A 61,811-nucleotide genomic window follows, 5' to 3' on the forward strand; every position below is an offset into this window, starting at 1 on the left:
TTTCACTTTAACTAAGAAGTATATAAGTCGTTTGATTTTGGTGTGGTGCACACAAAGTGAAAACAAATTATTTCCCCCATCGAAATTCAATACATCATTTATTTATACCCTATGATACAGTATTTGATATCAATTTTTTTATACTAATCATGTACTATACATAGTAGCGCAATCGGTAGATTTACACCAAAAAAATGCATTAAAAGGGAGGGGAAGTACTTAAAAAAATTGAAATCAATATTCATTTCAGTTATTAGACTTTTGCCTTTAAAATGATCGATAGCAAATAACTTTTCTCTGTACTAATCTGCACTGAGGCAACAGTTATTAAGGTTAACACTTAGCTGTGGAATATTTTAAAGGAAAAAGACTTTTTTTTTAAATTCAAGGACTATCTGCTCTGATTTGTTTTATTCTACCCGATCCTCGCCCCCCTTCCCGACCTCAAAGTCACAACAAACCCATAAGAAATGTTGTTTGAAAAAAGCTAAATCCACGAAGTGCCAAAATCGGCCCAGTCATCAAAATAAATGAAACTTTCTCACATAATACTCTAAGATTTGTATGTTGTAAAACAATTTATATTTTTTAACAATATCTTTTCTGGTTTTAACGAATTTTAGTAAGATGGAATACATTCGTGTAAAGTACATTGATTGTCTCCATCTCGCAATTAAACTAAATCTATTTAAAGCTGGGTACGAATCATATCTTTGCGAATAATTCCGAGAACGGTTTATTCATAACCGAACACACCCAAATTTCATCATAAACTGAGTGAAAAACGTGAAACTCATAAAAGCAAAAACTTTAAACGATTCTTATCCCTTTGTCTTTAAATACGCTCTATAAACATCCACTGAGTAACCTCTTTGATGTCAATTTAATGACAGGCTTGTAAATAAGGTAATTTTTTTACATTGCACATTTGAATGAGGGAAACATATGTGTGTTATCATTGCATATAAGATTTTCTACCGAAATCGCATCAAATTACCTGAATAGTAAAGTTAGTATAGAACAAAACATTTATTTTCTAATTCAGAGCCCATAACAGACAAGTATGAAATTATTACAATAATAAAGAAAAGATATGCCAATGGATAGTATAACAATTTGTAAATGACATTGCTCATTTCAACAATAATATTGTACTATTTCAGTTAAAGGGAATACTATATATAAAACTGTATGGCTACTACAACATGTTATCATTTATGAATTTGCCCACAGAATTAAGAGTTTCTTTGTCTTCAGTATTGAGTAACCAAAAAAGTTTTTGTTCATCATCTAATGCCGAGAAATTTGGAAATTTACTTTTAAGGATTGAAAAATTTCTTTTCTTTGATGATCATATTTTTTAAATGTTATGAGAAAGTGAGTTTCATCATCTACACTGTTAGAATTATATGATATATTAGCCAGCACAGAAATAAATACCCGGCTATACTACATGTATATGTTTTAAATGGGGGGGATTATTTTCAATCTTTAATTATTACAAGTAACTTATAAGGAAAACTGGAATATTGGAGAGGAGGGTCCAGTTAGAATAATCTATTAGTTTCTTGGGACAGACCTCACAAATCTGGTTTGTAAGACAAAATCGTTTGAAAGATGAAACATTCTAGGTCTATATACCCTTCCTGTGGATCTGCCCTTGAATAATACCACAAATGTAATTAATAACTTTTATAATAGATTTAATATACAGTTTAAGTAGTCAGAAAGATTCAAGTTCCCCAAGAGCAAGCCTATTTCCTGAGGTGAAGCTGAGGGAAATAGGCTTGCCCGAGGGGTCAATCCGACATTTATGTAGAGGACAGATTTTGAAATTGGTCCTCATAGGAATTTTTTTTCCACTGGAGTAAAGTTTTTTGCAACCATTTCATGTATTGTATCAAGCATGTCATGTATTGTATTATATTTAAAAATTGTATTCTATTTTGGTTTACAGGTTTTTTGATGTTTTCAAAAAAACTACTATTGTAAGTTGGTGAGTATATATTCAATGCATACAATATAAATCAAAGTGGGTGCTGTAATTCACAGAATAGTGTAATTTGTAGCTTTTAAAAGGCTTTCTGAATCTTAATATATCATCAATGCATGCATTTCTCTCCATCTATAGAATTAAATGGATGAATGGTTTATTTTACCTTAGTTTTAGTGATGGAGTTTCAGCCGATTATCATGGCTGCTGGTCCTGGCAGTAGAATGTCAGACCTCACGTCTAAATGTCCAAAAGCTGCCTTGCTGGTTGGGAATCGACCGATGGTCTGGTACCCAATTAACATACTGGAGAAAGCTGGATTTGAAGGTTGGTAACTTAGATAAGATTATGCTTTGATACAAAGAAGTACTGCTTAGCCATATTAGCTGTGCCCCCGGTCATTTGAAAAATTTGCAGAATTTAATATTTTGACCTCATGCAATAAATGTTTACAGTTTAATTACAAAATTATTTCCTTGTATGTGTCTTGAATCAAATGCATGTTGTTTCAAACAAGATATTTTCTGTAATACTGTCTTTTGATTGTTTCCTTAAAAGGATTATTGCAATCTGTATTTCTTTCCTATAAATTTAAATTTGTGCCTTTTGATGTCTATTCTATATTGTCTTTTTTAATTTTGTAATTCTGATACAGAAGCAATAATTGTTGTGGACAGTGATGACCAAGCGGAGATACAGAGGGTGCTTACCGAGTCCTGCTCAGTTAAGCTTCGCCTGGACTATGTTCCTGTGTCAAATCACGATGTCGGAACTGCAGATGTTCTCAGAGAGATCAGACACAAAATTACGGTACAAACTGTTTGCTTGTCAAGATGATACATCAACAGTAACACAATTTTAAATACTCTGTGACTGTGTGTACAAGTGGTGTATCAAATATAATTACATTGTTTAGCTAACTACTTTATTGTTATATGTACTGTCATTAATTTGTGTTAATGAAATTACAATGTTATTGAATGGGTGGATAGACAAACTGATTTTTTGTTGTTGGTTTTATACAGTATGTGTACTTGTGTGTACTGGTATATTACTTGGGACTACTAAGGATAATGGTCTATTTTGTAATTTCTTCCTGAATTTTTAAATGTAAATGTACCAATAGTAAATTCAAAGATCTATTGAAAGTTTTTGGTTATTTTTTTTTTTTACTTTGACTGTGATCAATTGCTGCTATTTTTAGACAGACCTCCTGATCATCAGCTGTGACCTAATTACTGACATCTCTCTACACAACATTGCCAATCTTCACCGTACCCATGATGCATCACTGACCATGCTTTTATCCCCTCTCCCATCGCAGTTCTATGAGGCAGTAGCCCCAGGAGCCAAGTCCAAGAAACAATTGGGTAAGAGGAGAATTATAGGAATGCTGGTATTTAGAACCAAGATCCCAGGAAAAAAAAATGCCTGAAGATAAAATCTCCTCATTAATGGGAGAATTCCAAGAAACAAAAATCAATATAGTTGAAATTATGAATTTTTATCAACTGCAGAAATTTAGGTGCTTTTTTTTTTCCAGAAAAGGACTTTTTTGGATTTGATGAAAAGGGGGAGAGGATATTATTTACACAATCTGAGGCTGATGTCGATGAAACCATAAGTGTCAAAAAGTCTGTTTTGAAAAAGTAAGCAAGGTCATCTTTAGGAAAACTAAATAAAATATATAGGTACTGATATTTGTGCAGGATACTTATATTTAGAATGACTTTTTTCAGACATCCTTATATGTGTATAAAGTCAGGACTAACAGACTGTCACCTTTATTTAATGAAGAAATGGGTAGTTGATTACCTAGCAGAAAATGAGTAAGCTGTTACAGACATTTCTCTGTTGTTATTAGAAGTTCAGAACTACAGTGTAAAAGGAAACTGATATAAATGTAGTAAAGAATATATATATATTCTTTTTCCCTTAGGTCAATAGCCTACATAAGAACAGAATTAGTTCCCCACCTAGTCAGAAAACAGTTCACTAAGGCAAAGGTCAAGGACAAGTTACCACAGGCCAACCAGTCTGTCCTCTCTGAGACTCAGAAAATGAGTAAGCAATATTTTTCCCAATAATAATTTTTTTGAATTCTCAAGAATAAAAATTTAGAGTTTGTAATATAAAAATTTTAAACTTTGATTTTGGCAGACATATTGAAGTTTTCCTCTGAGGAGGAGTATGCTGCTGATATTCGAGATATGTCATCTTGGAACGATCACCGTGGAGACATGGCAGACTGTTACCATGGAGACAAAATTCGTTGTTATGGTTACATTCAAGATGGAGGGTTATGTATGCGAGTGAATACCATATCATCATACAGTGAAGCTAATCGTCAGGTATGTCCTCACTTTATCCACTGGACTGACATTGTCGTTTTACTGATCATAGTGTATTAAGTTGTCATGTTTTCTACAGATACAGAAGATCTTCACACACACTGGGATTGACAAAGATACCCCCCATCTACACCCCTCTGTGGTCATGGCAGAAAAATCTCAAGTAGGTCAAATTTGATTATCAGTACATGTACCCTATAAGGAGAGGAGGAAAAGGAAGGCAAATGTCCCTAGATGTTTTAAGCCAAATTTTCTTTTTTATTTAAGCTGCCTTCAAGGCGAGTAGCTTGAGATCTAATTCATAATCAGGACTCCACATTAAAATGCTTCTGTGTCCTTGTGTCTATCCTTCTTCAACCAGTGTTTTCCCTAAGAACTGGCTATCAGCCAAATTGTCCACTTCAGTTGTAGGGCTGTGTCAATATATCGATTAATCAATACGTATCGAATATTCAGGAATGTATCGTGTCGAAAAATATTTTCTAATACGTATCAGGCAGGCAGTTTTTCTTATAATTCTGTGAAAAAGTTGGGAATTTCAGTCCCCAAAGGTTATTTTTAACTGTTTTGAATTCAAAATGATCAATAGTGAAATAAACATTAAGGAGATAGCACATCTTAAATAACTATTACAAAATACATAGACAGCTATATTTTAACATGTTAGTTTTACAATCATTAAAAGTTTGAATTTGAAGTGTACTTTGTAAAGACAGTGAGACATGAACTTCCAATTTGGTAATAAAACACCCAGTTTTTATCAAATCTATGGATTAATTGATATACAAGACTTTTTTGATAGACTTGTTAAAGAATCCAATGTATTGCATATCGCTTCATAAAATATTGTATCGTATCGTATCGAAATATTTTGCTCAATACGCAGCCCTATTCAGTTGATAAATATGCCACTTTGAAATAAAAAAAAAATGAAAATTTAATTATTGTAAGATCCACAGAGATTTGTCATAAACTTCAACCCAAGCCTGTTACAATTGATCTCTATCCCTTTACTTTGAAATAAAGGGAAAACACTGGTCAACAGTTTTATGTGATGTGATAACTTGAATGTCTTTCAATCTACTGACATATATTTACTATGTAAGTGGACTGTGGAAGATGGTTCAAGCAAGACACCAACAGATTTAATAGTTATTTGGTCATTGGTCAGAGTCAAAATTTATTTTTATGACCATTTTAATGCAATAACTTGGATACTTTTTTAACCAACAGTCATTATATTTACTAACAAATAGATTTAAGTAAACATACGTGTATATCTTTGTTTAAGTGTCACTTCAATAAAGATTAAAACCAAAATGATGAAGGTTTTTATATGTACCATTAGTCCATTACACATTTTAGTAATGCAATAACTCAGATATTTTTTAACTTAAAATCTCTAATTTGATTTCAAAGATTGTGTCAAAAGTAGGGTAAAAATTCAATACAATGAGGACCATTGTAATAAATATTTTGAAATTGTGAAATGTTAAGCCCAGGCACAAAATTATATTACACCAGTATGCTTCAACTTGAAACTTTGAAGAATCAAACTTTTATCATTATATTCAGTCACAGTGTTATGTATCTAGTCTCTTTATGTTGAATTGTTTTGTAGGTTGGATCTGACTGCTTGGTTGCTGAGGGTACACAAATTGGAGAGAAGGTTTCAGTAAAACGTTCTGTGATTGGTCGACATTGTAAGATCGGGGATCGTGTCAGAATCACTAATTCCACATTACTAGATAATGTTATTGTTGAGGAGGGGTGAGTTTAATGAAGAATATCAACAAAAGCACACCAACTATACCAATGCTTATGGAATTCTTTTTGTAATTAGCATTTACTCATCAGGGGAATTAAGTGGGATGGGTCATGGAAAAGGGGTTTGCCATGATTGTCTGTATTGATAATGAGAAAGTATTGATAAACAGTCTTTGACCTTGAATGAAATGAGAACATTTTCTACTAGAGGATAGGTGAACATTTTTTTTTCAGGTATTGCAAAATAATAAGAGTGATTATGAAATGTTTTAGCCTATGAACAAATTAATTTTGAAGGGTGTTTGCTCATAAATTCATTATGGAATATTTGAAAAATGTACAGTATTGCTTGAAGCATTTAACCATTATAACATGAAAATAAGTAAAAGAATTCTGTCATGACAATAAGACAAGTTTTCAGAAAATAAGGTCAGCATGGTAATATTATTTCAATCAGTCAGAATGGAGAAACATATCTAAATATTAAAAACTCTTACTTGGCACAAAGATTGCCTATAAACCAGTGGGACTCTGAACAAAGAATGTGTGGAGAAGGTCAGGGCTTCACAGGTACAAAATTTTTGTGTGATCCCTAGCTCAATTATGAAGGGATTTATATTGAACCTTATACTACATCTACATAGCTCAACTGATTTTTGAGAATGTCAAGGTCATAGATTTTAGCATTATACATTTTAAATATGATTTTCATCTCACCTCAACAAAGATGGGAGAGCCTATGTAACATCCTTGGTATCCCAGGTTAAAGTTTTTGAAGCAGATTTTTTTTTTCAAAGTACATCTGTCCCCTATATTGATCAGTGATACATGGATGATGCATTTAGTCAGGTTTTAGATGCTGGTTTTTCAGCCAATATTTCCCATAAAAATGACCAGGGTAATGTTTTTGGAGCAAGTTAAATTTTTTGGGGCAGGTCTTATTTCCATGTAACTATAAGATCTATGTTGACCAAACTTGCATAGATGATACATCTAGGGATGCACACTACCAGACCTGCCTCAAATACTGGATTTGACCTACATTTTCCAGATGAGTGACCAGCTCAAATATTTTTGAAGCAGGTTCATTCTAGTGTGACCTCAAGCCCTACAGAGATGAAACTTGCATGGATGATACATATATGAATTTACACTCCCAGGGCATTTCTGATGCTGGACCTGACCTACATTTTCCAGATATTAATTTAACAGATTTTAGTTTTTGGAGCAGATTCATTGGCATGTAACATAAGCCCTACCATGACAAACTTGCATGAATGATGTATCTAGGAATGCACACTACCAGACTTGGTGTGGATGCTGGATTTGACCCTGCATTTTCTAGATAAGTAATCAGGGTAAAGTTTTTGGAGCAAGTTCATTCCCAGGTTACTGTAATCTCTACCATGACAAACTTGTGTGAATGATGTATCTAGGAATGCACGCTACCAGACTTGGTGTGGATGCTGGATTTGACCCTACATTTTCTAGATAAGTAATCAGGGTAAAGTTTTTGGAGCAAGTTCATTCCCAGGTTACTGTAATCTCTACCATAACAAACTTGCAGGGATGATGCATCTAGGGATGCACACTACCAGACTTGATTCAGATACTGAATCTGACATTTTCCAGGTGTTTGGCAAAAAAAGTATGGGGAGCAAGTCCATACCCAACTACATGTAAATAAAAATCTGGCTTAGATGAAACTTGCATAAATGTAGCACACTACCAGAACATTTGTTCAGTGTAGGACTTTGCTTTATTTAAAGATAACATTTGTTGAGATGAGCTATGTCATCTTTGATTACTTATGTTTTATGGTGCAAGAATTGTAGAAGCTCATGTTAAACGACAGTTTGCTACTGGCTTAAGTGCGTGTCATTCCTCCGATTAAAGGTCACTGACAGTAGAAAATTCTTTTGAAAATTATACCTAACATATGGTGTTTTGTGACCAGAGGAAGTGTAGTGATTCCATACCCAGATGTACATGTAGGTTATTTAGAAAAGGTTGAGTTGTTTTTAGACATACAACTTTAGTTCATGCTTTAATCTTGTAATGCAGGGATTGTAATTTGTTGGATAAATTCAATAGAAGATAAGTTTTGTAAATATGAAGAAATTATAGCTTTGTCAAGGAGTAGGAGAAAAATTAATGATGCATTCTAATTTTATTGTCATAAGCCCCATGTAGATTGCATCAATTTTAATACCTCTAGTTGTTTGACTTTTATACATGCACATACATTCATACATGGACCTAAAAAGTTGAAATCGTTATATAGTTGAACTTCCGTATCTCGAACACTGATATCTCGAGTACCATGGATATGTCGAAGTGATTTGGAAGTCCCAGCCACTTATTCTTTAAGTATTTTACCCCTGATATCTTGAACCCTCGGATATCTTGAAGTTTTTCTTGGTCCCATTGGGTTCCATCCTAACAACATCAGGGGCCCTGAGTCAACATGTTGCTGTTGGACCCATAAAAATTTCATTTGATATCTTTGGGCTTGCTTCTCTGATTGAGAAGCACCAATCAAATTGAAGTAGACAGATAATATAAACAGAAAGGAATCAGTTGACACCTAAAATACACGTGTTATGCATTGTTTATCACTGAAAGGCTTAATGTGATTAGTTGAGAGATAAGAAAAACAATCAAGATTTGTAATTTTCCCGAAAGACATCACTGCAGTCAGCCCGCATATATTGATTGATTTGCTGGGGTCCAATGGCAATGTGTTGACTCAGGACCCTGATGTTGTGAGGATGATCAAGTTTGAGATTAGATAATGAGGTTTGACTGTATTTGATTAATGACATTACTTGGCACGTACTTGCATAGCAAAAATAGAGAATCACAGAGAAATGTTTAATTTTTTAGCTGCAATATACAGGGGAGCATCATAAGTCGGAGGAGCGTGATCCGAGATAAATGTGAAATCACCAACTGTCTGGTTGGGCCTGGTCAACAACTCAACACCATGGGTAGGTCTCACAGAGTCCAACGAAACACAGCTGGTTTTAAGTTTCATACTGTTGTTGATACATTACAATGTTGCTGACAAACAAGAAATTCATTATTTAAGGAATCACTGTCTAGTTAGTAGAGTATGCCAGGGCATCAACGATAGTTGGAAACGTGGGATAATTTGCATAACGGGCGAAGCCATTTCATTGTGAAATAAAATTGTAAATTTAGATTTAAAAAATGTAGACTAATAGATTTAAATTACACGAGGCCTCACGTGTCAATTTCAATAGTCCCGCCCACTGACGTCAAACACAAAGACAGCCGCACAAGAATTACATGCATATTAGGCCTTCTTAGCTCCTGACCTTTCGCTTGGCAAACTTTGCATTCCGTTAGAATGATCAAGAAATCAACTCTCCTAACTTTCAAAGAATTATCACAGAGAAAACAAATAGAAATGGAAATATTTACAAATAAAATACAAGCAGAAATGAAAATAATATTTTTATTGGTATGAAATTCAATGTTAACAATTAAATACCATAAGAAAAAAACTTTTTATTGGAATGATTTGTTTCAGGTAAATACACCAATGAAGTGATTGTAGACACAGTGGACATTTAAGAAGAAGGCACTACATTTGATGCTGATGTTGTGTATAATAGTAAAATAATTCACTTGTATACTGTTGTTTTTCTCGTTATATAATCCAACTGAAGCACACATTTACATGTACATGTACTATGTACCAGGAGTCTGATTTATAAAATAAAAAAAATGTCCCGATATATTGGCAATAAAGAAAGCTTAGCTTACATCACCAACTAAAAAGATCAGCAGATATACCGGTACTCTTGTTACCATAGTTAATAGAACATACTACACATCATAAATGTGGAAGATCCACCACAAAATAGTGATTTTTTTTTGTTTATGCTGTAATGGTTTTTTGCATATTCAAGTGCAAAGACATGCAGTTTCAAATGTGTAGAAATTTTTTGACACACGTTAAGAATGCTGTTTAATAAGCACAGTAATACATATATATAATATAATATATATAATACATATATATATATATATATATATATATATATATATATATATATATATATCAGCAGTGGATATATTTGATCACCTCTGTAGATAGATCTGAGTACACCTCAGGTATAATTTGTTTCAGTTGTGTAACCACCACATGACAAGTTATGAACGAGGGAGAATTAAGCAATGGTTGGCCAGTGGTGGCTGCCATTTTGAGTCTTTTAAGTTCAGTAAAAATGATTTGTAAGTTAGTCCATCAAGGTTTTTTCCATTATGACTTTTTCTCTCAAGATACATTCCTGAAATTGTAAAATTAAAAAAAAAATTACTTTTTCAAAGAATACTAAACATTTTATACTGCTTTATAAATAAGTTACTAATGAACATGGGGAAAATTAACTATATAGGATGCCTATTTGCCTTTGGTTGTATGAACATCAAATTTAGAACTTTAACTTTAGTGGTCATGTTTTATCATTGAAAGAGAATTAAATTGTGCATGTTTAAATTGTGCACTGTCCTTGTACAGAAGTCTTTGGTCTTAAATACCGAGATCTTCACGTGGGGGGAGGGATATGCTTCTTTTCCAGTCTGGTTCTTCTATGAATAGTAGCTCTCGGACAGCTTTAGTAATGGTCTGCAAAATAAGCATCAGTGCCAGTAATGATACTATAAGTAGCTATTCAAATACAAGTACTTCATTGTTTAATTGCCAGAAGTCTTAAGGATTTATATTGGTCTGGGACCTGGTCTCTAAAAAAATTTGAAATAGTAATGTAACAGTTGATGGATATTTATTTACTTCTTTAGCTCACCTGAGCCAAAATCTCAGGTGAGCTTTTCTGATTAAAGAATGCCCATCATCTGTCTGTCTGTCCATCTGTAAACATTTTGCATTTCTTACTTCTTTTCCAGAACCACTAGGCCAATTTCCAACAAACTTGTCACAAATCATTCCTTAGGAAGTTTTTATATGAAGGTCTGCACCCTCTCTTTCAAGGGGAGAATAAGAATTAAATAATAAAAAAATTGATGACATTATTTAATAATCTCTAATAACCAATAGGCCAGATAAGACACTTATCTCAATGCTTCTTTTTACAATATATATTTAAATTTTTTCATCCCCCCCCCCCCCCCCAACAAACCTCCTGCCTAGGATGGGGCCATAGTAAGGGATCTCAGATTTACAGTTTTGTCTGGCATCGTAGTTGTAAAATTATGACATTTTCATCTTCTTCTCCAGAACCACTCTGCCAATTTCAACCAGACTTGTCACAAAGCATCTCTGGGTGAAGCGGATTTAACTTTGTTCAAATGAATAGCAATGGCCTCTTTCAAGGGGAGATAATTTAGGAATAGTAAAAAATTCATGGCATCTTTTGAAAATCGCAAGAAAATATGGGTCAGAAAAGACAAAACTTATGTGAAAGCTTTATTACATAGTGTAGATTCAATTTTGTTCAAATCATGACCTCGGGGGGTAGGGCGGGGCCACAATGGGCAATCAAAGTTCAACATAGGAATGTATAGGAACAATCTTTAAAAAATCTCAAGAACAAGAAAGCCATTATTAGTCATTTTTATACGGAAACACCCTCAGGTAGTGTACATTCAAGTTGTTCAAATCATGACTGTCTAGGGTAGGGTGGGGCCACAATAGATGATCAAAGTGTTACATTGTAATATAAGGAAATAAACTTGAAATTTCAAGATCAGCAAAGCCAAGGTTCATCATATTTATAAGGAAGCATCTTCAGGTAGTGTAGATTCAAGTTTCTTCAAATCATGACCACTGGGAGTAGGGTGAGGCCACAATGGGCTATCAAAGTTTTACATAGGAATATATATGAAAAATCTGCTGCTGAAGAACAGCAAGGCAATAGTGGGATTCAGGTGAGTGTGATGGCCCATGGGCCTCTTGTTTCAAATTACGTCCCCTGGGACAAGTGTTGGGCCACAATAAAGAATCAAGGTTTTACATAGAAATACATACTAGGGAAAAATATTTTAAAAATTTACTCCTCAAGAGCAACAGATCCATAATTATTGATATTTATATGCAAGCATTCTTAGGAAGTACAGATTCAAGTTTGTTCAAATCATGGCTTCCAGGGGTACCCAAAGGGGTATAGTGGGGCTACAGTATGGGTCAAATATTTTTATAAGAATATAGAGGGAGAGAAAATCTTTTACAAATATTATCCTCAAGAATATCTGGGCCAATATGACTCATGAAAATAAACAGGATTGCACCTGGCATGTAAAAAAATATTTACTTGAAAATTACACATACAACTATATAGGCTTGAATAATTTAATTAATTCACTGGGAGCAAACCTTCCCCCTCAGCTCTTGTGAACTAAACTGAAATGTCATCTATTAAGTTGAAAATGACTAGTGTGTAGTGAATTACCACAGTTGAACTTTGTTATCTCGAACACCAATATTAATATAAGTTGCATACCAGGGATATGTCAAAGTGTGTTAATTATTAATCACAACCACTTTTTCTTCATGTTTTTTTTACCTCTTTATCTTGAATACTTGGATATTTTCAAAGTTTGATCTTAGTCCTATTGAGTTCTAGATAACGAGGTTTGATTGTATTTCCCTTTCCACTGTAAATTGTATCCTAGATTGCATACAGGATGCCATAGAAGGATGTGGAGTTTACCTTAATGTGTTGAAAGTCTGTGATTCCAATGTTCGGTAGCTGAGAGGCCTCTAAGGTAATTAGTTTTCTCCCATCAATAAGATTACTGGTGATGCAGGACTAGAAAGGAATCGCCAGATTAATTTGTGTCTGATAGATTACTGATAGGTACTTTTACAGAGAACATTTTTTAAAAATCGTTCGTACAAATTAGATATCACCTATAATATCAATTCATAGACAAGTCCTGGCAATATATAGCATAACCCAAACAGTGCAGGTCATACTGTTTAATTTGATAATCCTACTTTCCTAACGCGACATCTACAAGTAACTTGTCAGTATATAGCTTTAATTACTGAATCATTTTTGGTCATACTGTGTAATTTGGAAATCCTATTTTCTCTATCCATTCTGCCACTTTCTCCACAGACCAGTATAAACAGGGTGGAACATTGTCGTCCTTTAAATCCTCAATCGCACTCTCCATCGTCGACATTACTGTTTACGAATTACGTTTCCAAGGATAACACTAGTTATCGTTCTTAGAGCACTTGCTTCCGTTTTTAGATCCCGATCCCGATGTCTGAGTTATCCGTCGAGGAGATTTGAGGGGATTTTATAAACATTTTTATGCTTATTTACGTTTGTCGTCACTTTTCAAAACAGATAAGCAATAGACTATTGCACGGTAATTCCTTGCCAAAAATGTTCTTACAATGTTTTGTGCTACAGAAGTTTGTTCTAATTCACGACTTTTCTAAAATATAAACCTTCATGTGTAATTCGCAAAGTCACTAATGAGAACATGCACAATCATTCCTCTCTATTTAACCCTTGCACGAAAATATGATTAAAAAAAGACTGAAGCTACAATAACAAATCACCGATCAAGCAAGGTACTTTTTCTTTATTTAAATTATCGGATATCTTTTTTTTTTCAAACTATGTGCACAATTTATTTATTTTTTATAGCAGAAATTTCTAATGGAAGCTACTTTCATCTCGTAGAAAAGGTGCCTTTTGAAATAAAACAAGATATCCTGATATAAGTGTTGTTAAAAATATCTTTTTACAAAACTAAACGGACATCCGTGTAGAATAGTACAGTTTTTAGACGAAATTCCAGGGAAAACCCCTCAACATTCCGTAGATTGAGTCAAGGAATTTTTTTCTTGTACAATGATGAACTGAACATTTATTAAGTATATAATGAAGTGAGAGAAATATGGATTATTTGGTACCATTACATGCATAGGATTTTTTAGCGTACCCAAATGCAACGCTAGTGACCCCCCCCCCCCCCGGGCTAATATCATGTTATAGAAGTTCCAACCGGAGGTTTCTAATGAAAATAAATGTTGACATGATACATGGTGTTAAAGGGGGGGGGGGAGGGGGAGAGGGGCACAACAAAACATAAATTTCTTGGCATACTCATTGGAGGTACAACCCAGCACCCTCACTCCCGGTTTCTATAAGGGTATGTATTGTATGCAGTCAATGTTTTCCCATTGGGGACAGAAGCGATGGACACATTGTATTTTCAATCGAAAGTCAATTAAATTGGGTCAAATGCTGGTTATATGAGGTAAATGGGCTTTTGTTTATATTAATATTTTTTGCATAATAACAAACATAATATACACACTACCAACGTATCATTCAGAAGTTACTTTGTGTTTTGATTTCCCGATCAGATTTCATCACTTAAATCTTGGGTGTATTTGTTGTAGACAGTAAATTTAACTCAGATTTTTTGTTTAAATGTGTTGATCATCAGCCATCGACATTATAGCATAATGACTGCTGAGAATGTCCATTAGTACTGCAAGTTTATCCTTTAATTGTTTTATTCTTTAAAAGGTTTCAACTAAAAAGAAGTATTGGTGCCTATCCTTTGGAAAGGTGTTTTTAATTAGCAACTGCATCTTCAGCCAGATGCATCTCAGTAAAGCTGAAATTTGTTTACATGTATATAGAGTGTTGTAAACTACCATTCGATATCTTACAGGTGACAGTTTCATAAAATACCACTACACACAGATCCGCAAAAATGCCAGGAACCCCCAAACATGACGCCCTAGATAGCCTCATCCACTCCCAAACACCGCTGATGGCACAGGACAACTCCTTAGAATTAGGTTAGTCTGAAAAATGTCACAAGTTTAAAACAACTTAATTATTAGAATTAAGAGAGTCTCAGAAATCATAAGTCAATCCTTTAATTGGGCGTCGGAAATTTTTTAATTCAACTAGTACTACAATACTCCTCAGAAGTCTCAGATATGTCTCAAGACAACTCCTGAGGATAAGATAAGTCTCAGAAATGTCTCAAGACAACTCCTGAGGATAAGTCCCAGAAATGTCTCAAGACATCTCCTGAGGATAAGATAAGTCTCAGAAATGTCTCAAGACAACTCCTGAGGATAAGTCTCAGAAATGTCTCAAGACATCTCCTTAGGATAAAATAAGTCTCAGAAATGTCTCAAGACAACTCCTGAGGATAAGATAAGTCTCAGAAATGTCTCTAGACATCTCCTGAAGATAAGATAAGTCTCAGAAATGTCTCAAGACAACTCCTGAGGATAAGATAAGTCTCAGAAATGTCTCAAGACAACTCCTCATGATAAGTCTCAGAAATGTCTCAAGACAACTCCTGAGGATAAAATAAGTCTCAGAAATGTCTCAAGACAACTCCTGAGGATAAGATAAGTCTCAGAAATGTCTCTAGACATCTCCTTAAGATAAGATAAGTCTCACAAATGTCTCAAGACAACTCCTTAGGATAAGATAAGTCTCAGAAATGTCTCAAGACAACTCCTGAGGATAAGATAAGTCTCACAAATGTCTCAAGACAACTCCTGAGGATAAAATAAGTCTCAGAAATGTCTCAAGACAACTCTTGAAGATAAGATAAGTCTCAGAAATGTCTCAAGACAACTCTTGAGGATAAGATAAGTCTCAGAAATGTCTCAAGACAACTCCTTAGGATAAAATAAGTCTCAGAAATGTCTCAAGACAACTCCTGAGGATAAGATAAGTCTCAGAAATGTCTCAAGACAACTCCTGAGGATAAGTCCCAGAAATATCACAAGACATCTCCTGAGGATAAGATAAGTCTCAGAAATGTCTCAAGACAACTCCTGAGGATAAGTCTCAGAAATGTCTCAAGACATCTCCTTAGGATAAAATAAGTCTCAGAAATGTCTCAAGACAACTCCTGAGGATAAGATAAGTCTCAGAAATGTCTCAAGACAACTCCTGAGGATAAGATAAGTCTCAGAAATGTCTCAAGACAACTCCTCATGATAAGTCTCAGAAATGTCTCAAGACAACTCCTGAGGATAAAATAAGTCCCAGAAATGTCTCAAGACAACTCCTGGGGATAAGATAAGTCTCAGAAATGTCTCTAGACATCTCCTTAGGATAAAATAAGTCTCAGAAATGTCTCAAGACAACTCCTGAGGATAAGATAAGTCTCAGAAATGTCTCAAGACAACTCCTGAGGATAAGATAAGTCTCAGAAATGTCTCAAGACAACTCCTCATGATAAGTCTCAGAAATGTCTCAAGACAACTCCTGAGGATAAAATAAGTCCCAGAAATGTCTCAAGACAACACCTGAGGATAAGATAAGTCTCAGAAATGTCTCTAGACATCTCCTTAGGATAAAATAAGTCTCAGAAATGTCTCAAGACAACTCCTTAGGATAAGATAAGTCTCAGAAATGTCTCAAGACATCTCCTGAGGATAAGATAAGTCTCAGAAATGTCTCAAGACAACTCCTGAGGATAAGTCTCAGAAATGTCTCAAGACATCTCCTTAGGATAAAATAAGTCTCAGAAATGTCTCAAGACAACTCCTGAGGATAAGATAAGTCTCAGAAATGTCTCAAGACAACTCCTGAGGATAAGATAAGTCTCAGAAATGTCTCAAGACAACTCCTCATGATAAGTCTCAGAAATGTCTCAAGACAACTCCTGAGGATAAAATAAGTCCCAGAAATGTCTCAAGACAACTCCTGAGGATAAGATAAGTCTCAGAAATGTCTCTAGACATCTCCTTAGGATAAGATAAGTCTCAGAAATGTCTCAAGACAACTCCTTAGGATAAGATAAGTCTCAGAAATGTCTCAAGACAACTCCTCATGATAAGTCTCAGAAATGTCTCAAGACAACTCCTGAGGATAAAATAAGTCCCAGAAATGTCTCAAGACAACTCTTGAAGATAAGATAAGTCTCAGAAATGTCTCAAGACAACTCCTTAAGATAAGATAAGTCTCAGAAATGTCTCAAGACAACTCCTTAGGATAAGATAAGTCTCAGAAATGTCTCAAGACAACTCCTGAAGATAAGTCTCAGAAATGTCTCAAGACAACTCCTCACGACAAGTCTCAGAAATGTCTGAAGACAACTCCTTGGGATAAGATAAGTCTCAGAAATGTCTGAAGACAACTCCTTGTGATAAGAAAAGTCTCAGAAATGTCTCAAGACAACTCATTAGGATAAAATAATTCTCAGAAATGTCTCAAGACAACTCCTTAAGATTGGATAATTCTCAAAAATGTTTCATGACAACTCTTCAGGATAAGATAAGTCTCAGAAATGGCTCAAAACAAATCCTCATGATGTCTCAGAAATGTCTCATGACATCTCCTTGGTTCTTAAGATTGGATAAGTCTCAGAAATGTCTCAAGAGAAACTCCTTAGGATAAAATAAGTTTAAGAAATGTCTCAAGACAACTCCTTAGGATTAGATAAGTCTCAGAAATGACTCAGGAGAAACTCCTTAGGTTAAGATAAGTCTCAGAAATGACTCAAGAGAAACTCCTTAGGTTAAGATAAGTCTCAGAAATGACTCAAGACAACTCCTTAGTCCTTAAGATTGGATAAGTCTCAGAAATGTCTCAAGACAACTTTTTAGGTTAAGATAAGTCTCAGAAATGTCTCAAGACAACGTTTTAGGTAATAGGATAAGTCTCAGAAATGTCTCAAGACAACTTTTTAGGATAAGATAAGTCTCAGAAATGTCTCAAGACAACTTTTAAGGATAAGATAAGTCTCAGAAATGTCTCAAGACAACTTTTTAGGATAAGACAAGTCTTCATACAATCTGTCATTAGGTCGAATGTTGACTGACTGTTAAAGCAGAATCGATCTCAGAGAGGTTCACTTCTATATAAATAGGGATCTGACTTATAGGTCCGGGATTTGTTTTTTTCGTTCACCAAAACCTGCGTCGATTTCCGTTCCGGTTAACGACCTTAGGCTAAATGCTTGCAGTAATTTGTTTTTCATAAATCTTTATTTCAGTAAGTAGAGGTAGGAGGAACCCTTTCATAGACAGTGACTATGTAGCATGATATTATCAACGTATTCTGAGTTTGTTATCTCGAAATGTTATTATTGATAATTTTCTTTGTTTCTCATGGTACATAACGGTAATGTCTACAGTCTCAATTCTATTCTTAATGTGTATATATCTAACAACACATTTCGTGGATATTTTAAAAACATGTCATTAATGTATGCAAATTATATAAATGTTATATATTATATAAATGAAATCCAAGGGAGTGCAGTTACTGATATGTAGCTATACTGTTTCAAAACTTAAGATCTGAGTTTAGAACGTTGACTCAGTACAAAAGTTCATGTATATATGTTATTCTAATTATATTATGCTTAAATAATACAAGCAATACGTTACATATTAACCCTGACAAGCACTAGCAGTACAGACTGAATAAAGCAATGTGATTAAATTCTAAGGTATGTATACAATTGAAATCCATCACAGCTCACTGTAGCCGAGAATACCTGTATCTAGTAACACAGAGTTATTCTTGTCCTCGAAGAAAGTGTGCTATACTGAGGTATAGTTCCGCTTGACTGTGTTTTAGGTACATTGGAATGTTACGATTTGCTATCTCTCTGGTGTTTCTTATATCAAGAATGGATCCGGACTTGCATAAAGAATAGATAATTGACGAAAAATACACTTGCCTATTAAAAATTTTAAATAGTCTTTAAAAAGGCGAGAATATAAAACTTTAAAAATGTGGCACCAGGTGGATTCGAACCCTCGATTTTAAAAAAGTACCCACGGTGTGACAAGTCAGCGCTTATATCATATTCTGACTTCTATAGTTAAAACGTTTAAATGTGAAGCAAATTGTCAAAATCAGGTTTCTTTATTTTTTGTAGGTTTTTTGTGAATTTCGACCCTAGGACAGGGGTGCCCCTAAAAAAAAAAATCCTATCTTAAATTATTCACTACATTCCAACCTACCAAAATGTTACAATTTTATTTAGGGGCAGGCCTGCCCTAAAGGACTTCTAGGCCAAAAAAAATCCAAAATTCATGCAAAAATCGACGCTTTATCGGACAAAATGCTGTTTGGAGTTTTTTCTAAAGTTGTAAATAATAAATTTTAGGTGCAAAATACAAATGTGAAAAATTTAGACATATGTACATATATACGGTAGAAAACAACTAATAAACAAGGATTTTTAAATGTCATTCTTCCGGGAATTTGTTCTCTCCTAAACGTCAATTCTTCTGAAATTATGAATATATCCTTAGCGGCGGATGTGAACAGTTGACACTATATGACCCTTGACTAAATGGACTTAAGTATTTCTCTGAAATGTGCGAATGTTGTATCATAAAAGTGTATTTTTAACGTATAGTGGGTCTTCGCTCCATGTTTTTGTTAACCAATAAATGTATATTTTTACGCAAACTTTGAGGATAAACTTTCAAAAAAAATGAAGCTAAGACCCACTCATATCGAAAAATTGTGTTATAGTATGAGAAAATGATCCTTTTTGCCCTCTTTAGTGTGTGTATGCTATTTCATAGGCAAATGATTTCTATCTTAATTTATGAAATTTTTGCAAATTGTGGAGATTTTGCTTAAAGTATACTTTAATGTTAGATGAAATATCAAAGAAAATTTAGTTATAATTGAGATTAAGTTTTCATCTTCGTGTTTGTCGCACCATAGGCACTTCGCTAGCCTTGTTCGCCCATCTTCTTTTCACCTATAATGTTTTTGTAGCATAGTTGCATCAATACATCATCAGATTGCTTTACTTTTGAATTATTAACATTAAATATTCCCTATACTTCTGAGCCATAAAGTATTAAGGCTTAATAGTGTGACCAAAGACATTTAGACTGCATGGTGGATATCCCGGGATATAAGCTATGGAAATCTTTTTGTAGCTTGAAGAAAGCTTTTAGTCCCTTTTTGTATAACTCAAGTTTAGCCATAGAGAAAGTCCCCGAGGCTGTGAAATGGATGCCTAGAAGTATTTATAAGTTGATACACATTCAATATTGAAATTTTTGTAATGAAATGTATGTTTAATTGTTCTCCCAGTTTTATTAAAAATAATAATTTTTGTTTAATTAGAATTTACTTTCATACCCCCGTCATCACAATACTCTTCTAAAGAGTAGTCCTTGTGGTGTTGATGAAAAAATTACTATATTATCTGCATATACAATAAACAGTCTATATTTTTTTTGTGTAACTTGACAGAGTCTATACAACTTTGTAAATATAATGGCAAATAATTTATAAACATTTTAAATAAAGTAGGGCTCAAGTTAAGGGCTCAATATATGATTCAGGGTAAAGCTTTCAACTGTTTTGGAGAAAACCATGGTTTAGCCATGAAGCAAGCTAGATCATATTAATTTTATCCCCCTATTTTTTCCCGGTGTGGTTATGTACGACCTAGGGATATCTAACCTCAACCCATTTGTGCTGTTTATGAAAAAAAAATTGCTGTAAATATTTTCAAATAAGTAGTTCCCCAGTCTGTTTCCTCAATGCTCCTATATCATGATATGTGATTATTTTTCATTTTCACCATTTTATTTTGTAAGACTTGTGAGGTCGAGTTTACAATTGGTAAGAAAATGAAATAAGACCACATAACTTGATACAATGTATAATTGAGGAAATCGACTGAAAATAACGTATTTTCACCCAAATCAGGTGCTTGTTGATCAAACTTTATAAAAACGTATAATAGCTATATGGATCAGGCAATACAGCAATATTTGTGTAAAAAACGAAACATTTGCTGAACAGAGTGGCAGATAAACCATGTCAGAATATACTATTCCATATTTTATTTGTTCACGAAATATTATAATATTAAGCAAGCTCAGAATAAAAGCTTTGAAGGCTTCGAATAAAAATATTTTCTCCTTGAACTACACGTGCTCAATTTAATTACACTAGAACATTGATGTATATACAATCGAAATTTGTTGAAATAATAAGTATAATCCATCATTTTTTTTTTGGTCTGTTCTGTTCAAATACATACATGTATATCTTTCTTTTATTTCGTGTATATTCCTCCTTTTTCCAAGCTGGTATATGTTTTAAAATGTATTATTCAAAATTGTATCTCACCAAAAACCAGCAACCAAACAAAATGAAAACAAAAATCAAACAAACAAACAAAACAAACAAGCAACCAGAAAAAGAAAGAAAGAAAGAAAATCCATAAAAAATATGTATAAATTGCAAACTCATTATAAAAAAGGGACACAAAACTATCTATCAGAGTGCTCTTTTGTTATATTATGCTTGTTCTCGTTTTTTGTTTGTTTGTTTTTTGTATTTATTAGTCTACACTTTTGCTAAAGCGCAGGGACATTAAACCTCATTTGTTCTGTCCGTCTGTCTGTCGCAAAAAATTTAACCTTGGTCATAACTTTTGAATGAGAGAAAATAGGCTTTCATATTTAACGTGCATATTACTTGTGATTTTAACAGACGTACCTGTGACAAGACTTTTTCGAATGTTCTATGATTTTTCATCTCATGACACTGACTTTGAAGTTTGGTGTACTTTTGAAAAAAAAAACCCTTGGCCGTAGCTTTTGATCTGAGGAAACCGGGGAACAGAAAGACAGCTGGGCCTGACGGAATTCTCCCAGAAGCCCTCAAGGCAGGTATAAAGATTTCAGCAGATGCGATACTGCGTCTCCTGTGGAACGTCTAGACAGAGGAGAAGGAACCAGCCGCCTGGAAGAAAGGGAATCTAAGGAAGCTCGACCTGAGAATGCAAGAACTTGGCCTGGAATCATGCTTCTCTCTGTCCCAAGCAAGATTCTGACAAGAATAAAAGTAAACAGAGAAAACAAGATAAAAGGAAGACAAGGCAGGGCTTTCCTAGTTTACATGTGCAGTATCTGTGACAAGACCTTTTCGGATGTACCATGGTTTATGACTTTGACTATGAAGTTTGACCTTCTTTTCAAAAATTGTAACTTGCCAAATCGTTTGCACCTGAAGAAACAAGGTTTTCATAATGTACAAGTTCATTACCTGTGAAAAGACCTTTCCGAATGAATTTTTTACCTCTAGACCTTAAACCTTGAAGATTGACCTACTTTTCATAACTTTAACTTGTTCGTAACTTTTGTACCGATGACAAGACCTTTCCGAAGGTATTGCCTTTTTCTATGTTGTTGTTGTTCTTTTTTTTCACTTCATGATCTCTACCTCGAAGTTTGACGTGCAAAAACTGACCTCACTTGACCTTGAAATCTGACCTGCTTATCAACAATATAACCCCGCTCGATTTTACAGAGCATTAAAATTTTACAACCAAGAGTATAAAAGTATGAGGTCAAAAAGTATGTAGTAGTGTGCATTGGTGATATGAAAATTGCGCAAAATTCCCATAACTTTCAACTTTATCGGAAAAGTAATTAGCGAATCCAAGAACATCTACGCCATCAAAGCCATTTTTTGTGAAGTTCAGAAGTCGCCAGTCATCATCAGTAGCTGATGAAATCATTTTCTTAGCAAATAACAGTACTTGTGAAGAAGTGAAATTAGTGTGATTGTCGGTTTAATTCTGATTGCAATAAATAGCGAAAACAATTAATTAAACGTCCATGTTATTGACAGACGATACAAACAATTTTGGCTACCTCAAGCACCGAAGATTTTTTACGAAATATTGAAAAATTTTCACTCTTCAGAATTTTCTTTTACAAATAGCTTTGTAATTGTATAACTTGAATAAATCATAATAAATTATAAACAAGTTTTATCTGTTCAATTAACCGGTTAATTTTTACGACTAACCCAGGCACGCACAATGTAGTATCGGGGGAGGGGGGAGGCTGTCCCCCCTTTTTTCCTTTTTTTTCAAAACATATCATTTCTCATTGAATATGTTCATATCATATTTGAAAGACTGCTTGCCCCCCACCATCCTCTTACCGATCAAACAGGGTTTTGGAATCTGTACAATATACCTTTTTTATTTGCTTGTCAAAATTTTTTTCAGGTAATTTGTCATTTTTTGGCTGCCCCCCCCCCCCCTTAATTCAAAAATGATACTATGTTCCTGTGTAACCGGTTGCAAAAATTGTTCCGATTACCATCCCTAGAAAATACAACTATAATAATACAGTCCTTGTACAGGAGCTTCAGTTTTTATCTGGTGTAGAGAAAATGTGACATGTAAACAGCTGTTGCAGCACATATGTGTTAAACTTCTGTCTTGGGGGAAAAGTGCTCAATTGTCTTATATGTGAATAATAAGGTCTGCATGCAAATTAATTTTTAAACACCGTGCATTTTCTCCTTACACCGGATCCCAATCCCCCTGTTTGTAAGTTAGAGGAGCGTCATTTGTATCAAAATTTGGGAAATACCGCAGTGTTTATTACTCATTATTGTGACGAAAGTTTAGTAAACAATATAAAACTAGTGTACTTGTAGACTGTATAAATATATTAAACACTTGTATTCAGGAGCACGTTTTATGACTGTCCGTAAACATTAGACTGTAATTATTCAGCCGTGATATTTTCACTGAACCAGAACAGGTAAAAATCAGTCGCCAGCACTGTTGACATCCAAGGTAGGGGTATGTTGTGCCAATATGATTGAAATACTTTATTATTTTTGATAATTTATGTATATATTATACGATCAAATTTTGATGATCAATTCTTTAACTTAGCAATGTCTTTTTCTTTCAATTCGTAAATATTAGCTTATTAATGCATGGTCTCAATATTTTGACAAATTGTTTGTGTTTAGTGTAAATGTTTCTTTTCCCGTCTCGTGTTTTGTGTGTGTGTGTGTGTGTGTGGGGGGGGGGGGGGGTCCCAATATTCCATGGTTGCCTTTCTTGAATTAATTCGAGTTATGTGATAATTTTCTCACGTCATACAAAAACAATTTATGCGCCATTGTTTTAGCACAAAATACAACTCTATCACATCAATTATAACTGTTCATTGATTTGGACAGAGTTAATTTTTTTTTTCTTTTTTTTTTTTTAATAGTTGTGTGTTCCATCATAAATATTTCTGTTGACTTCCTCCTTTCAGGATAGCACTCCTACTTAATACCGTAATTCTATTTCTTCATTTCTCTGTTTAGGAAATATTTTCTCTATAAAAAGTAGAACAGATTGGGGGATAGTGATGGTGTTGGGGGTTGTATTCTCCTAACATTTTTTTTTGTGTGAAAATAAAGCAATTTGCCGATATATGAAACAGATTCTATTAACAATAGCTGATCCACCCCCCGATCCCCTCCCTTCAACAGTCATAGAAGTTGGTTGTGAACGTTTGATGTCCACGTATTGGCATCAAAATTGAACATTTCCTCTCTCGAAATAGATTTCTGGCTTGGAACAAAACTGTTTTGGTAATGCATGATAAGTAAATTTTCTTAATTTTTTTGTTTGTTATTATTACTTTCTTTGTTCTGTGTTGTTCTTTTTTCTTTTATTAATTTATTTACTTATTATTTATTTATTTTCTTGACTTATCAAGAATTTTGGTACCGCCCCAAACCCAGACTGCTCTTCCTTCAAATTCTAAATACTTTCTAGTACGTGACTGGAATTTGTTTGTACATTTTAGATAAAATATTAATGAATTTACTGGTAATTAATTATGCAGTCAACAAAAAATGGGAACATCAAACTTTACATATCTTAGTATTCGGTTCTTAGTACATACAACTGGTTTTATCTGTAAGGGAAAATTTAAGAGTATGAGCAACTGAGCACTTGTTTTGTAATATTTGCTCAAAGTCTATAAATCCCACAGCCATGTATTGACATTCTACGTAGAATACATTCGAACATCTTATAAAGATTGACATAAGTAAACACAAGTTTTTTTTATGGGTTTTGGGTCACCGGGTCTCTATTGATATAATTTGATCTAACACCATGACGGGCACCTATTGGGGCAACGAGTCATCAGATAAGGTCCGGCTATTCAAATGGTGAACTCCAAAAAGTTCAATTAGAAGACTTTGCGGAAGTATGTCAGGGAATTAAACAGTTCTTTTGACAGATTATGTTCAACTGTTTTATTTCCCGCGATGCTACACAAATAACTGCTGTGTTCTCCAGCAATCCATTGTGATCGATCTCATAAAAATATCACATGATTAAATTTGCGTAATTTCTTATTATCCATCCTTATAAGTATTTCTGAGGTACTGAAATCAATCAAAGTACTGAAAGTACTGAGAAACGCTAAACAATGATTTTTTTCAATAAAATTTCGTCAATTTGAAATCCATCAGAATTAGTTTAGCTTCATTTTAAATTCCTTATTGTATTGGAATAAGTACTAAACATTTTATTTTTCTTTCGTAATATCATTGTATGCCAGTAAGTAGCTTGAACATTAAAAATGTTAAGTACTGCGAAGGATAGCGTTGTTCTGCCGCCTACCGCCAAGTCAATTTTCAAAAGTGATTAAATGATTTTTTCATTTTTATTTAGATATTTATATGAATTTTCACAAAACATAACTTATTAGGGGGAGGGGGAGAGCTATATCTATAATTTTGGTAAAACTTGTGTTTTTCACCATAGAAATCAATGGAAAACGGAAAATATATTCAACCCCCCCCCCTTCCCGGCCCTGTGCAACAAAAAAGAATCCTTTTTACGGATTTTAGCAGATTCATGGCAAAGCGTTTTTTCACACCGGGGGGGGGGGGGGGGGGTATGTTTACAAACCAAAATGAACCAAAAATTGTCATTTTATGACCAATTTCAAATTATATACAACTTAAAAGATTTTACTAAATGAATCAGATATAATTAGTTTTACATAAGTTTATCGAAAGGAAAGATTAAGAAATCATTTATCCACATCTGAGTATTTCTAAATATCATAACGTTTTAAAGACTGATATCAATGGAAAAAATATACCCCCTTATCAGAAAAAAGTTGTATTTAACAGCAATTAGTTAACATTGGTATCACTGCTATTAATCAATTACTAATGAAGTCAGCTTTACATTTGAAAAGATTTAATAGCAATTATTTCAATTAAAGTATGAGCGTGTAAAATGTAGCCGGGAATCGGGATTTAGCGTTCGCAGTTAATTTTAAGTCGCTCAATTTAATGTTAAAAAGGGACAATGCTAATTGCATTGTCGTTTTACTTACAATCTTAAATTTCCATATTTATTTAAAAAAAAACTCTTCGTCCAATGATTCGAACTAACCTGAAAATTCTCAATAATTAACAATAACAGTTTTTTTAAAAATAGTTTTACATCAAATACCTATATAAATGTTTGTAAACTTGGACTCGAGCTCTGTTATTGTTTATGCTTACGTTTTACTGGGTGTATTCGCTAACTCTCCTTCCTACATGTACACGGTGGCTCGTCGAAATGTACATGTCGCGTCTGTTTCATGACATATCCCCCTCCCTCCCCCTCCCCCAGGCACACACACACGCACAAAAACACACACGTTTTCATACAAAATGTTTATTATCAAATATGTAGTAGCCTTGAAAATATTTTAATTACTTAGCAAAACAGACAAAGACGAGCATACAAAATGCAATGCAACTGCCCGAAGAGGTCGTCTTTAACTAAGTATTTTCGACGTTGATATCTCCTGTTCAAGGCAATTGGCTTTTATGAAAATATATTTAACAGAAGATGCCCTCCTTTCACCATTTTTTTTCCAATAAGGTTTTTTGATACACGTCTACTGTCTGCTTTTTGTAAAGATTAAAAAAAAATCACCAAGAAGTTTGTATTTTAGATCCTGAAATAAGAGCAGTTCTTACAAAAGAGAGGCGAGTCTATTGTGGTGGGTCTCTATTCTGGAATCTACGTTTACACACATGTTTGTATTAATCTGATTTCTGGTGAATGATATCAGGAAGCAACGACCTCACACTCTTAAAATTTAATAAAGGTGTTTCACCCCGTGTTATTTTTTCCCTCTTTTTAAAACAATATAACAGAAAGCGATCGCTAAGGCATTCAACACAATTTTAAAACGCGTGATTGCACGGCCTGCATATACATATACATATTTTTTTGTAATGTGAGAGGACATTACTTTTAACTTTTTTTTTCAAGACACCCTTTCAGTTTTGAAGACTTCTTTGAATCAAGGGCACTATAGATTTCAGACAGACAAGTCTGTTTTGTATATGATGAATATTGTCAAGATCTCTAAAGTTATTTTACTTTGTTTCCAGGACTAGAAATAAAAATGACGAAAAAACGTGAAGAATCTTCCAAAATGCGCGATAGGATTTTGAAGGTTCTTAGAACGAATCTTCTAATCATCCTCATGATCATCGCAGTCATCATCGGGCTCGGTCTTGGGTTTGGTCTCCGAAGCGTTTGGACTCCGTATGAAACAAGAAAAATCTTTTACCTCCGTTTCCCAGGAGATCTCCTCATGAATATGCTAAAAATGCTGATTCTTCCTCTTATTGTTTCGAGCCTCATCACCGCTATGGGAAGTCTCGACACCAATGCTTCCGGTCGTATGGGCCTGCGCACAGTGGTGTACTACATGACGACGACATTCGCCGCCGTGATTCTAGGAATTATTCTAGTGATGACGATAGAGCCAGGAAAGAAGGGTAGCAAGGATATCACTAAATCAGGCAAACCCAAAGAAGCAGAGCCTCTAGACGCCCTCTTTGACCTGATACGGTGTGTTCGATTCGACAGTCTAATTTTAACTAAAATCAAAATTGATTATTATACAAATATAGCCCTTTTATGAGGTCAATCCATATATATATCGACTTCACAGAAAAGCATATCGTGCTCAGTCGATATGCTTTTCTGTGAAGTCGATATACCGATGGATTGACCTCATAAAAGGGCTATATTTGTTATATTATTTTCTTTGGGAGAGAAAGAGACAAACAAATTCATTGTGTAGGAATTTGTAAGTTTTAAAGACTTTTCACCATTATAAATATATCTTTGGATTTTCCTTAAGTAATTTTTAGTAACTCAAGTCAATATCGTAAAATATAATTTTGCACGTGATAACAAGCAAACCAATCGGTTTTATTGAATTATATACAATGTAGTAAAAATAATATACCAAAAGATTTTCCTTGTTGGATGGAATATTTTCTTCCTTTTCCCCTACAAATATGATTATTTCAGATTATTAAATAAAGGGGAAAATTCGTGAAATGAAACATTATATTGACATTATTTTTATAATTTTAGAAACTGCTTTCCAGATAACCTTATAGAGAGCGCTTTCCAGAAGGTAATGACTTCCGTGTATTTTATGCCAACTTTAGGGGAGGCTTTTTTTTTAAACTGAAAACTTTTTTAAAAAACTGGATTGTTAAACTCAATTACACGTGCTCTTTCACCCGTGATTTTTATATTTAATTTAGCAAGTGACAACGGTTGGAAGCAGGACAGTGACCAAAACAACCTTTAACCCCCTGACGAACTCCTCCAGCAATCTAACGGAGACTTGTAAGATAGTCCTCTATAGCAGTATATTCCATTTAGAAACGACTTAAAATGCTGCACAAATTCAACTCCAGAAATTCTTATCAAATAACAAGTGTCAATTTTAAAGTACTTTAATAAATTAAAAAAAAAAATATACCATAACCTATATATGTAATAATTTTTTTTTTTTATTGAAAAATAAAATTGATATATATGCGGAATCCTGTAATCAAAATTCATTCGTGTGTGTTATTTCTGTATATTATGCATATAACGTTTTTTTTTTCATTTGTACACACAGTATTGGACTTGGTAACGAATCTGACCGGAAACGGAAATATGACAGGGTCGAACACCACGGACGGTAAGACTGACAATGTTAATTTCAGAATGCTCCACTGTAATTCGGAAGGTAACAGACTACCACTAAATGACATAGAATAACGTCAGATATTTTACCCCAACCCCGCAATTACGAGGAATGCTTTACGATATATAAGTATATATGTTTCACCATATATATATATATATATATATATATATATATATATATATATATATATATATATATATATATATATATATATATATATATATATATATATATTCACACTACTCATTTAAACTTTCCTGTTCATACGAATGCGCCAATTTTTTTTTTACTTTGCTTCACTTCCAAACTCGAAAATCCTATTTGGAGGGTAAGGGGGTAGGTTAAACTTTTTCGACAAGAGTTTTTTTTTCATCAGCCCTGATACTACGTACCTATAGGGTAAGTGTGGACTAAATTGAGAGTATATACATATGGTTTCTTCAATGTATACCATTGGATTTGGTGTTGGCGTCCCGGAGGTTAAATACTTTGGAGTAGTTTTCAGAGAAAATCTATTTCCAATTAGCCTTCAAGCCATATGGTGTCTAAACTTGCATGGATGATGTATCTAAGGATGCACATTATAAACATGCTTTGGATGCTGGATCTGACCTACATTTTCCTTATGAGAGACCGGTTTTAATTGTCTGAAACATATATATGTCAAGTATACTAAATGCCTACCTTAAAGAAACTTGCGTGAAGAAGGATGCACACTACCAGATAATTTAATGATATTTTAAATCTTAACAACTATTTTTTGTGTATACCAGTTTGAGGAAAAGGTACATAAAACTAAACTGAAAACAAATTTTGTATTTAGTGGTTTTATAAAAGCCCAATAACGACATTTTTTTAAATAGTAATTTAAAAAAAATGTTTAAAAGAGAGCAACACGGTGTGTTTTCCGCCTATGGTGACGGAGTTTGGATAGTAGGAGATATATATAATAAAAAAAATTATTGAAAAAATATCGTTGAAATTGATATATATGCGGAGTCCTGTAATAAAAATTCATTCATGTCTTTACTTTCTGTATATTATGTGGATAACGGGTTTCTTTTTTTCTCTTTATATACAGTAGTGGACTTGGCAACGAATCTGACCGGAAACGGAAATATGACAGGGTCGAACACCACGGACAACGGTAAGACTGACAATGTTAATTTCAGAATGTCCACTGTAATTCGGAAGATAACAGACTACCACTAAATGACATAGAATAACGTCAGATATTTTACCCCAACCCCACAATTACGAGGAATGCTTTACAATATATAAGTATATATGTACTATCATTTCTGAATTCACACATCTCATTTAAAAAGTTCCCAAACTCGAAAACCTATTAGGGGATAAGGGGGTATTTTAAACTTTTTCAACACAAGAGTTTTTTTTTCATCAGCCCTGATACTACCTGCCTGTAGATTTAGTGTGGATTTGATTGTGAGTATATATGTGTTAAGCCAAATGGTGTCTAAACTTGCATGGATGATGCATCTAAGGATGCGCATTACTAAACATGCTTTGGATGCTGGGTCTGACCTACATTTTCCTTATGAGTGACCAGTTTTAATTGTCTTTATGTTCTCTTTCGCTTCGCTTAGCCGAGCATAAATTATTTCCTATTCTTTTTACATAAATAAAAACTCAAACACAAATATAGAAGGAGGCGACAATGTTAGCCAGATTTGTACAAAAATAAACGCGTCCATTGGTGCATCTTTACAGGCCGGTTTGGATGATATAGCACATAGGCAAGCACAGGATTAGTCCTTAAAATGCAATGGAACTCCAGGCTAGGAATCGGATCAAACTTAAATGAAACTAAACAGCAATCTACAAAAGATTTCTGCTTGATTGTTATATCAAAGTAAAAAAATTCGGAAAACTAATAGGTCGTGTCTAACTTGTCGAATGACAATAGAACTAAAGGCACGAGTTTAAATACCCTTAGACCGAATTACTACCTGCCGCAAAATAGACCCCAAAGTGATTTAAATTAAAATAGAATATAATAGATATGAAAAGAAAGCATCGATACGATACCTACTTACCGGATAGCCGAATCGATACACCCGCCGCCCCTCGCACTAAAGCAACCAGGTTCGACCCCCCAGAACACCAATCAATTTTTTATTATTATTTTTTTTTAAAATGTAACCGAAAAGAAATTTATGAAACATATATCAAGTTTATACTAAATGCCTACCTTAAAGAAACTTGCATAAAGAAGGATGCACACTGCCAGACCTGCTTTAGGTGCTGGATTTAACCTTTATTGATGACTGAGTAATTTTTGTAATAGATGCATAACCATGTTACTATAAGTCCTACTTATGTGGAATTGTATCGAGGATGCAAATTACAGTTAATTAAGCATTGAATTCGTATTGTTGTATAAGCACCTGGTCGTACCGAGAAATTGAATTTGTCGGCAAGGACGTGTTGTTATACGACCGACGACATCCAAAAATAAGAATACAATGCTTATATTTACATTCTCTAAGTTTCTGTCTTCAAAATGATTAATTTCATTCATCTTTACTATAGTATTATAAATTTAGCGATTTTCAGAACCGATGTGGTTAATAGACGTAAGAGCCATTTTGATATACATGTAGCAAATGAATATTGCGAGGGGAAAAATGACATATTAATTTTAAACGTACAATTTTTATATTTTTACAACAATTTAATGGGTTTTTGCTTTTAATCAAATTGAGCGAAAACAATATACGGTGTTCCTAGTGTAACAAAAGCGTATATTGTTCATATTGTGAATTCATTCAAGGTTTGAATGTTGTAGATTTTCAATGAATTTTATAGAGAAAATGACACTGACTGTAAATATTTTTGGTTTAAGACTGACTTTATGATAGATAACATTCGTCGTGCTTGGTAGTCTTTGAATAAGAACGTTTTCGCTTTGATTGTACGAGAATAGTTATTTCTGATCAGCACCATGTTGCTTTTGACTTAATGTTGGTTTTATACGTTTCTAAATTTAATTCGAAAGAACTTTGTTTATCTAATGCGAAGTAATTTGGCGTGGGTTAAAATTAGTACAAATAAACTCATCCTTGTAAATGTGACTCTTTAATGCGCAGTAACTCTCATTCAGTTCTATTTTCCGTGTAATCAGAGCATTTCACAATGAAAAATTGAATTCTGATTGCGTTGCCCTACTTTAAAAAAATACTGCGTATTTATTTGCGATATACCGGGTACCCAGTGTATTGAAAGCTAATTCTTTTAATTAAACGTTATAAAGGAAATAATACCTATGTGTTTTTATTCCTTATGATTTATTCATTTCTTTTATATATGCATACACGCAAAATCCTATTTAGAGAGAGAAAAATTAGATTAAAAAAAAGAGATAAAGGGTATAATTTTGTATTTTAAAAGTAAGGACGAGTTTGCGTAGTTGGTTATTTAACAACTGAATGATTTTCATCCCTACCATACTACGAGCCAAGCCCGATTTAACGGCAATCTTTGCACGTTTAACCAAAAAAAAAAAAAAAAGACGAAAATTTCGGTTTATTAAACTCTGTTTCTGTTCATAAGCATGCAGCATTATTCGAAAAAAAGAGTTCTCATTTCTTTTCCTTAAGTGATGCCAAGGCATTGCATGGAAATGACTGTAAGTGCGCGTACCAATTGCATTCAAAGAGTGTTGCAGCTAAAAAGATGCAATATGTATCACGCCTGTACATGCGCGTACGTCTCACTAGGTTGACTGACAGTCTGTGGACCAGAAGACAAAGTGCGCCAGGATCAAGGGATTCGACTTCAGCATCTGAGTAGCAGGCAATTCAAAAAGACTCGAAGAATATTTCTTTCTCTAGAATCAATAGACTTATGAACTCAATGCATTGTAGAATCCGATAAACGGATACCTGTTACCTTCTAAAATTTAAAAATAACAATCCACGATTCTATGAAGTCTCTGATGGTTTTAAGTTTTAAATCAAGTTTTTTTCTTAATTTTAAAATCTATGTTAAATTATGAATATCATTAGATAAAATATTCAGATGTTTGTATACATATAGATAACTGTTTGTTGCGTTTCCTGTGCGTGTCAATATACTCGTACACATGTATATAATCCCGAATATAGTTCATAAGATTGCTATCAATTAGCAACTGGAACCTATAGAAATGAGAAAGATCCAAAATTAAGAACACATGTTAGATTCCAAATCATGTTGGGAGAGAAAATCATGAAGACAATTGTAAAGAATTTGGAACAAAAGAAAGGCATTACAAAAATTACGATCTCGTTCAAGTGGAGATACAAAGGAATACTCGATTCTACAGGGTATACTCAAAACGTAACCTAGAGAAGCTGAAGACAAAAATCACTCCTTCACTAAGTAGAGTTCTCCAGTTTTGGTGGGACAAACTTAGTCTTCCTTTCACCCTTATTCCTTTAAAAAAAAGGGGGGTTAAAGTGTGTTTTTGAAACACTGATGCCCCCGTATGGCAGCTCATGGTAAAGAAAAAAGTTTCTCAAATGCGTCAAACTTCAAGATCAAGGTCAATAGATCAAAAGTGTTGGTACCCAAAGAAAGGGCTTGTCTCAAGGAATGTACCTGTGAAATATGAATGCTCTAGCAACAACCGTTGAAAAGTTATGACAAAGGTTAATGTTTTTCAAAAATAGATCAAACGTCAAGTTCAATTGGTCAAAATTAATGGTGCCCAAGGGAAGGTTTTGTCACAAGAAATACACATGTGAAATATGAAAACCCTAGCACCAACCATTCAAAAGTTACGGACAAGGTTAAAGTTTTTCAAAAGTAGGTCAAACTCTAAGGTCAGGGACAAAAGATCAAAACTGTTGGTACCCAAGGAAAGGTCACTCTATCACCGATTGCCATTATAATGCGTCCTTTTACAAGTCGCCAATGACTAAGCGGCGAAGTTTACAGTTACATTGGCGACTTATAAAAGGACGCATTATAATAGCAATCGGTGATAGAGTGACGCGTAAAAAAGGTATAACTATATAATGCGCTGAATTTGTAAGAAACTATGAGACATTATGTTGTGCAATAACGTACATTGGTGACAAGTGTGAACAAGTGATTTACATAAAATCAAATCTACCTTAATTCTTATGGCCCCCGTAATCGAAGATTTGGGGACATATAGTTTTTGCCCTGTTTTTCTCTCTGTTTGTCCGCAAAAACTTTAACCTTGCCCATAGCTTTTGATTTAATTGGTTGGAGCTATGGCTATCATATTTCACATGTGTATTCCTTGTGACAAGACCTATTTTGGAGTACGCACATATTTGACCTCTTGACCTTGACCTTTGACCAACTTTTGCAAAATTTTACCAAACTTTAATCTTTGCCAATTTTGACCCTTTGACCTTGACCTGGGAGTTTGACCTACTTTTGAAAAACTTTAATTTTGGCCATAACTTTTGAATGGTTAGTGCAAGAGCTTTCAAATTTTACGTTGGTTATATATGTGTGAAAGAGAATGCGAAATAATAACCCGTTAAAAGAAGACAATTTAATAACATTCATTACATGCAAAACGTACATTTCAATAATAGCACATATCACCAATGTTATTCATAATATATGTTGCCCTTTCTCCTTTTTCACTTAAATCAAAAATTTAAAAAAGGTTCTCATTCTAACACACTACTTACAGGTACAACTAGTTTTGAGGTAGAAACACTGAGTGTGACAAAAGCGTCGGGAATGAATATTCTAGGAATTGTCGTGTTCTCGTTGTTTTTGGGAGGGGTCCTTTCCAAAATGGGAGAAGATGGTGCCCCTTTGGTCAAGTTCTTTGAATGCCTTCACGTAGCAACAATGAAGTTGGTTACACTCGTTATATGGTGAGTATGACTGCTACATTAACTGGTCAAAACTTTTTTGTTTAGTACCAGTTTAGAGTAATGACTTTATATTCATATTCAAAGTAAACAGATCACTTTTGGCTAATTTTAATTTCCCTCCAAAAATAAGACTGAGAACAATGGGTTTGTATTTACAGGAATTCTCCAGTGAGGATATTTTTCCTGTTTGTATTTACAAGTTAAAGTTCAGTTTATTCACCCAAACCAAATTTTGGTACATGGGGTACATTTATAAAATATATACATTTCAAACAAACTGGTCAGGGGTACAAAAACTATACATATAGAATGCAAAATATGGTATAAAACGAAGAAAAAAAGTAATAATAAAGAAAGTGGGAAATATATCAAAGAGGACAGACAGCATGATAAACTTTAAAGATAAACATAAATATTTTTTTTTCAAGATATTTTCGTTTTGAGTTGACATTAGTTCCGTAACTTTAATAACATTCGGTCTATGAGAATAATATTTACCCAGATATTTTTTTCCTTCAATAGCTAAAGCTTTACATTCTAGAATATAATGAAATTCATCAGCAATTTGGCCATTATTACAAAGTGTACATTTTTTTTTCAGAAATTGGTATACCATACCATCTTCCAGTTTCTATTGATCAATGATAATTTGTAGTTCGAAATTTTAAAAGTTTTTTTTCTAAATTTAGGAGATGATTTACAAATATATTTTTCAAATCCAAAGTTTTGTTTAAAGATTCTGTAATTTTGTCCTTTTGAGGATTTATTTAGTCACTGAACATTGAAAATAAAAAAGGTAAAAGATTTTCTCCCTGCCTTACTCCGACATTACAGCTAAAAATTTCTGTCGACATGCCATTCATTTTTACCATAGACTTCACACCTTTGTACATATTTTGAATATATTGAAAACATTTGCCATGTATTCCATTAATATGCAACTTAGTCCAAAGCCCATTCAAAACTCTCTGGTGGGGATGATTTTACAGGAATTCTCCTTGGAGTGGAGATGATTTTCTTGATAGTATTTACAGGTACTCTCCTGTGGGGATTTTCCGGTGGAGATAATTTTCTTGTTTGTATTTACAGGTACTCTCCTATGGGGATAATTTAATAGATACTCTCTGGTGGAGATAATTTTCTTGTTTGTATTTACAGGAACTCTTCGGGGGGGGGGGGGGTAATTTTACAGAAACTTTCCAGTGGAGATAATGTTCCTGTTTGTTTTTTACAGGAACTCTCCGGTGGGAGTAATATTCCTGATTTTTTTTTTTACAGGAACTCTCTGTTGGGATTAATTTTCCTGTTTATATTTACAAAAACTCTCCGGTGGGAATAATTTCACGGGTATTCTCATGTGGAGATAATTTTCCTGATACATGTAGTATTTACAGGAAATTTCCGATGGGGATAATTTTCTTGATTGTATTTACAGGTACTCTCCGGTGGGAATAATTTTCCTGATCGCTGCTAAGTTGGTGGAGATGGAAGACCTGGCTACAATGTTTGAACAGCTAGCTTACTACATGGTAACCGTCCTGGCCGGTCTGTTTATCCATGCCTTTATCTTACTACCCATTATATACGCCGTGTTCACAAGGAAAAACCCGTTCTCGTTCATGTTAGGCATGACCAAAGCTATTCTTACAGCATGGGGAACGGCCTCAAGGTAAATCTGACGGATATGTAGGGTAAACCAGGGGGTGGATCAATCGATTCTTGATCACATCTTACAACTGGATCTTGAGATTTATATCTTAATGAAAAAAAATAAAAGCGGAAAGTTTTTACGTTTGTGCATTGAAAAAATACACCTAAGGTAGTCCGATCCTCAGGTTCTGAAAATCAGCTTTTCAATAATTGAAAATGCTCACAAAATTGTCTTGGATTTCACAGAATAACGTATATTTACCTATGGTATTTCTTCAAAGTTCATCAGTAAAGTTAATCATATTATATAGGGGAAATTATCAAATCAGTCAAATATATTTTCAGTAAATGCGAATAAAAGCACCAGCTATGGATTTTCTAATTGAAAACTGATCAAAAAATATATTTTTGGATTCAAAATTAAAGGTATCCAGGCATTTGGAGAAAATTGCATGTTTTGCACACTTATACAGTATTTTAGTTCTACTTAATTCAAGTGTTATAAAATACATAGTGAAAAAGTTTGTGTTATCATTGCAAGACATCCCAGATCATTTCTAATTTCATATCATGCTAATAAGCATTGGGATCTAATGCTAGATTAGAGGAAATTTGATTTCTTTAAAAATGAATTTATTTTTGTATTTTTCTTGGGTACAATGTCAACTTTTTATAATGTCATCTAGAAGACTTCAAGGAACCTTAAATCATATTGAGATGCATAAAATGAAAATTGTTGCAAGGAAATATTTCAATATCAAGCTTCATTTTGAGACTTTTTAAATTAAATAATAGATTTAGGAGTTATCGTTCCTATCTGAGGATCGGATATCCTTAAGCACTTTAAAACGAAAAATTGGTCTATGGATCCAGATTTCACAATTATCTTTTGAACTACGAAAAATTGGTCTATGGATCCAGATTTCACAATTATCTTTTGAACTTTTTCCTTGTGTAAAAGTTTTGTTTTCCATTGATAACATGTGATATGTTGTTACAGTTCTGCTACCCTACCACTGACCATGCGGTGTCTGGAGGAGAACAATGAGGTGGACCCCCGTGTGACCATGTTTGTGACCCCCATAGGCGCCACCATCAACATGGACGGCACGGCGCTATATGAGGCTGTGGCATCCATCTTCATTGCTCAATATATAGGCGTGTCACTCGGTATAGGGGAAGTCATAGTGGTCAGGTATACATCACATTATACATGTATGATGACTGTCATCTTATTAACTATGTAACTTACATTTTGAAATTCACAGGTATATATATTTTTAAAATATTTAAGAAAAAAATAACAAGTTTAAAAACTTTAATGGGAATTGAAGTGGGTCGGTCACGTGATCAAATCCTGTGAAGGCCGAAGGCCTTCTCAGAAGATTTGATCACGTACCGACCCACTTCAATTCCCATTGAAGTTTTTAAACTTGTTATTTATTACTTATATATACATTTGAGACGGACAATAGAATGTAATCGAATATAAATATTGCACTAACTGTACGTCGCAGATTTTGACAAATTACGCTAGCCTAGGTGTAAATCGGCTTGAAAAGCGGTCACGCTTCAAATTCATCAGGCAAAAGATTCTGTTTTGAAGGGAATATTCTGTGAAAGGCTACTTATGATCAATTATAGTGAGCATATTGGTGTCTGGGAATTTTTGTATTCATGAGAACCCATATTCGATGTTAAAAAACACAAGAAACACGTCCGATGTTTGATAATAAAAAGTTGGAGGAATTTCGGTCGGAAAGGGATGGATGGAGACACTTGTCCGGACCAGATAACTTGAAATCAAGTACAAAATTTGATCAAAAACATAAAATCTACGATTTTAGTAAGGCATATTTATTAATTTATGATGTTGACGTGGAGACACTGGCGACAGCTAGCAGCTTACATTGTTAAGACAACGTCACAACGATCTCGATGATGGAGGTGTGCCTACCGAACTTCCAAAGTGCAGTGTTTGTCAGCTGTTTGTGGCGTGATTGCATTACATTGATATTTTTCAACAGATTTTCAAATTTATTGTGAGTAAAGTTTAATGAAAAAAAATTATAGCATTCAGAGGCAACAGTGACTGTCAGCTATCATCCGCAACTGTACTCGGCAATGCTGGTACCGGACATCCATGACTGTACCTGCTCACTAATATCAAAAACGGAATGTCAGAGCAAGATTTTCCGGATTGTTCAACGTATTAAACTGTATGTTGTTAATTAAGTATGGATTGTTTTTTTTAATGAAACATACGAAATGTGTTAATAATTAATCTACTTTATGGAAGGCTGTAATCGCCAAAACGGTAACGATAACTAGCTTAGTGAATATATCGCGGAAAATATATGTGTAAGCTTGACTATGCCTAAATCCATTGCATAGATCGCTAAATTATCTCTAAAAAGTAACATTTACTACAGCATACATTTTGTATATCTATGACTGTATACCTGTGCCTGATATACAACATCTGCGACTGTACCTGTGCCGTACATACACACTACCACTGACTCAACCCACGCTTGATTAACTTAACCCGCGCTTGATTAATAACATCCACAACAAAAAATTCTGTGGATTTTCTCCGATTTAGATTTAGACTGAATTCAATCAAAGCGCAATTAACGCTAATCTTTATATTACCCATGACAGTGATACCGAGACAAACGAAGTCAGCAGTGATTAGGGAAGGATCCAAAACTTTTACAGATTTAAATTTAAAGCTTTATGTTCAGAGTACAATATGAGCCAGGTCTTTAATTTTTTTTTTTTTTGGGGGGGGGGGGCATGATTTCAATATCCTACGTGCTCAATAACAATGATGAATTTAAAATGAAACATGCTAGTATAATTATAGAAAATATACGAGTAAACAATAAACAAAGTAAAATAAAAAAGGAAATTAAAATAAATATTGGAATTAATTTGTAATCCTCAATTTTATGTTAGAAAGTATAAGTACGTCATAATATTATTAATTTCACAATTTTCATTAAACACGCAAGAGGTGTCAATGAAAAGCACAGGTTTTTTTCCCATAAATATATGTCTTACGATATATACGGGTGGAATGGGCTAATCCACCCGTTTTCAATGTGTTATATATATAAACATCTCAAGTGCACCCCAGGAAGTAGCCTCCTATATGCCCTGAAAAAGAATAGTTCCTGACAAAAAACCTTTATTTATTTACAAAGTACATAAAATTTACTAGGCACAGGTATCAAAGTTGTAAAAATAGGCTGGAATAAACCCCCCCCCCCCAAAAAAAAAATCTCAAAAGAAATAAAAATTAATTTTATATGCATGAAACAATTAACATTTTGACTGGTCGATAACCGTGGTGTGATACCTGGAATACGTAGGGTATGGTATTAAAATAATTGCTCATATAAAAGGAAATTAATGCTATAATTATCGATAACATCCGAAGAAAATATTTGTATAAGTAAATATTTTTATTAGATCCACCTCTCTAAGATTCTGCTGTACTGTCCAGACAACTCTAGAAATTTTACACCATGACTGTACCGGTGCCTGATTGACAACATCCACGACTGTACCTGTCCAGTACACACACTTTATTCTACATCCATGACTGTACCAGTGCTTATAAACAACATCCCTGACTGTACCTGTGCCTTATAAACAATATCCCTGACTGTACCTGTGCCTTATAAACAACATCCATGACTGTACCTTTGCCTTATAAACAACATCCATGACTGTACTGTGCCTTATAAACAACATCCATGACTGTACCTGTCCAGTACACACACTTTATTCTCCATCCCTGACTGTACCTGTGCCTTATAAACAACATCCCTGACTGTACCTGTGCCTTATAAACAACATCCATGACTGTACCTGTGCCTTATAAACAACATCCATGACTGTACCTGTGCCTTATAAACAACATCCATGACTGTACCTTGACTGTACCTTTGCCTTATAAACACCATCCATGACTGTACATGTGCCTTATAAACAACATCCATGACTGTACCTGTCCAGTACACACACTTTATTCTACATCCATGACTGTACCTGTGCCTTATAAACAACATCCATGACTGTATCTATCCAGTACACACACTTTATTCTACATCCATGACTGTACCTGTGTCTTATAAACAACATCCACGACTGTACCTGTCCAGTACACACACTTTATTCTACATCCATGACTGTACCTGTGCTTATAAACAACATCCATGACTGTACCTGTCCAGTACTCACACTTTATTCTACATCCATGACTGTACCTGTGCCTTATAAACAACATCCATGACTGTACCTGTCCAGTACACACACTTTATTCTACATCCATGACTGTACCTGTGTCTTATAAACAACATCCACGACTGTACCTGTCCAGTACACACACTTTATTCTACATCCATGACTGTACCTGTGCTTATAAACAACAGCCATGACTGTACCTGGCCAGTACTCACACTTTAATTTACATCCATGACTGTACCTGTGCCTTATAAACAACATCCATGACTGTACCTGTGCCTTATAAACAACATCCATGACTGTACCTGTCCAGTACCACACTTTATTCTACATCCATGACTGTACCTGTGCCTTATAAACAACATCCAAGACTGTACCTGTGCAGTATACACATCTTACTCTACATCCATGACTGTACCTGTGCCTTATAAACAACATCCATGACTGTACCTGTCCAGTATACACACTTTATTCTACATCCATGACTGTACCTGTGTCTTATAAACAACATGCACGACTGTACCTGTCCAGTACACACACTTTATTATACATCCCTGACTGTACCTGTGCTTATAAACAACATCCATGACTGTACCTGTGCCTTATAAACAACATCCATGACTGTACTTGTCCAGTACACACACTTTATTCTACATTCATGACTGTACCTGTGCCTTATAAACAACATCCATGACTGTACCTGTCCAGTACATACACTTTATTCTACATCCATGACTGTACCTGTGTCTTATAAACAACATCCACGACTGTACCTGTCAAGTACACACACTTTATTCTACATCCATGACTGTACCTGTGCCTTATAAACAACATCCATGACTGTACCTGTCCAGTACACACACTTTATTCTACATCCATGACTGTACCTGTGTCTTATAAACAACATCCACGACTGTACCTGTCCAGTACACACACTTTATTCTACATCCATGACTGTACCTGTGCTTATAAACAACATCCATGACTGTACCTGTCCAGTACTCACACTTTATTCTACATCCATGACTGTACCTGTGCCTTATAAACAACATCCATGACTGTACCTGTCCAGTACACACACTTTATTCTACATCCATGACTGTACCTGTGTCTTATAAACAACATCCACGACTGTACCTGTCCAGTACACACACTTTATTCTACATCCATGACTGTATCTGTGCTTATAAACAACATCCATGACTGTACCTGGCCAGTACTCACACTTTATTCTACATCCATGACTGTACCTGTGCCTTATAAACAACATTCATGACTGTACCTGTCCAGTACACACACTTTATTCTACATCCATGACTGTACCTGTGCTTATAAACAACATCCATGACTGTAGCTGTGCCTTATAAACAACATCCATGACTGTACCTGTCCAGTACACACACTTTATTCTACATCCATGATTGTACCTGTGCCTTATAAACAACATCCACGACTGTACCTGTGGATATATACATACTTTATTCTACATCCCTGACTGTACCTGTGCCTTAAAAACAACATTCACGACTGTACCTGTTCAATGCACACACTTTATTCTACTTCCATGACTGCATCTTTGCGTTATTAACAACATCCAAGAAAAGTTACTCAAGGCTCTACTAAAAGTTTGTTCTTTTGTCGTTTGTGACCCGAACCCCCACCCCCAATGCAACCCCCACCCCGTCAAAAAAATTGAATCATATGCCTGCAAGAAAGCTTGGGATTTATTCTTTTTTTAAGAGGAAATACTCCTTCTTTCGATATACTCCATCCTCGCCTTCACAACTTCTGCCAAGTTTTATTATTAATGTAGAAGAGTTTATAAGTAATAGATTAATTATTTTAAAACCAGTGTCAAAAAGTTAACTGCTCATTTAAAACTCTTCTCATAAAGAGGGGGAAGGGTTAGACAATTTTATAAATTGAAATCGGGCTTTAAACATAACAAGTGATCCAGATTTTCAAATACTCATGGTAATGGATAAATAACCATCAAATCTCTCCGTATGTTTAACTTATGTAAAAGTCAACTGACATATTAGATTCATTGGCAATAAAATGACTATTTTTGCTGCTTTTAGTCTGTTAACATATGTTCTACACCCTCATCCCCCCCCTCCCCAACAACCCACTCCCCTGAAACAAGAAACAATTGGTATAAATTTGAATTTGTGAAATAACAATTCATAATACTTTAAAAGGAATTGTTGTTGTTTCAGAGAGGGGGAGGGGGGATAAAAATATTTTCCGTTGATTTCTATAGAGATGAAGTTGTACCAAAATTATAGACTTATCTTTCCCAAATAAGTTATGTTTTTTGATAAAATTCACATAAATATTCGGTATATAAATATAAAAAAATCATTGCAATATGTCAACTTTCTAAATTAACTCTGCGATAGGTGGCAGAATTTTACTATCATTCTCGCTATCATATGGTTTATTCAAGCATGCGTATTAAAGCTATTGAGACAAGCTTTCTGCATTAACAATACTAGTCCACTACCGGCAAGTGTAATCTGGTTCCCATTAAAAATTGAAAATGCTGTAATTCTGTCAAAAAATCATTGAGGCGAAACATAATGCAAACTTGATCTGTGACTCATCAAGATACACTCACGTACCAAAAATCAACTCAATATCTGCAAACGTTTGGAAAAAAAGTGTGGAAAACCCTTAAAAATTAAAAAGATTGCAATTCCCTCAAAAATCAATGAAGCAGAACGAAATTAAAAACTTGATCTGTAACTCGTCAATACACACTAACATACAAAATCAGCTTAATATTTGCAAACGTTTAATTAGAAAAAAGTGCGGAAAACCAAGTGGGACAGAGTGACAGAGGGACAGCTAGGCGGACAGTTTGACAGACAGACGGACGGACAGACTCAGAGGAAACCTATCGTCCTCTCCGGTTTCAATTTATTTTATTAGTCCCCTACCGGTGAAACCGGAGGGGACTATAGGTTTCCTCTGAGTCTGTCCGTCCGTCTGTCTGTCTGTCCCACTTGGTTTTCCGCACTTTATTTCTAAACGCTTGCTGATATTGATGAGCTGATTTTTGGCATGTGAGTGTATCTTGATGAGTTACAGATCAAGTTTGCATTTCGTTCCGCTTCAGTGCTTTTTGACGGAATTACGACCTTTTCATTTTTTCAGGATTTTCCGCATTTTTTTCTAAACGTTTACAGATATTGAGCTGATTTTTGGTATGTGACTTTTCCTTGAGGAGTTATAGAAGAAGTTTGCATTTCGTTCCGCTTCATTGATTTTTGACGGAATTATGGCATTTTCAATTTTTAACGGGAACCAGATTACACTTGCCGGTAGGGGACTAGTATTGGTAATGCAATACTCTCAGAATGCTTGTTCTTTTTGAAAGGGCAGATTACTCTATTTGCATAAATGTACCACAAAATTAGAACTCTTTAGTGTGCAGTGTATAGAGGGCTCTTAAGCACTTGAAAAAAAATCCAACTTTTTCCTCATTTTCCCCTCCTGTTTAAGTCATGTTTCATCATTGGGTTATTATACCCCCGCTCCGAAGGAGAGAGGGGGTATACTGTTTTACCCTTGTGTGTCTGTCTGGCTGTCCGTCTGTCTGTCTGTCCGTCTGTCTGTGTGTCTGTCTGTCTGTCCGTAACAAAATTTTCGTCACAGTTTTCTCAGCAACTACTCATCGCTGATGCTTGAAATTTTAGCACACTCTTTGTTTAGGCATGCCATATTGTGGGATTCATTTTTGTACGAATCTGATGTCAACTTCATGTTCATTCTTGTGTCTGTCCATAACTGAACTTGTGTACATTCACGTCAAAGCGGGGGTATTACTAGTGAGCATTGGCTCACAGAATTCTTGTTTTCTTTAATTCTTTTGGATGCCATTTAAACATTGAATTGTGAAGTGTACGAGATACATGTAGTATTACATGTACTGCAATAATTATTTTCGATAGGTCTTTCTTTGTTAACACGATAAAATGCACTATTCCATCCTAAAATGTTTTCAACTATGAAAACATTTTTACACATTCTTCTGTGCCAACCCCAAAGTTGCGGGGTATCATTATCATAGTTTACAACTGATTATACGTCAAACGTATACGACAAACGTTTATTAAAATCAATTAAAATTAATAATAGTAATTGGCTATATGTTGACTTATAGCTTTGAGTCTTCAACCTGTACACTGATGATTAATTGTGTCTCGAACTTGATTCTAATTGATTTTCATGGTCAAATTTTAAGAGTCAAGTACACACTTAAGGACATACGCAACATACCATACCTACTGATAATTTTTCAAGATATTCTTAATATAAGATTATAGTGCCATCAGATGTTCGTAGACAAAAAATCAGCATGCATTACCAGGGGTTTTGAAAAGATATCAATTGATGAAAATTCTTGTGTAATTCAAAGAAAAATATACAAAAATTACTGTACATATATTCTGGATGTTTTGTTTATCCAAACTTGTTTTAGAAGAAGTGTACAATAGCATATATAGACATTGAATTATAGCACCCAGTTCCTTTAAGTATTGGAACTCTTCAACTCCAGGGAAAAAGACAATAAAGTTCAAGCTACATTGCCTATGTCCTTAAAGATCAAAATTTGTGAGTGAAATAAAATTGTTTAAATATTGTTGTTTTTATGGTAGGATGGTCCAAATACAGTATACAATACGTACCTTTTAAACCCGGTGAAGTTTATTGTGTGTAAATCTTGATTATAAGGCATAGGTTCAGTCATAGATGTAGTGTGTGTCATACGCAGGTACAGTTGTGGATGTTGTTTATAAGGCACAGGTAAAGTCATGGATGTAGAATAAAGTGTGTGTACTGGACAGGTACAGTCGTGGAGGTTGTTTATAAGGCACAGGTACAGTCATGGATGTAGAATAAAGTGTGTGTACTGGACAGGTACAGTCGTGGATGTTGTTTATAAGGCACAGGTACAGTCAGGGATGTAGAATAAAGTATGTATATATGCACAGATACAGTTGTGGATGTTGTTTATAAGGCACAGGTACAGTCAGGGATGTAGAATAAAGTGTGTGTACTGGACAGGTACAGTCAAGGATGTTGTTTATAAGGCACAGGTACAGTCAGGGATGTAGAATAAAGTATGTATATATGCACAAGTACAGTCGTGGATGTTGTTTATAAGGCACAGGTACAGTCATGGATGTAGAGTAAGATGTGTATACTGCACAGGTACAGTCGTGGATGTTGTTTATAAGGCACAGGTACAGTCATGGATGTAGAGTAAAATGTGTATACTGCACAGGTACAGTCAAGGATGTTGTTTATATGGCACAAGTACAGTCATGGATATAGAATAAAGTGTATGTACTGGACAGGTACAGTCGTGGATGTTGTTTATAAGGCACAGGTACAGTCATGGATTTAGAATAAAGTATGTATATATGCACAGGTACAGTCGTGGATGTTGTTTATAAGGCACAGGTACAGTCTTGGATATAGAGTAAGATGTGTATACTGCACAGGTACAGTCAGGGATGTTGTTATAAGGCACAAGTACAGACATGGATGTAGAATAAAGTGTGTGTACTGGACAGGTACAGTCAGGGATGTTGTTTATGAGGCACAGGTACAGTCATGGATGTAGAATAAAATATGTATATATGCACAGGTACAGTCAGGGATGTTGTTTATAAGGCACAGGTACAGTCATGGATGTAGAATAAAGTGTGTGTACTGGACAGGTACAGTCGTGGATGTTGTCAATCAGGCACCGGTACAGTCATGGTGTAAAATTCTAGAGTTGTCAGGACAGGTACAGTTGTGGATGTTGTTTATAAGGCACAGGTACAGTCATGGATGTAGAGTAAGATGTGTATACTGCACAGGTACAGTCAAGGATGTTGTTTATAAGGCACAGGTACAGTCATGGATGTAGAATAAAGTGTGTGTACTGGACAGGTACAGTCGTGGATGTTGTTTATAAGGCACAGGTACAGTCATGGATGTAGAGTTAGATGTGTGTACTGGACAGATACAGTCGTGAATGTTGTTTATAAGGCACAGGTACAGTCATGGATGTAGAATAAAGTATGTATATGTGCACAGGTACAGTCGTGGATGTTGTTTATAAGGCACAGGTACAGTCACGGATGTAGAATAAAGTGTGTGTACTGGACAGGTACAGTCGTGGATGTTGTCAATCAGGCACCGGTACAATCATGGTGTAAAATTTCTAGAGTTGTCAGGACAGGTACAGTTGTGGATGTTGCATCCCAAGAAATGCCTTACGATTTTCTTTGAGCTGAACTCAATATAGGTGCTATTAACGCTATTCACCGATATTCCCTATAGATTGACTCCAGACAAATTATTGCAGAATCTTAAAGAGGTGGATCTAATAAAAATATTTACTTATAAAATATTTTCTTCGGATGTTATAGATAATTATATCATTAATTCCCTTTAATATGATCAATTATTTTAATGCCCTGCATATTTCAGGTATCACACCACAGTTATCGACCAGTCAAGATGTTTTAAATTGTTCCATGCATATATAATTAATTTTTATTTTCTTTTGAGAATTTGTTTTTTTTTTTTTTTTTTTTTTTGGGGGGGGGGGGGGGGGGTTCTTCCAGCCTATTTTTACAACTTTGACACCTGTGCCTAGTAAATTTTATGTACTTTGTAAATAAATAAAGGGGTTTTTTTTTTGTCAGGAACTACTCTTTTTCAGGGCATAGGAGGCTACGTCCTGGGGTGCTCTTGATATGTTTATATATAACACATTGAAAACGCGTGGAGCAGCCCATTCCACCCGTATACATGTATATCGTAAGACATATATTTATGGGAAAAACCTGTGTTTTTCATTGACACCACTTGCGTGATCAATGAAATGGGTGAAATTAATAATATTGTGAAGTACTTATACTTTCTAACATAAAATTAAGGATTACAAATTAATTCCAATATTTATTTTAATTTCTTTTTTATTTTACTTTGTTTATTGTTTACTCGTATATTTTCAATAATTATACTAGCATGTTTCATTAAATTCACCATTGTTATTGAGCACGTAGGAAATTGAAATCATGCCCCCAGTCCCCCCCCCCCCCTAAAAAAATAAAGATCTGGCTCATATTGTTCTCCGAACATAAAGTTTTAAAGCTTTAATTTTAAATCTGTAAAAGTTTTGGACCCTTCCCTAAGCACTGCTGACATCGTTTGTCTCGGTATCACTGTCATGGGTAATACATGTATAAAGATAAGCGTTAATTGCGCTTTGATTGAATTCAGTCTAAATCTAAATCGGAGAAAATCCACAGAATTTCGTGTCGTGGATGCTATTAATCAAGCGCGGGTTGAGTCAGTGGTAGTGTGTATGTACGGCACAGGTACAGTCGCAGATGTTGTATATTAGGCACAGGTATACAAAATGTACGCTGTAGTAAATGTTACTTTTTAGAGATTATAGCGATCCATACAATGGATTTAGGCATAGTCAAGTTTACATAATTATATTTTCCTCGATATATGCACTAAGCCAGTTATCGTTACCTTTTGGCGATTATAGCCTTCCATAAAGTAGATTTATTTGAAATCAGAAATTTTCTTTCCTCCATAATAACACATTTCGTATTTTTCATTAAAAAAAACAATCCATACTTAATTAACAACATATAGTTTAATACGTTGAACAATCCGGAAAATCTTGCTCTGACATTCCGTTTTTTGATATTAGTGAGCAGGTACAGTCATGGATGTCCGGTACCAGCATTGCCGAGTACAGTTGCGGATGTTAGCTGACAGACCCCACTCTTCAGAGGTCTGCGAGAAAAATAAGGGTAAACGTTGAGACTATGCAGCTCAGACGTGGAACTTATAACATGTAGTTTTCTATTCTCTATGTAAAACCGATCAAAAACTGTATTAAATACTCGTTTACATTGTAAATAAAATGATTATTATTTTACTTGCGTATTTTGTACATTTTTATGCATGAAAAACATGCTATATTGCTTAGTGGAGTAAGTCTTTTTATGTAGATATTACTGCGCTGTGTGATTAGGTCACGTAATGACCTATGACCTTCGAAAAACTTCATACAGGTATGAAGATATTTGCTCTCTGCATGTTTATATAATAGAGAGATACCACAAATGTATATAAGTATGTCACTGTGTGAACTTTCCATTAGTATAAATGCATGAATATGAAATGTACAATACACTTTAACATCAGATGCACGAAACCTTTAATTTGGTGTATCTGTAGACTCTTATTGTATTTAGTTTTTATATTTTTCATAAATAAAAAATACGTATATAACCATTATTATGTAAAATAGAGAGATAAAAATTTGTGTTGCAGTCTGACAGCAACAGCTGCTGCCATTGGTGCTGCGGGCGTCCCACAAGCTGGTCTGGTTACCATGACGATTGTCTTGACGGCGGTCGGTCTTCCAATTAATGAGATCACACTCATTTTGTCCATTGACTGGTTTTTGTAAGTTTTTTTTGGTTGCGTTTACATTTGAAAGATTGGATCCCATGTAATGGATTTCCATAACTTTCATAACATTTTCCTCATTCTCAGGGACCGGTTCAGGACGGCAGTAAATGTGTTGGGGGATTCTTACGGGGCAGGGATCGTGGAGCACCTGTCTCGGAATGACATCTTAAAGCCCCTGGAGTACCAAGTGGAACTTTCCAATAAACAGGAGAAAAATGGGATCCACCCCCCTCAGCTCACTGATGATAATTGTGATACTAAAATGTGATTGATCAGAATCTGTGAAATCCAGAGTTGTAGAACCAGAGTAAATTGTTTGTGGGATTTTTCCCCAAACTAGGAACTTTGCTCTTAGATCAAATTCCCAGTGTCTGCTCAGTTCCTTTGCTCTCCATTATTCATAGCTCCGGAAAAGCAGGACTCATACGAGAACTTTCCATATCAGATATTGTTTTCAATATTTTGATGAAGTTTATCAACATCTTATCGACACTTTTAATGAGCAGAATATTTTAGATTTGTTACTTTTCATTGTTTTTATTTAGCTACTAATTATCAGTTGTGATCTTGTTTTGCTTATTCTTTTTTTATTTATATACATTTTTTTAAATCAATAAATAATATTAAACAAAGTGATACTTCCTGGCAGTTTTTATTTCGAGTGTTCATTTGGTAAGTTATTCATAGAATGAACCTATCCTTTCTTATTACTTCTAGCAGTATTACCAAATTGCTTACTTCTATTCGACTTAGGTCAGTAAGAATCGATGGGAAAAGGGGGGAGGGGCATCCCCCTCCGCCATGATAATGTCTATATATATTATGTTATGGACAACAGAAGTTATAGTCAATTGAAGTCATAAATTTCTTGACTAGCTGATGTCTTGAATCATTCTCAATGATCAATGTATCACATTTTGCTTAGCACTTAGAAAAAGAAAATTGAACAAATTTGCATAATGAAATGAAAAATATATTGAAATTGAACCTAAATTGATCTCACAACGAGTTTGAATTGATTTTTCAATGAAATGATGCAAGTAAAAGTGCGAGCGAGGCGAGAAAATGTTTATTAAATACCTGTTGTTATATTTCAGGACACTTTTCTCTAATATATTTGTTTTAAATTCCATTAAAGTAGAATATACCGGTACTTCGAACCCAGGAGCCGTGTTGTTATTATTTCAACCATTTACTACTTACATGCAAGGCTGTGACACATAGGTTATTCGCACCTTTAAAAATGAGAAAAATGGGTTTTCGAAATTCATAATCCTTCTGATTTTAAATGTTTTACAAAATTGAGAATAAGCCCTCATTCTTTAACTATTGAAACTGTCGTTATAAAGAATAGGAAATATATCTGTAAGTCTGACAGTATAGAAGAGGAACTCCACTTTTTTTATGCCTTATAACTTATAAGGCATAAAAAAAGTGGAGTTCATCTGCTTATAAGTTATAAGCATAAGTTAATCTCAGCGAGATTCGTAGAGACTAAAAATTTTGGTCTGGTTTCGCGTAGAGACACCAGTTCAAAGTTTTAGTCTCTACGAATCTCGCTGAGATTAAGACTAAAAATTTTGGTCTGGCCTGGTGTCGCGAAGAGACACCAGACCAAAATTTTTAGTCTCTACGAATCTCGCAGAGATTAAAGCGTAAGTATGTCATGATTGAACAGTTTAAGCGGGAATGGAGTACATGTACATTTGAATGTAAAAACCTTAACTCTATCTAATAATAGGGACAAGTTATTATTCTCGTAAAAAATGAATGCAGTATTATTGAAAGATTTGCTCATTTATAGTTGCTCACAGTTTTTCAGTTAAATTTAGTTTATTCACTCAAAACCATATAAATGGTACACGAAGTAAAACAACAACAACAACAACAACAACAAACAAAGAAAAAGCAACTAAAACAACAACAACAAAAACGGATGTACATAAAATACAATGTGTCAAGTAAGAGGTGATTCAGTCTAGTCTGAGGGAGAACAGACTAAACAAGTAATTTTAGTAATAAATGGACTTTTTTTTAATCTCAACATCTTCTGAGCACATAATTTCACAAAACTTCGTAGTGTTTGGCGTACCACAGAATTTCTGGGTCAAGAATGCTTTCCGCAAATATCCTAAAACAGTACATTCTAATACCCCATTCATACGACGAAAATTTGCTTATATTATGTGTGCAGATTTACACATGAGTTAATTTACACACATAAGTAAAAGTTAATTTGCTATGCGTTCAGACGAGATTTATGTACTATAAGTAAACCCTTATATTTTTATTTAAGAAAAGGAGATAGACAGATTCAGAATTGTGAATTTTGCACAGAGAAGGGGTATTTCTTTACTATTTGGGTATGGGACTAACTTTTGGATGTTCCAGAAGGAAACTAGTAGAAAAGTCAGATCCACTGATTTGAAGACCGAACCGTTCTTAACAACTTAAAGGACGAAGATTGGTATGAGAATTTTCGAAAAAAGAAGGAGAATTTAATTCTTTAAAATTGTGAAAAGTTGGAAAAAGCTTTGGTCTCGGCCCAAAGATCGTAGAAGAGTCGTTGGATGTAAAGAAAAAGGTGGCTGTTACCATCTACTGGTTAGCGTCTTCAGTGGAATATTATAGGACGATTGGAAATATTTTTGATGTTGCGAAATCTACCGTTTGATTGCGAACATCAAGTTTGCGAGGCCATTATGGATCATCTGCTTGAAGAATATGTGTATTTTCCAGAAAGAGAATGAAAATGGTGAAGATAACAAACTATGATATAAAGATCTTTAAACAATACAGAGGTAACAAACACGGACCACTGGTAATTCAAGAGGTGGGATCAGGTGCTTAGGAGGAGTAAGTATCCCCTGTGAGACCAATGTTATGATCAGGTAGACGGAACATTCCATAGTTAAATTTGTATAAAACAAAGTCCTAATAATTGGTGAACAAGTCAGCCAAAATACCATCCAGAGATAGGTTATATTTGCTAACAATATCATAATAGTCACCATATAGAGTTATTTTCCGTCGGGCTCCATATTGGACGTCAACAAGCCCAGATTCCTTCATTATTCAACATTTTAAACTTGTCATGCTGGACAATGAGGCAAAGAAAACAGTTTTTCTTATGAGTATATATTAACAAAAAGTTCCCTTAATTCATAAGTTAAGTAATTCAAATTTTTTTGCCCTTATATTTCTGCCATACAAGTTTAAAATTGGTTGGTCAAAGAGGAAAATTTACTAGTTTGACCCCAAAGATGGTGGCCAAGGGAACTAACTCAAAGGGAAAATACTTAATACGAAAACTATCTATTTACGAAATGCTGACTTTAATCGAGGTTGTTGACATCCCTGTAACGTCAACTTATCTGTCATTAGCTTGCCTCTGTATAAAAACTGAAAAAGGACGAAGAAAGTCATCAAGGGCTAAACTGTGGTGGGGTGATTGATACACGCATATCCATATCATTACTCCTAAGCATTCACATGGAGACTACTTGAACAGGAAGGGGTTCTACCCATTGAATCTGCAGGGTGTTTGCGACCACAGCTATACCTTTAGAGACATACAAATGGATTGGCCAGGAAAGGTTCATGATGCCCGCTTTTTTTGCAAATTCAAACTTTTATTTCAGAGGTGATAATGGCTCCTTGTTTCCAGAGTGGAGAAAGCAATTTGGAGAAAGTACTGTGCTAGACAGTAGTACTTCTTGGCGACCCAGCGTATTCTTCGAGTACTTGGCTTTTGAAGCCATACACCAATTAACAGATCTACCCTTACAAAAACTAAATTCACTTTCAACTATAGTTTAAGTAGAGCAAGAATGACCTTTGAAAATCCGCTTTTTTAGAGCTTGGCTTTCTAGCCGCCATATTTTACACGCCAATGCATACACAACAGTAACAATGCTTAAAATGGAGATTGATGTAATACACAAAACAGAAAACTAACATAAGTAAATTTGCTGCATGTTCATACGACAAAATTTACACACTGGAGCAAATAATTTGCGACAATATGTATGCAAAAGTTAATTTGCACCTTGACCTGACCAGGTGCAAATTTACTCAACTGTGCAGAATTTGCATATGAGCAAGTCAGTTCATAAGACAAAAATTGCACATGTAAGTAAATTTACATATGTGTAAAATATACTGAAGTATGCAAATCGTGTCGTATGAATGAGGTATAAGATACAGTTGTGCTCTTCTCCTGTCTGTTTGCTTACACATACATATGTAAATTACAAAGTCGTTATTTTCTTTGAACAATTCCATATTCCTGTTTCGATTGGGATATGGTGATTTATTGTTCTAAATTTTACGAAACTTTTCTTTAATTTACATGGTTACAATGATAAATATTTTTCACATTCAAAATTAGTTTTAAAATGTTTTATATGTCTCTGATTATTTTTAAAATTATTCAATGAAATGTGTTGTATTAATTTATGGCAATTATTAAACATTATTTCATTTCAACTATATCATTTGGAGATCTCTCTAATTTATATAGTAATTTATGTTTTTTTGTACCTTGTATCTTTATACGCCCACTGGATCCCAGAATTGGAAATAAATTACTATTAACTTCAAACTAATCTCAGATACGAAACATGCAAGATTAAACTATCATGGAAATTGCACTCTCTAACATGGAGAGATAATAAAAGACCAATTTCCGTTTTATTATCAGAGTCATTCGAGATCGGAGATGGTAAGATTTAAATTATTGCGTTTTACAAATAGACTTACGGTTATTTGGTAACCATTGCTTCATGTAAATTTTTATATAGACAGAAAAATATATTCTACTTCATACTTGCGTAAAGTCAATTATATTGCTAACTGCATAGAGCAAATTCGAACTTGATATCATGTTAGTCTTGACAGCTGCAGTTGCGACAAAAACATTTTGATTTTTATATATCGATATATATATATATATATATATATATATATATATATATATATATATATATATATATAAGCTACATGTATACTCTTCTATATAAAACTAAAGCCAGAGATAAGTGTGGTTGTTATAAAATATTTGGTGTAAGTAAAGCTAACTTTATTGTTATCCGTGCTACTGACTTTCAGCATGGTAGGTTAAAAGTTAAAACAACAGCCCAACAGGAGGAGGCAAAGCGGAAGGAACGAGAGCAGAAACTTAAACTTTACAATGCAGCTACGTCAGCAGCGTTTAAAAAAGTAAGTAGGTCACAATAATATAATATGTTGATGGTGCGAGCGTTATGGTGAGCAGAGATATCTATATATTCAGTTTTATTTCAGTTAGATCTGCCTCTTTAAACCACATTTGACATTTGGAAGGTCTAGACTCTGATGACACATATGTCATATTTTAGTTGCATTACCATAATATGGAGTCTGAAAAGGGAAAATTTTAACAAAGAATTTTTAATCTACTAGGAATTTATATGCAATATCCATTAAATCAGGTCATCTTTGAAATATAAATGTTAACTTTGTTTGCCTTCTCCCAACTCTTGGTTAAAAAAGAAACTTGGGTCGGTAGGTAGGTTGTTGAAGGGATGAGAAAATTCAGGAATAAAAAGAAAAAAATATTGTTTCCTGGACGTTAGAAAAAGTTTTGAATAGGGTCATTTTTAGCCAGTCAGTCGGGAGAGGGCTAACAAATAATTTTTTAAAGATGGCCTCAAGGTGAGTTTATCAGTTGGTGAACTTAATTTGTTGTTACCACGAGAACATAGTTTGCAGCAAGGTGCAATTCACAAAGGATTGTGTGTCCAGAGGTTACTGTGGAAAAAAATTGATTTAGATCAATATGCAAAGTGTATTATATTTTCTCTTCACCTAGGCATTGTCATAAGAGCCTGCAGCACTCGCTAGTACAGGAACAGCAAAAAAATGTTTGAAATTTTTCCACAGAAAATTTAGTTTAACTAGAGCCTTGAAACGTTTTTTAAGAATGATATCTGCCTTTAGCAAAGGGTTATGATATGAAATTATAAGATGATCAGATGATGCACAGTTAACTAATTCAAGTATTTTCTTCACAGAGATTAAATGGAGAATTTGATGAAGAAGGATTGAAGATTACAGGCGAGATACTATCTGTTAATCCAGATTTCTATTCTCTTTGGAACTACCGCAAGGAAATATTTCTGTTCATGAAGGAAAACAAGTAGGTAGACCTCTTCTCTAAATTGCATTTTTAATTTTGATATGAATTGAAAAAAAAAATAATAAATGCACATTAATTTAAACTATTATATTTTCTTTGAATCATGACATTAAATTCAGTTGAATCTGTATGAATTTTGGTGTCATATTCTGTATATTGCATGCAAATGATACTACGAGTTTGTTATATTTCAGAGAGACAGACTTTGTACAGAAGCTGATGCAGGATGAGCTGGGATTTCTTGAATCCTGTCTGAAGGTTAATCCTAAGTCATATGGAGCCTGGCATCATCGCTGCTTCATCATGGAAAACATGCCAAACCCAGACTGGGAGCGTGAACTCCAGCTCTGTAACACATTCTTGGAGTATGATGAGCGAAACTGTGAGCCCAATAGTCAATCAGTCATATATAGCAAAGATTCTTAAAATAAGAAGAAAGAAAAATTGCTGATATCAAAATATTGGTCTTAATATGAATATTTGGAAAGCAGTTATGAAAAATTGCATAACAATGAATATATAGCATTAAATACTACCTGTTCTGCTATGTGTTTGAATAGGAAACCTAAATCTGATAACTTTCTCTTATAGTTCATTGTTGGGATTATCGTCGCACAGTTGTTCTGGCCTCAGATGTTGATTTAGAACAGGAGCTTGCGTACACCACAGAGAAAATTCAGACTAACTTCTCCAACTACTCATCTTGGCATTACCGCAGTAAACTTCTCCCTGTCATCTTCCCAGATCCCACCCACCCTGTCAGGGTACAGGAGGATATTTTACTGCAAGGTCAGGCCCACAAAATCAACTCATATCAAAAGTTTTAATAAGCATTTGAATGTCTGTAAAACATAATAGTGTCTAATCATGTCTGAGTGATTGAAGATATATGTAGGATCTCCTCATGGTATCATCTTCGCTAGCCAAGTGTCCAATTCGTTTACCCTCATTTCCGGAGATGAGGGTAAAACGAATCTGACACTTGGCTAGCAAAGATGCCATGGTATGTAATTGGATATAATTTTTATCCAGCAAGTTGTGTTTTTTTCTATCCCCAAGCCTTTATGTCACCAATATTATGCAGCATAAAATTCTGCAGTGTGTAATGAAATGAAGAAAAAAGAAAGTTTCTATGTTTTTTTTCCTGTACAGAACATGAGACAGTTCAGAATGCCATATTTACTGATCCAGATGATCAAAGTGCTTGGTTTTATCACCGCTGGCTTCTGGGTCGAGGTATGCTTCTAGTCTGTCGTTGAGAATGGATTGTTCAGATTTACCGGTAATATGTGAATTAATCAAAGAGAAATTTTGGAAAAAAATTATAATAAAGCAAAAAAATATATAATTATGTATATATTTATATTAGGAATAAAGAAACTTTGCTGCAGTTTTATATTATGAAAACTCTTGTTCATGTATGTAAGGAATGTTTGACATTATCTATTCCTTGATCATGTTAATATTTTTAGGCAGGAAAAAATTGCAGATCAGCTGTGTCCATGCCTCTTGTCACACAAACCAGATAATAGTGCTTTTGACCAATCACATTAAGGTATAAATCTCAAGGCCTTGTTCTTGCAGAAGAGATATGAAAGATACATGTTCTTGTAGATTAAAAAAAATATTCTTGCCATACTTTTTATCAAATAGTGGTATCACTCAAAGAAGCCAATTAGCAAAAAAGATTTTTTTTATATCAGATTTCACATTTTATCCAGTGTATGCTGTTTATGTTTGATTAGTTTGTGAAATTAAGGACTACAAATATATTGACAGGTAAATCATGGACACAAATTGTCTGTAAATATCAATAGCACCTCCATAGCAGGGGAATGGAAAAACGTGAAAGGGTCAACTAATTACAGTAATATATGGGTAAGTTTGGAGAAAGGTTTAAAAAAGTGGGTTACCTTTAAATGTTAATTATAGTAATGTCTGCAGAATTATTGACATAACTTTTGAAATTTCATTCACCTAAAATAATATATTGTGAGATTCATATTTCAAGAAGTTTAAACAGAAAAAAAAATAGGTTAACCATTTGGAGTTTGTTCCCTTCATTGGTTGATCTTATTGATAATGGTAGATAATGGCAGTGAAGGATGGCTTACAAAGTGAAGAGGACTTGTCTATTGGGGTGACATTACTTACAGAGTCCGACTGCACACAGTTTTCACAAGGCCTTCAGCTTAATCAGGGTCAAGAGGAAGCTTGGACAATGGCTGGCTACAAGGCAGGGACAAGATTTAGTATTGAGCTCAGTGCTGCAGCCACCTCTACTCTGGAGACAGAACTGGAGGGGATCAAAGAGCTACACTCAGTGGAGCCAGAAAACAAATGTATGGACATCACTCTTAACACCATCTTTTATTTCATCTGGTTTTTAAAAAGTATGCATGTGTATTCTCAATTTTGTGAATGTTTCCCAAAATCAGTGGACTAGTACAACTGCCTAGCATGAGTAATGAAGGAATAAAATAACTAGTACAAATGATGGAGAAATAAAGCAGAACTCTTAGATTTTATTTTATTTATTTTGTTGTTTTGTTTTGTTTTGTTTTTTTTTGACACAGGGGTGCTTTTGACCTTGGTGTACTTGATGAAGGCCATTGATCCTGTGCATGAGAGGTATGAAGAAGGCATCAACGAGGCTATAAATAAACTCAGTGCTGTGGATACCAAGAGGAGGGCATTTTATTGGGATTTAAGTAAGCTTTTTACATTCAGTTAAAAGTGTCTTCTTTAATAAAAAGCTCTATTAATCAACTTATTTTTAAATTTAACATCTGTATCTTTAATATAGGAATCCATTTTTAATTGATGTGGATTTTTAGAGGTTGTGTCACCAATGGTTATTTACTTCTGCTGGTGTAACCTTATTTTACAGAGAGCAAGTTTATGATTGAGAAGATCCTGGATATTCAGGATGTAAACACACGTGAGATGACCTTGACTGGCCTTGACCTGACTGTCCTGTGTCACACAGAGTGGATGGTGCTGATCCAAGAACTTGATGTTTCACAGAACCACCTAACTATCCTCAAACCCCTGAGTAATCTCCCCTGTCTAAAGATACTCATTGCCAATAATAATAAAATAGAAACTGTAGAGGGTCTGCAGCATTGTAAACAACTTAAAAAACTCCATCTACAGCAAAATGGTAAGTAAAAACAATGTGTTTGATAGACATGATTTGAATCTGGATTAAATATTAGTTACATGTAATTCATTGGTCTCTATCAACATTTTTCTACCTTTATTTCAGCCTTACAAACAGTACAGGTTTTTACCCCCTTGGCTAGCCTCCTGTTGGAGGAAGTCAATGTTGCTGGGAATCCTTTGTGCAATATTGAGAACTATACAGACTCACTAAGAGCAGTGCTTCCCTCCCTGTCCCCCAGCTGAAGACAGTTACCCCAGGGCGTGTACCCTACACCTGGTCCAAAATATGTCGGTGCTTTGTGATGTCAGACGAGGAAATTAGAAAGAGAAAGCTTACAGAAACAAAATGTGATATTTTTTAATTTAATGATCAGTATTTAATAAATTAACTTACATGATGATTTATCATACAAGAGTATTTCATACTTTTTGTTTTTTACTGTGTCTGATGAAATATTTTGATTATGTTAAAGAAAATGTTTCAGGAGAATGTTTTAAAAAGTGGAGAATGGGATAAAAACACAAATGGCTTTTTTTTTTCAGATGTAAATGTACAAGAAATTTAGCTACCGGTGTAGCAAAATTGTAAATTCTATGAGGATGGTTTTTATGTTAAGTATTGTAATTGTACTGTGTAATCTTTTTATGTACATGTATATAAAGGCATGTGAAAATAAGCAAGCTAGTAAAGAATTGACAGTATTTACTGTAGTGCAATATCACAAATAGAACAAAAATAAAATTCTATTCAATCATCATGTTCTTTGATATACAAGTACAAACAATACTGCTGGTTTTGTGGAGTTTCATTCTTGACCAGTTGTCCGTATGAGGAACATAAATGTCAAGTCTCTCATCACTTCTTTATTGATTTGGTTTGAGGAATACCAGATTGCAAGTAATACGACAAAGGCTCAAGTGAGCTTTTGTGATCAAAAAGTGTACAGCATCTGTCGTCATTTGTAAATTTTTCACATTTTCAACGTCTTCTCCAGAACCTCTGAACCAATTTCAACCATACTTGTTACAAAGCATTCTCAGGTGATGGGGGGTTTATGTAAGGAGAGATAATGAAGAAATATCGGTAGTAAAATTTCAGTGGAATTACTTAAAAATTCTTCAGGAACTACTGGGTCAGGAAAGAGGAAACTTGAAGCTTCCTGAGGTAGTGTAGATTCAGATTTGTTCAAATCGGGTTGTAGCACCACCCCTCAAGCCCTGGGGGGGGGGGGGGGGGATGAAATTCATAAATTTTGTTTCCCATTACTCATAGATATGCTGTGCCAAAATTGGTTCAGCAGTTCAAGAGAAGAAGCTGAAAATGTTAATGGATGACACACAACAATGAACAAAAACAGATAGCAATAGGTCACCTGAGTGACTAAGGTGCCCTTAAAAAACAAAACAAAGAACTAGTAGTAGCTTTCATATTTAATTTATTCATAAATACATTAAAACATGCATAATATAATTTAAATTATAAATTGAAATGGTTTTTTGGTATGAATGTCACAAATTGGCAATAATAAAATACTTCTCTCTTGAAATTTACACAGAAAGCATTCACCATCCATCAATACTAATAATACTTCCAAATGAACTGTAAAATGACACTGTAACACTAGAATACATGTAGCAACACACACTGTCAAGTAAAACATATTAATGTTGTAAAAATGCATGAACTTAAGTACACATACATGTATATATCAGTCATAGATAGAATTAAGTTTGACATTTAATCTGGGTATTCATGTGCTAAAAATATACAACAGATTCTAACAGATGTACAACTAAAGGGTTTTGTGTCAATGTACGGTAATAAGGACTATAATCAGGAACATTTCTGTTTTCCTTAAATTTAGGACAACTGAATAAAAACTTCAAATTTGGGTCCAGCGGACGAAAAAGGTAACCATCTCCCATTTGGTCCAACTTATAATAACCTAAAAACCTTGGAAAGAGCCAGTCAGTTATACAGGAATGTTGAATTGTTCTCAAACTTCAGAATTTTGAAAGCTATGAGAACAAAATTTGATACAAACAATGGGATAATAAAATTTAGAACATTTCTGGCATTTTGGGTTTTGGAAAGATGCAATGATTAGGTTTAAAAAAAAAATCATGTATAGAGTAAATGAAGTTGCACCTAGACATGGATTTGTTTAATAAGCTAATTAGAAATTTGTATTGAAAAATAATCTTTGAAATTTAAGCATGAGTATCACACATCACAGTTATTCAATAATTAAAAGCAGGATCCTCACCCCCTCCACACATACTCATAGGCAATACTTCCACATAAAAGTAATAAACTCTCAATTTGACCCTCACATTACTCTTACAACACTACTGGGTTAAAATCTCACATCAAGTTATATAAATAAAATTTTCACAAATATAAAATTATAATCTTGAGACATAGACACTATGCTCCCCTGTCTCCCATATTAAATCATGTCTTAAATATGAAAATCCCCCCCCCCCTCCTAAAGAAAATTATAATTTGTAATGAATTAAAAGTGAAAATCCCCCCCCCCCCACACTTCCCAAAGAAAATCATAATAATAGTGGAATTATAGAAATTTCCATGAGAAGTACTTGAGACAAGACTGGAAACTGATTTTGTTTTAGGAGTGATGAGGAATAAAATCATCTGACAATGAAAAGGTGAAGAATATATCAGCAGATGGAAAAACAAGAGGCCCATGGGCCACATCGCTCACCTGAGCACATTGGCTTGGCAAAAGCACAAATCAGTTCAGTATTGAAAAGATTTACGGGGGGGGGGGGGGGGGGGGGGGGGGGGGGGGGCTTAAATTTTAAACTACCTGATGATGCTTCCATTTCAATATAACAAATGGCTTTGTTGTACTTGAGAAGATTTAAAAAAAAATTCCCATATATTCCTTCTAAAAATTTGATCCCCTATTGTGGCTCCTCCCTATCCCAGGGGTCATCATTTGAACAAACCTGAATCTACACTACCTGAGGATGCTTCCATATCAATATGACTAAACATAGCTTTTCTGTTCTTGAGAAGAAAACATTTTTTCTATATGTTCTAATGTAAAACTTTCGACCCCCATTGGGCCCCACCCTATCCCCGGGGGTCATCATTTGAACAAAACTGAATTTACACTACCTGAGGATGCTTTCATATCAAAATGACAAAACATGATTTTCAGTTCTTGAGAAGAAGATATTTTCCTATGTGTTCCTATGTAAAATATACGATCCCCATTGTGGTCCG

The 61,811-nt window shown here is 34.4% G+C and overlaps 4 protein-coding genes and 1 long non-coding RNA gene across 7 annotated transcripts; 3 read left to right on the plus strand and 2 right to left on the minus strand.

The window, feature by feature from the left end:
• The first annotated feature begins 771 nt into the window (after positions 1-771).
• LOC133200756 (translation initiation factor eIF-2B subunit gamma-like) lies at positions 772-9,770 on the plus strand. 2 transcript variants are annotated; one of them, XM_061336540.1, is made up of 13 exons: positions 772-906; positions 1,958-1,996; positions 2,165-2,320; positions 2,649-2,803; positions 3,198-3,363; positions 3,537-3,642; positions 3,733-3,822; positions 3,933-4,057; positions 4,154-4,344; positions 4,424-4,507; positions 5,966-6,114; positions 8,998-9,101; positions 9,668-9,770. In XM_061336540.1, the coding sequence occupies exons 3-13, from the start codon at positions 2,173-2,175 to the stop codon at positions 9,709-9,711; spliced, it is 1,362 nt and encodes a 453-aa protein (XP_061192524.1). In that variant the 5' UTR covers positions 772-906; positions 1,958-1,996; positions 2,165-2,172; the 3' UTR covers positions 9,712-9,770. The 2 variants fall into 2 exon arrangements, with proteins under 2 accessions (XP_061192524.1, XP_061192525.1); XM_061336541.1 differs by lacking the exon at positions 1,958-1,996.
• A 439-nt stretch (positions 9,771-10,209) lies between these two features.
• Positions 10,210-13,392, minus strand: LOC133200757 (sterile alpha motif domain-containing protein 15-like). The gene is made up of 4 exons (XM_061336543.1): positions 13,168-13,392; positions 12,810-12,908; positions 10,681-10,768; positions 10,210-10,430 (listed from the first exon to the last, which is right to left on the minus strand). The coding sequence occupies exons 1-4, from the start codon at positions 13,285-13,287 to the stop codon at positions 10,294-10,296; spliced, it is 444 nt and encodes a 147-aa protein (XP_061192527.1). The 5' UTR covers positions 13,288-13,392; the 3' UTR covers positions 10,210-10,293.
• Positions 13,393-14,687: 1,295 nt separating this feature from the next.
• Positions 14,688-21,924, minus strand: LOC133200759 (uncharacterized). The gene is made up of 2 exons (XR_009722997.1): positions 21,600-21,924; positions 14,688-14,938 (listed from the first exon to the last, which is right to left on the minus strand). It is a non-coding gene; the product is annotated as an uncharacterized LOC133200759 (long non-coding RNA).
• LOC133200758 (excitatory amino acid transporter 3-like) lies at positions 14,830-49,845 on the plus strand. Of its 2 annotated transcripts, none has more exons than XM_061336544.1 (11): positions 14,830-14,932; positions 27,327-27,792; positions 28,327-28,369; positions 28,503-28,587; positions 28,868-28,930; positions 30,021-30,086; positions 34,617-34,806; positions 36,242-36,475; positions 37,457-37,651; positions 49,075-49,209; positions 49,300-49,845. In XM_061336544.1, exons 1-11 carry the CDS (start codon positions 14,845-14,847, stop codon positions 49,481-49,483), a joined length of 1,749 nt encoding a protein of 582 aa, XP_061192528.1. In that variant the 5' UTR covers positions 14,830-14,844; the 3' UTR covers positions 49,484-49,845. The 2 variants fall into 2 exon arrangements, with proteins under 2 accessions (XP_061192528.1, XP_061192529.1); XM_061336545.1 differs by lacking the exon at positions 14,830-14,932 and adding an exon at positions 23,603-23,700.
• Positions 49,846-52,864: 3,019 nt separating this feature from the next.
• Positions 52,865-59,313, plus strand: LOC133200842 (geranylgeranyl transferase type-2 subunit alpha-like). The gene is made up of 12 exons (XM_061336657.1): positions 52,865-52,906; positions 54,325-54,435; positions 55,269-55,393; positions 55,588-55,775; positions 55,985-56,182; positions 56,546-56,629; positions 56,866-56,948; positions 57,173-57,271; positions 57,483-57,735; positions 57,970-58,104; positions 58,284-58,556; positions 58,662-59,313. The coding sequence occupies exons 1-12, from the start codon at positions 52,865-52,867 to the stop codon at positions 58,799-58,801; spliced, it is 1,731 nt and encodes a 576-aa protein (XP_061192641.1). The 3' UTR covers positions 58,802-59,313.
• The last annotated feature ends 2,498 nt before the right edge of the window (positions 59,314-61,811 follow it).

This window comes from Saccostrea echinata, unplaced genomic scaffold (assembly GCF_033153115.1).
Source record: "Saccostrea echinata isolate AGI-Se365-2 ecotype Australia unplaced genomic scaffold, CSIRO_AGI_Sech_v1 ptg000041l, whole genome shotgun sequence".
Lineage (NCBI taxonomy): Eukaryota > Metazoa > Mollusca > Bivalvia > Ostreida > Ostreidae > Saccostrea > Saccostrea echinata.

What these genes read in the sequence shown, in the direction of transcription:
- LOC133200757 (XM_061336543.1), bottom strand. Translation starts at nt 13,287, where the DNA reads ATGTCGACGATGGAGAGTGCGATTGAGGATTTAAAGGACGACAATGTT. An exon ending in CAGACTTTCAACACATTAAG is followed by an intron (nt 10,769 to 12,809) that starts GTAAACTCCACA and finishes CTTATTTTGCAG; the next exon opens with ACCATTACTAAAGCTGTCCG. An exon ending in CCCCCCACGTGAAGATCTCG is followed by an intron (nt 10,431 to 10,680) that starts GTATTTAAGACC and finishes TTACAATTTCAG; the next exon opens with GAATGTATCTTGAGAGAAAA.
- LOC133200756 (XM_061336540.1), top strand. Translation starts at nt 2,173, where the DNA reads ATGGAGTTTCAGCCGATTATCATGGCTGCTGGTCCTGGCAGTAGAATG. An exon ending in GGAGAAAGCTGGATTTGAAG is followed by an intron (nt 2,321 to 2,648) that starts GTTGGTAACTTA and finishes ATTCTGATACAG; the next exon opens with AAGCAATAATTGTTGTGGAC. An exon ending in CTCTGAGACTCAGAAAATGA is followed by an intron (nt 4,058 to 4,153) that starts GTAAGCAATATT and finishes TGATTTTGGCAG; the next exon opens with ACATATTGAAGTTTTCCTCT.
- LOC133200842 (XM_061336657.1), top strand. Translation starts at nt 52,865, where the DNA reads ATGGCTCCTTGTTTCCAGAGTGGAGAAAGCAATTTGGAGAAA. An exon ending in GAGAAAGCAATTTGGAGAAA is followed by an intron (nt 52,907 to 54,324) that starts GTACTGTGCTAG and finishes ACTGACTTTCAG; the next exon opens with CATGGTAGGTTAAAAGTTAA. An exon ending in TTTTGACCAATCACATTAAG is followed by an intron (nt 56,949 to 57,172) that starts GTATAAATCTCA and finishes ATATATTGACAG; the next exon opens with GTAAATCATGGACACAAATT.
- LOC133200758 (XM_061336544.1), top strand. Translation starts at nt 14,845, where the DNA reads ATGCCAGGAACCCCCAAACATGACGCCCTAGATAGCCTCATCCACTCC. An exon ending in AGGGTCGAACACCACGGACG is followed by an intron (nt 28,931 to 30,020) that starts GTAAGACTGACA and finishes CTTTATATACAG; the next exon opens with TAGTGGACTTGGCAACGAAT. An exon ending in GTCGAACACCACGGACAACG is followed by an intron (nt 30,087 to 34,616) that starts GTAAGACTGACA and finishes CACTACTTACAG; the next exon opens with GTACAACTAGTTTTGAGGTA.